At 51.3% G+C, this 60,948-nt stretch overlaps 3 protein-coding genes across 3 annotated transcripts; 2 read left to right on the top strand and 1 right to left on the bottom strand.

The window, feature by feature from the left end:
- The first annotated feature begins 7,167 nt into the window (after nt 1-7,167).
- TMEM183A (transmembrane protein 183A) lies at nt 7,168-20,601 on the top strand. The gene is made up of 8 exons (XM_059831218.1): nt 7,168-7,264; nt 7,979-8,068; nt 11,150-11,305; nt 13,597-13,756; nt 14,898-15,078; nt 18,389-18,469; nt 19,132-19,287; nt 20,129-20,601. The coding sequence occupies exons 1-8, from the start codon at nt 7,168-7,170 to the stop codon at nt 20,312-20,314; spliced, it is 1,107 nt and encodes a 368-aa protein (XP_059687201.1). The 3' UTR covers nt 20,315-20,601.
- An 8,735-nt stretch (nt 20,602-29,336) lies between these two features.
- On the top strand, nt 29,337-32,025 carry LOC104256197 (alpha-1,6-mannosyl-glycoprotein 4-beta-N-acetylglucosaminyltransferase-like). The gene is made up of 3 exons (XM_059831260.1): nt 29,337-29,450; nt 29,718-29,865; nt 30,865-32,025. The coding sequence occupies exons 1-3, from the start codon at nt 29,343-29,345 to the stop codon at nt 32,007-32,009; spliced, it is 1,401 nt and encodes a 466-aa protein (XP_059687243.1). The 5' UTR covers nt 29,337-29,342; the 3' UTR covers nt 32,010-32,025.
- Nucleotides 32,026-34,302: 2,277 nt separating this feature from the next.
- On the bottom strand, nt 34,303-56,358 carry TMEM9 (transmembrane protein 9). Its single transcript, XM_059830995.1, is given in 7 exon segments — nt 34,303-34,740; nt 36,994-37,125; nt 37,641-37,749; nt 38,201-38,292; nt 38,727-38,995; nt 38,998-39,034; nt 56,248-56,358. Coding segments are annotated over 7 exon segments (900 nt in total). The 3' UTR covers nt 34,303-34,590.
- Nucleotides 56,359-60,948: the final 4,590 nt, after the last annotated feature.

Raw genomic sequence — 60,948 nt, 5'->3', positions numbered from 1 at the left:
TTTATTTCTACCAAGAAAGGGTGGAAACGAGAGCTTTAAATCAATGCACCTGGTGGATGGGCAGTGATTTTGGGAGGGGGTCCCTTACCCTGCTGTGCCACCCTGCCCTGGCAATAGATCCTCTCCCCTTTGGGAGGCTGGATGGAGAGTCCAGGTGGGAAGAGCATCCTTCCCTGCTGCACACCCCCGCGGCACAGCGCTTGCTATTTAAAGAAATCGGCCGCACGCTGCCGATGTCTCACCTCCCCATGGAGGAGTTGGGCCCATGACCCGCTGTTTCCTGGAGTGGCACTGCCTCCGCGACCCGGCACGCAGTGGCAGGGGCTCAGCACAGCTGAATCTGGCTTGAAGGCTGCAGGGGGGAAGAGGCATCACGCAGCAAAAAACCCTAGGAACTGCCCTCTCCTGGAAATTGGTCGCTAAGGACAGGAGGATGGGGGAAATGAGCTCTTATCTGCCACTTGTTTCCATCTTTTTTTTTTTTTTTTTTTGATGCAATTAAAGGCAGCTACCCAGTCAGTACCTCCTTGCGCTTGCTAAGAGAAGCGTGGCAGAAACTGAAAACCGGGAGCTGAAAAAAAAGAAATCTGCATTTCAGATAAATTCCAGCCTTGTCAGTCCTGCAGGATTACAGCGCTGGAGACAGCAACCCATGAGCTGATTTAAAACACCAGGGTGGAGATTCAGGAAAGGAAGGGCAACTTGGAGGACACTGGGTCAATCCAGTCCTGGCCAGTGACTTTTGGCCCTGTCTTTTGGAGAAGGTTTGGCACCCAGGTCCAAGATCCCTCCACCTCCCCGCTGCGGGATGGAAATCACTGCACTGCCAGGGCTGCACAGGGGCTGAGGGGCAGGCAGGGCTGCTCCACACACAGCTTTGCACAAAAAAGGGAGAGACGAACACCTTCATTCCTTAGGGCATCCTCACTATACAAATTAAATGGAGGGCTTTACGGTGTCCCCACAAGGATTTTAACCTGCTTGACCATGGCACAAACAGAAGTAAAATCCAGTTATATCAGAGCAACTTTTTTTAGCAGAGCCTTGAATAATTTTTCACTACTTCTGCTCCAGATGGGCCCAAATGCAGACCTGTCCCCCAACGCTGCAGTTGTTTCATGTGATATTTTCCCTTCCTCCCTCCCAAATGCCAACTCGTGTGAGCACACCCACACGTGCACCCACCTCCAAGCCTTTTGGCATCGTTTGCTCACAGAGGAGCCCTTTAGGAGCTGAAAACTCCTAACCACGTCCCTCAGGAGCTTGGCCAGGGCTTGGACCCACCTGCGGAGCCCACGCCAGAGCCCTCACCCTCAGTCAGGACCGTTGCCCCCACACTTGGCGTTTGGCATTTCACAGAAAGCATCTGTAATGTAGGGGGTCGTTATTGCATTTACCACCTCTCTGGGAAGAAAGCCGGGCAACGGACCCAACATGCTTCCGCCGCAGTTAACAGCCCAGAGACTTCCCAGCTCATGTTTGGGAGCCATCTGGGAAACCTCAGACTCACCAAAGCATTCTTTAGGAGGAAATTAATTGTAAAATAACGTTTCAAAGTTTGCTAAAGAATCCAGTATCTTTCTGCTTTGCTGGAACATGAAATGGCACTGCCCAGGCAGTGGACAGACACTCATGTCAAAATCGCTCCCTGTCCCCAGAGAGTGGAGACCTCCAGAAGCATTTACAGTTGGGTCCCAGTTTGGGTTCAGCACCCTCTGAGGCTCCAGGACTGCCTCCCCCAGCTTCACTGTGAACTCCCACCTCCAACACGGTGTCAGGCTCTTTCCCAGCACTGATTCACAGCCGCGATCTCCCCACCCAGCACACCACGATCCCATCACCCACCCAGCTCACACTCACTCAGCCCCCTCCTCCTCACACCACCATCCTCATCCCTGTCCTTATCCCCCTGCACCCCAGTGGGAGCTGCCTGAAAGGGCAAGGCTTGCAAAAAGGGCCCTCAAAAGATACAGACAAGGAGGTTTTCAGGGTGGTTTTTACTCCCGGATCCTTCTGAGACAATCGAGACAGTCAGGAACCCAAATCTCCAGCAGGTTCAGTCCCCCAGCATCTACACTTCAATTGCTGGTGAGTGCCGAGGCACAGCTGGACTGAGCCACAGTGCACAGCAAGACCCGCTTGCCCTTGCCGCAAAGCCAGAAAGTTGCATGGAGACGGACGAGTCGTTTAATCCCGCATCTGCCAAGCCACATCTGAGCTGGCCACCCTGGAAAGCCAGATCCATCCATCAGTCCCACCACAGGTTTCTCAGGAACCTGCCAGTTTAGGGGCTCCCCCCTACCCTCCAGCCACTGATATAGGTCCTGGACAACCTCTGGTCTGTCTCCTGGAAAAGAGATGCAGGAGGAGCAAGCACCGAAGCTGGGAAGTCATCCACGCACCTGAGCACCTCCGGGTGCCAGGGGGACACCACCAGCAACCTGTGCTGGCGGCTCCCTGACAAATCTCCAGGGAAATTCCCAGAGATCAGTCCTGTTTCCCAACCAGCATCGTCCTGAGATGCAGGGAGCAGCACATCGTGGCATTCCCAAGAGCACAGATACCTGAAACTCCCAGACCATCAGAGCTAAGAAAACGCCAACTTTCCATCTCCTCTAAAGCCCGGGCGGCACCGCAACCAAGAAACTCCCAAACCACACAGGCATGTTCATCCAGGTACCAAACTCCAACTCACACCTTGCCTCCATACCAGCTCACGCTCACAAAGCGGCACGTTGGTGTCAAACCTACCAGGAGAACCTCATTCCAGCGTACGAGCAGATGGTGGCAAACGAGCTTAAATGAATACTTTGCCAACACTGACTTGGCCAAAACCAGGACGTCCCCAGAAGGTTTTGCACAGCTTTAACAAAAGCCAGCTTCCTAAGCCAATTGCTGCTATAATGATGCAATTTAGGGGATAAACAAGCCCTTAAAAGGCTGGTGTTATTCAGGAGAAAATCACGGTGTCTGGAGGCAGCTTGCCACGGCTGTGACGAGACGGCACCAGCCGACAGAGGATGAGAACCAGTGTGAGCACAGCTGGAGCTAGCCAAGCTGGCCGGATGCTCACTGGGCTGGTCCAGCCTCAAGCGCAGTGGGCATCCGCCCGGTGCCAGTGTCCCGGCTGGACCGGCTTGGTGAGCATCTGCCCAGACCCGAGCTGGACCAGCTTGGCAGGCATTTACCTGGTGCTGAGCTCCGGGCTGAACCAGCCCCACAAGCATCTGTCTAGTGAGCATCCCCATGGACAGGTACTGCCCGGAGCTCGGTGCCAGACAGATGCTCACTGGGGCTGATCCAGCCCAGAGCTCGGTGCCGGGTGGATACTCGCAGGGCGGATGCTCGCGGGCTGGAGACAGTACTGAGGGAGGCAGGAGGATACAGCGCTAGGAAATCAGAGGAGTAGGAGAAGGCCACGGTAGGACCAGTCTTATCAGGATGCCCGCCCTCCCCCTCAGCGTCAGGTGGAAGCATGGGGGGAGGTTGCAAAGGAACAGCTTGGGACCATATTGGGGGGCTGCCAGGGGCAGAGAGCAGCTGAAAATCAAGGAATCCCCCTCCCCGCTCCTGGGTTACAGGAATCACTGCCCCCCCATACCACGCAGCCTCCGGTGGGGTGGATGTGCCCACCCCTTCACCCCTCCTGCACACCCAGCGGGGACAGGGCAGCGCATCTGCCTGGCTCAGCCCCCTGGTCTGGGGCCAGCGGTGCGGGGGGCTGAGCAGCCCCTTGGCTCAGATGCCCGGCCTGGGGGTAATGTCGGGGGACAGCAAGTCCCCCCACAACCCAGCTCGGGCGTGAGGATGACATCCCCCCAGCCCAGACCCAACCCCAAGGGAAACGGGGGAGCTCAGCACACCCCCTAACTCAGACACCCCCTCCAAACGGGTAACGGGGTGGGAGACAAAGCATCCGCGGACTGGGGTACCCGCTCCTGGGGGGCCGAGCATCCCCACGGGGCACGGCGGGGCAGAGCATCCCCAGCCCAGCCCCACCCGGGGGGCAATGGGGAGCAAAGCCCCAGCGGCCCAGCCCCACGGGGGGGGCAGAGCATCCCCTCGGGGGGAGCAGAGGACCCCCGGGGAGGGGCAAAAAGGGGAGAGCCCCGCGAGTCCTGCCCCACCAGGGGGGCAGAAGGGGGGCTGAGCATCCCCTGTCCGGCCCCACTGGGGGGCCGTGGGGGCACAGCATCCTCCCCCCGGCTCCGCGGGGGGCGAAGCATCCCCGTGGGCAGCGTGGGGCCGCCGGGCCCCGCCCGCACTCACCGACCGCCGAAGTCGCTGGAAGCCGCCACCGCCGCCGCGCCGCTGCCTCCCGCTGCCGCCCCGCCCCGCCCACTGCGTCACCGTCCCCGCCTGGCCACGCCCCGCTAGCCACGCCCTCAAAACCGGCCACGCCCCGCGGTGTGGGGTGGGGGTCGGGCAGGGTCTGGCGTGCAGGAGCCCACTTGGGGGGCAGAAACCTCCTTGGGGGGCAAGACCGCCCCGGAGGGGCAGGATCCCCCCTGGGGGGGGCAGAGAACTCTCTTGGGGGTAAGAACCCCCTTGGGGTTTAGTAGCCCCCATGGGGGGCAGGACTCTCCTGGGGGCCTCGTCCAGCCCTAGAGGGAGGGAGGCAGGAACAGACCCAGGCTGTGGGGCAGCCAAGCCCTGGGTGCCCCTTTTCCCCCTGGCTACGGAGACTCCCGCTGTGTGGGGAGCAAAGATGGGGCCACACGGTGAGCCCCATACTCTGCCATGACCCCCTCCTCTCCCTGCCGAGGCCCACCTCCGAGCCGTGGGGGCACGGGTGTGTCACCCCTCCTGGTTTCAGTGGCGGTAGATGTGCGAGGCTCTACCATCGCCCTTGGCTCCCTCCCTGGGGGGAGTCTCTCGCGCCCTAAAATGTGATTTGAGACAGGCTGTCCATGAACCACAGCGGGAGCAGCTGAAGGACTAACCCGACCCAGCACCCTGCCCAGCACAGGGAGGCATCGTTAACAAATAAGCAATTAATCTGGGGCCCCTGAAACCACAAGATGCTGCTCCTACCCTCACACAGCATCCTCAGGCATCCCTCACCCAGGAGCCCTTCTCAGTGACGCAGCTGGGAGCGAGCGGGATCACTGGTGTCATCAGAGAGCAGCATCAGCTTCTTCATCTCACCAGTTTTTGTCAGGGACATCGAGTTCATTCCTCAGTATTTTTGCTGGAGGACTTTGGGGAGGTCTCAGCTAAATGTCCCCAACCTGCTAGAGGTGCGAGTGTGCTGGATCCGAATGCCAGCCAAACTCGGAAACAACTACCTTCACGGTGCTTTTGTCAAGTCCTGGTAAAATTTCATCTGTTTTCCACGTGCCAGAGTTTTCCAAGCCAAGACAACCTCTACTTTTTAAAAATAATACTGTGATACATCTTAAATAACGATGATGAATAGCAGAGTCCAGGGAAAACATTTTTGAGTACCAGAGAGTTGGGTAAAGCCATCAGCACCAGCATCTGGTTGTATTAACTGCCATTCCCCTTAATTCATATCTATTGTTTTAAGAACAGATTAATTAGAAATAGCATTTCTGTGAAGGAATGGTCTTTCCTGTCTGGGACCATCAAAAGTCTTCTCAATCATCAGATATGTTCTTTGCTGATAAAATGCTCTTAACGTATTTTAAGAAAAGCTGAGAGAAAGAAATACGGTCAGGAACGTAAGTTATATACACTGTTAGCTCCTGGCCATGCCTGGAAAGCAGAAGAAATGTGGATTTCTCTGTACCGGGCACATTACTTCGTTCTGGCGAGGCGTGAGAGCTGAAGCCACAGCTCTGAAAGCATTTCGCTCTTGCCCCGGCCTCCTGAGAGCCGAATCATCTCCTGTGGTCTTGTAGTAAAGGAGTGCAGGTGGAAAATGCAGCACACTGGGGGCTGTTCGGTGCCTGTCGAGGGAGGGAGAGTGGGATAGCACTCTTCTGTGGCTGTGTAAACCCCAAAGGAGAGGAGCAGGACCCCACCAGCCTCCCAGTTCGGACACCCGCAGGACTGGCTGGGAATCCCAACCAACGTCTGTTCTTGGCGGTACCCAAATCCCCGTTTCAGCATGGCACAAACATTCAGGGGGCACAGGCCCTGAAATTGCTGTCAGACTCGGGGCTGCCACTCCCGTTTTCCCTTTCTGGATCCTCTTTGAGCAATTCCTTCCCTGGGAGGTTGCATCACTTCTTCGACAAGCGCTGAGCGCCAAATTTATCCCTAAAAGAGATAGGAAATACAGTTTACAGCCAGTGGCCACCCATCACTGCACCGCAGGTGAGGTGTTGCCCACCACGAAGGCATGGGGTGGGCGCTGGGAGCGGGAGGTGGAGGCTGCGCTCTCAGGAACTGGTCGGTGGTCATCTGCAGGGTGGCGGGGGGGAGCTCTGCCGGGGCACCCCGGGGTGGCGGCAGACACCCAGGGTCAGGGCCATGGCCAGAGCCGGGGGCTCGAGGGGCAGCGGGGGGGGATCACGAAGGCATTGGCACTGGGGAAGCACTCAGGGGGCTGCGGGCACAGAAGTCCTTACTGGGAGGGGGAATTGCCTTACAGCTCCTCGTTACTGGGCCGACTGGGGGGTGGTGCAAGCACCTCAGAAGTCGTTACTGGAAGGACTGGGACGCACAATTATCTCAGAGGTCCTCATTACTGGGAGGAAGGGGGGGGGGCAAAAATCGCCTCAGAGGCCCTCGTTAGGGTGAGGACTGGGGGGCAATTACCTCAGAGGTCCCTGTTACTGGGAGGACTGGAGTGCAGTTACCTCAGAGACCCTCATTACTGGGAGGACTGGGGGGGTGTATCCCCTCACATGCCCTCACTACCGTGAGGGGGCAATCACCTCAGAGGCCCTCGTTACCGGAGGGGGGGGAATCCCCCCACGGGCCCTCGTCCCTGGGAGGACTGGCGAGGCGGTTGCCCGCAGGCCCTCGGTACTGGGAGGGCCGGGGGGACCGGCACAGCCCTTCTTCGTACCGCCATGGCTGGGGGGGGGGGGGGAGACACGCAGCGGCGACACACAGAGCTACCCCTCCCCGCCGCCGTGACGTCAGAGCGGCGCGCCGGCAGGGTCGCGGGCGGGTGACGTCATGGTCTCGCGCGGGGCGGGCGGGGGAGGTGCTGTCCCCGCTGTCCCCGCGGCCCCGCTGCGGCCCGGGCGGGACATGGCCCCGCGCGGCCGTCCCGCCGCCGCCGCCATGCCCAAGAGGGGCGCCCGCAAACGCCTCAAGTTCCGGGCCGACGACGTGTGCTCCGAGCGCGGTGAGGAGCGGGCCGCGCCGGGCGGGGGGCGGGGGCCTGAGGGGAGCGGCCCGGGGCTGGGCCCGGGGCCTGAGGGGGAGCGGGGCCAGGCCGGGCCTGGAGCGGGGCCTGAAGGGAGCGAGGCCAGGCTGGGGCCCGACCCCACTGGAGGAAGACGGCCTGGGCTGGCCGGAGAGGAGGGCCTGGGCCTGGATTGGGGCCTGAGAGACGAAGTGGCCTCGCCCGAGGGGCTGGGGGGGGCTGGGCTTGGCCTGGATGAGGGGAGATGGGGAGGGGAGGTGAGCCGGGCCCACTCGGGCTTCTGGAGGGAGAGAGTTGCCTCCAGTTGGAGGTAGGGGGATCTGGCCTGATGTGGGAGTGGGGGAATGAGCCGCCTTGGTCTGCGAAGGAGCCTAGGCCTAGAGGATCAGCCAGGCTTGAGTTAGGCTGTGTGTGGCAGGGGTGTATGGGGTTTGGTGCTGGTTGAGGTGCAGAGGGAGGGAGAACTGGGTAGGGGGGTGGATCCCCTGGACCTGGTAGACTGATGGGCTTGGGGTAGAGGCCTGCTGGGGGCTCCTGGCCCACATCTCTGCTGTGGCTCCTTTTCCTGTTTGTGCACCTCCTTCTCAAGCTTCTGAGGAGTATCCCCTTGAGGGATCAGGGCTCTTAGACCTTCTATCCCTTCCCCTATAATCCATAATCCCGCTGACGCCCTGTCTCCTGACTCTCCTGCAGTGACGGTGGCAGATTATGCTAACTCAGATCCAGCTGTTGTGAAATCTGGACGGGTGAAAAAAGCTGTGGCCAATGCAGTTCAGCAGGAAGGTGAGTCTACACTAGGCAGCTTGCCTTCCCTAGGCTACCTCTCTGTTTTTTTGGCTTCTGCATGATGTGGGAAACTCCTGTTCTGTGGCCTGGCAAAATCTGTCTCATTTAGTGCCTCAAAATGAGTCTGTGTTCCTCTGCAGAATCAGGTGTTTAGGATCTTAGACAAGGTTTTGCAGAAAGCCTGTTGGAAGTCCAGTAAGAATTGCTGAGTCTTTGTTAGTGCCTGAAATGGAAGGCCTTTTTCCATTAAGTATTGGGTGTTATCTCCTGCTTGAAGCAGAAAATAACATGATAGGAGTCTTTATTACTTTATTACCTCAAACAAAACTGTAGACAAATTTATTAGCAGGTAAAATTCTTTGCAGTGGGAATAAGGTTATGATAGTTCTGGCAAATGTGTGCCCCCCACGCTGCAAGCTGCAAGGAGGTCTTTTGAGGGTATTGCTGTTTCCTCGGTGAACTGTATAAATAAGCAGTTTCCTGGAAAGGTATTGCAATATTTTGTTATTTACTTCCTCCTTGGTTTTCAGCTGCTGGGAGCACTCTGAACTAACACACCCTGTTTGCTTGAGAAATGTTCATGTTTAGGCCTCGACTCATAAATGTAGCCGGTCACGCATGTTGGAGGCGACTGTTGTTATTACGTTGACAGTGTGATGACTGAACTCTTCATATAGAAAGACTTGTTATCTTGCTGAAATCTTACGGTTTTAAAGAAAATATGCTCTTTGCATGAATGCCTGTCATGGGGAAACGATACAGGGCAGTGATGCTGGTGAATATCCTTTTTAGCTGCTACTTCTCAAGCTTCTAAGATCAGGGCACCTCACTCTTTTGTTGCCTCCTTTGTAATAGGCTGGGGGCTTCCCTCTTCCCATTCCCTCTCCTGTCCACCCTTCTATATTCTCCCTCTTTGAGGCAGCACCTCAAAGTACTGCACTTCAGCATCATACCTGGAAACTCTGTTGTCTTTTCTTTCTCCCTGCCCCACCCCAAGTCCTTGCATCCAGCATCACCTGCTTTGTCCAGCTTAAACCCTTTCCTAAAATCCTGCTCTGGCTCGCCTCCACACTGTCTAGATGACTCCAGGTCACAGCAGTTCCCTGCCCACCCCTTTCTCAGGTCTTTGCAGTGCAGAGTCGCTGGGGCTTTCCCCTCCTTCTTTGGGGATCCTCAGGATCTCTCCTCCCCAGCCCCAGGGCTGTGCTACAGCCTTATCTGCTGCAGTCATGACGCATGGTGCAGCCTTATCTGGTGCAGCGTGCCACGGGCATGGGGACAGCAGGCAGCTGGGAGGGGACAGCAGGCAGCTGGGAGGAGACAGCAGCCTCTGCCCAGGGAGCTTTAGCCTTTGGCCTCACTCACCTCCTGTCTCTTGGCTCCAAATAAACATTGCACTGCGTGTGACTGCCAGCAAGCAGGGAGCTTCACGGGGAGGGGAGCAAAGGCCAGGTGGAATTTTCCTGAGCTTTTTTCCTCCCCATCCTAACCCCCAGGGATGGGGTGGGGATTCCTGCTGTGAAATGAAGAGAGGGTGCCTCTGCAAGATTGCAACGCAGTGTGATTCAGTCAACTCAGATGTTGATCTTTCCTTTGCAGAGTGTGACGGTTTCTTTTTCTAAACCCCTCTCTGAGTCTCTGTCAGTTGTTGTCCTCTCTTGCTTGGCTGTATTTGATGTCATAACTTACTGCCATTCATGTTGCTATCTATTTCTCTTTTTTGCCTATAAAAGGTCACGTAGAGAGGGCAGTATGATTTGACAGTGAGGGATACCACTGTCATGAATGCATACAGTTTACAGAGTGAACTGTGCAAAGCAAGGTAGAACTGGTTTAGCAAAGCACTGAAAGTATCTCTGGTCAGTGGGTACAGTCAAGCTCTATTTTAAGACTGTCTTTCCATCTGCTGTCTTACCATTTCAAAACCTTGTTCTGTGGTTAGAAGTGAGAACGTCTCTCACCTGAGTTTATTTATGGTCAGTTTCTGATCTTTTTTTTTTTTTTTTCTTTTTCCCCACTGCTACTCTGTCCCTTTAATTCAAATAGCACGTCTTGCTCTCTGGTGGCTGTAACTGTGATGTATAAAACCTTCCTGGGCTTCACTTTGTGCTGGGTTAGAAAAGCTCGAGCAGTGCAAGCCCCCTCTGGCATGGTCAGGTGCCTCTTGGTAGAAGTCCTTTTCTTCACCTAGCGTATTAGGCTGAAATTCAGCTTTCTTGGATGAATTTTACAGGCTATTTGCAAAGCGTTTGTAATGCTGTTACAATGCTGATCTCTCTATGACAGTGCCTCACGCAGCTGTAATGCAGGACCGCACCTTTCTTTTTCAAGGCTGTCATTACTGCCTCACTCGTGGATTTTTCTGCCCTAATGAGCCCTCAGTTTACAGATCAAGTTTTAAAAACAGTATTTCCTAACAGGGATGTGTCTAAACATCTCCCCAGAGGCAGCAAAAAAAAAAACCCGAAACATCCAACTGACTCAACTTGCTGTTTTCCTCATTAGACCAGTCTTCCCCTTCACTAAATTCTAGGCTAAGTGGAGCTCCTGTATGCTTGGCACTGAGTTATATGGCTGATGGATTGTGTGTCAGCAGCCACAGGATCTCTATCCTGCTGAGAAGGGAGTGTATCTTTTCTGTGTTTGTAGAACAATGACAGAGTAGGTGCTGGCTTTATACAGGCTGAACGGTGGTTGTGCAAGGAAGCTCTGCTATGCAGGGGGACCAGTTAGCACTGTAGAAAAAGAGCCTGTTGTTTTATTCAGAATCGTAAACAGCTTCAGCTAAACCAATGGGATCATCTGCATAATGTGCTGGTAATCATCCTCATTGTTCATTCTTTAAAACAAGAAGCTGAATAATTATGTTTCCAATTCACTCACCCATGCTAATCTTTCTCTGACAAGGTAATCCTCAGGCCCAGGATTTACTTGCTTGTGTCACTCCCCAGGAAGCTTTAATGCAGTTAGCATTCCTGGCAGTGGCTGTGGCAGTAGCTCCACTGAAGTATCTCCTGAACTTGGATCACCTTTTTCTCTCTGCTGGTATACTTACTGTGTTGTTGCTTGTCATTCTAGTAAAGTCCCTCTGTGGTTTGGAAGCTTCTTGTGTTCCTGCTGAGGAAGTTCTCTCCGTGTCGGGAGAGTCTTGTGACAGCAGCGATGAAATGGATACGAAGGAAAGCATCAATGGGCGAACTGCGTCTAGAAAAAAGAAGAGCAAAAGGCACAAAGGTATGGTCGCCAGCCTCTCCTGGGAGGCTCTGTGTGAGCTGCTTCCACATCTTCTGCATGTCTGATGTTAATGCTTGCTATTTACAGGCTAGTCATGGGGCTCTTCGGGGCGGTCTGTAACTTGTATGTGCACAAAGAAATGCCAAGGGTTAAATCACTTTTAAACCTGCTGGGACTTGGTCAGAGATGTTGTCTTTTCGCAAAGGCAGACCCTTGGGCATGAAATCAAAGCCTGAGAGCTCGTTGCTTTCGGTAAACTTCTCTCAGCTTTGGAAAACGACTGCTGCTCTTCAAACGAGTTGTGAAACTTTGCCACTGGACTCGTTAGTTCATTGAACATGTGTTGGTGAAAGCAGGTTTGCTTTGGGGAAAAAACAATGCTGCTGTCCGTGATGCATTTGTTGGCAAAACACAGGCTCTGTCTTCAGGATGTTTCCAAGGCTGTCGTTTGTTTCAAATGAGTTTAGAGGGCTCTTTTTCCAGCAAGCAAGTGAATTTGGCCCTAGTGGCATCATAGTAAGTTAATTCCAGGGAGATGTATCCCTCAGCATTTACACTTTGTGCAACTCTGTAGAAAGCAATTTGCAATGCAGTGTAAGCCACAAACTGTTCTGCTTCACTGTGGAATCCTGCAGGAGTTTTTAATCACAGGTTGCTTTCAGGTTGAGAAATAAATTGGTTTCTCGAACTTAAGAAAAACTTAACTTTATTAATACTGATATTGATTTGTGTAACATGTGAACCTCCACTACGGACAGTAGATGCACAGTGCTCCTCTGGGATAGGAGTTTAATCTCTTTTATAAAGGTGTCCTTGGGAATTCTGGGAAAATAAGAATATCCAGGTGGCTAGAGTTATGGGAGGGATGAGTCTGGAAAGACAGTATTCTGTTCTACCTTGTCTTATTTCTGCTACATGTTTAGGGAAGGAAAAAATGGTAACAGACCAGTGATGCTTCTGGCTGCACTTTGCAGTTCAGCAGTTGTGTAGTTTGATGGCTTCTTGAGTCAGAGCTGAAGCAGCAGAGTGGATGTTACAGCCCGTTGTGGGTGTGCCTGCCATAAATCTGTAGTGGTGTAGGGAAGTGATTGCATCCAGAGCTTTCCTTGGCAATGAATGTAGCAATTATCACACGAGGATAAAGCACTGCCCTTTGTTATTAACCTGCTATCTCAGGATTAGATCTGGCACCTTCAAGTTCTTAAACACCTCCTTTATGCCACTTGTTCGCAAACCTCCTAGCAGTTTTTTCTGTTAACACTGTGTACAAGTTGTGTGTTTTCTTTCTCTTTTCTTAATGTTCCTAATGCTCAGTATTGTTTAGCTATTTATAGCTTTTAAAAGTAGTTTTTCTCCTGAAGTTGGAGCAATGTCTGTGGAAGAATGTGTGGTGTTAACTTAAAAACACTGCAGGAGTGAAAGGAGTTTCTGAATCTTCCGTTCTGGTTGAACAGTTCTGACACCTCTGAGAGGAAGAACAAGCCATTCTGTTCATCTGTGAATTGCATTAAAAGTTTCCCATCCCAGCAGCTTTAATTAAACTGCAGTTGAAGAAAAGCAGCTGATTAGCCATTAGAAGAGTTGCAGAAGAGAATTGCCTGCCCTCCCTAGCAAACCTCCTACAAAAATACTGTGACCATTTGAACAAAGAATTGACAAGCTTGGCAACGTCTTAATGTTCAGGGACTTCTAGCGTAAAGCATTTTTTGATGACATGTCAAATGAGCAGTTTTGATAAAAATGCATGAGCTTGGCCCTCCTTTACATGTAATTGCCTCTGTATTTGCCATCCAATTTTTATTTCTCCACTTACGTGCTATATTTTAGCTGTGAAAGGGTCAAGTGTTGAAAAAGGGTTCAGAAAGGCTGTGGGGTTTCCCTCCTTGAATACTGTCAGAACTTGACTGGACAAGACCTTGAACAAAATGATTTAATTCAGCCTGCTTTGAGCTGGGCTGTTTGGACTAGAGGCCTCCAGAGAACCCTTTCAGCCCAAATTATTCTGTGAATCTGCCACTTTGCATACCTGTGCAAACAGTGCAGCAGGGACAAATGATGGCATATATCCAGCAAAGGGAAAGTGTAATGGTTGCGCGGATGGGCAAGTCCATGCTGATGAAAACCAGTAGCAGTGATAATGAAGTTGTACTAACTGGGGCTTGTTTGGCTGACTGTGTATACATACATATCTCAGCTGCTTACCCTGTGCTGTCGGCAGTAAAGCACACGCCTCTAGATGTGATTTGGTAAAGAGGTTATTTACTACACTAACATACGTTCGTTGCATTTAGAAAATCCTGATGGGGGTGGTGGAGAAGAATACCCCATTGATATCTGGCTGTTGTTGGCTTCCTACATTCGCCCTGAAGACATTGTCCGGTTTTCTTTGATTTGCAAGAAAGCCTGGACTGTTACTTGCACTGCCGCCTTTTGGACCAGGCTCTACAGAAGGTGAGACTCTAGAGAATTTTTAAACTATTTGTAGGAGGCTTCAGCGGTGACCAGTTCTCTGCAGAGCTGTAAATAAGGGAATGTTTCCCTATAGGCTAGGGACCTAAAATGTTTGCATATTGACATGGTGGTGTGGGCCTTGATTGGCAAGGGCTTGTGGTATGTCGCATCTGCTTTGGATCTGGAAATGGATCTGTGGCATATTCCCATATGCTCCGTGTAAAATGTCAAAGCATCATGTGCTTTTCTGCTTGCCATGGCCTATACACGCCTGTTGGTAAGAGTCTGCTTTGTGTGTAAAGCACTCAAAAGTGCTTATGGTAAGGTCAGTGCCGTTACCTTACCGAAAGACAGGCAAACGTCACTGATAGAAAACTGGCCCTGCCTTAACGCTGTGATCACGGCCACCTTACTGTAATTAGGGTGGCATGAGAGAAACTAAGGCATTTTGGAGCTGTTTGGGTGGCAGAAGTAAGTTATAAATAAAGTAAGAGAAGAAAAGCAAAGAGGTGGTCAAAACTCGAACCAAATCCTTCTGTCCTGGTGCAGGTCACTGGGACTTCTCTTCAGGACAGAACATTTTCTTTACCTTTCTATACCTGTTGCCCAGGAGGCGCAAGCAGGAGGAGTACAGAGCAAATAGCAGCCATGGTCATCCTCGCCCCTATTTTTTAGCGTGAAGTTTCCTAGCAAAGGGTCCTTTGGCATCTGATCAAAGAATGACCCTCAAGCGCAGGCATTCAGACTGCTCAGGTAGTGGTCTGCAAGCATGCAGTCAAGCTCAGCTAATATGAGTTCATGAGAACTCGCAGGACTCTGCGGGCCTTTGTGCATCCTGTAGCTAAAACACCATCTGGTCTCTCTGGGCAAACTGTCTGCAGGGAGTTACTGGGGAACTGTAGCATGATATGCTTATGTGTGTGCTGGAAACCTGTCTGATGCGGGTAAGGTCTTTGAGACTGTCATGTGATTTCAAGTAGAGCAGTAGCACACCCGTGAAGCACTCAAGAGTTGACAAGAGGTCCTCTGATCAATCAGATGTTCAGTTTTTACTCAACATTGATCTCTCCATTGCTGTCTTCTGCATGTCTCTGGCATTCTGACCCTTCAGCATGTGTTGGGTTTCTCGTTGGCTTTTCAGGCACTACAGTCTCGACGCGTACCTGCCTCTCCGCTTGCGGCCAGAGTCCATGGAGAAGCTGCACTGTCTTCGTGCGTGTGTCATCCGGTCGCTGTACCACATGTACGAGCCTTTTGCGTCTCGAGTCTCCAGGAATCCAGCTATTCCAGACAGTACTCCCAGCACTTTAAAAAATTCCAGAGTAAGTGGAATCACTAAGGAAGTTGGATATGTCTGAGGTGCTGCTCTTTCTGTTTTTTTGTTCTCTTTCTAGAAGAAAAATAGATGATATTTAGATGGTCACCAGTGAAGCTTGGGTGTAGGATGATTACTAACTCTGAATAGTGATTTTTAAAAGTATTCTGGTTACTTTTATCTGTATAGTTACTACTGCAGAGGATTCCAGTTACTCTTCTGGGTAACTTCTGCCCGAGTCCTTGCACAATGTCCTTGTAATCAGCAAAAAGGCACTTGCTTCACTGAATGTCCGAACTGCTAGGGATATTTGCAGCTCTCCCCTCCTCTGTTGGAAATTTGTTGCTGAAAGGAGATTGCAGTAGGGTCAGCTTTTATATATTCTGCATTATTCTGATGCTGGCTGCCAGAATACATCTTTTCTCCATAGCAGGCATCTGGAGAGATCAGAAGTGACACTGATAGCCTCTGAAAGGGAGTCATTTCATACTACATTCCTGTAGGTCATCCATCGTCTTTGGTGTCTGGGCGAGGGAGGGTAGTGAGGTTGTGAGCATGGCAAATGTGCAGAGCAAATGTCTGCTTTGGGACTGGGGCTGCAGTTGTGTTGGGCTGTAAAGGGTTTGTCTCTGGTGTGGGTAGGCAATTCCCTTTGCTATCCCAGCTTGGAGCACTTGCATATCCATTCCTCTTTAATTGCTGTTGACCATTAACTCTGAAATGCCTCTGTGTCTCGTTTAGTTTTAACTTGCAACTGGCTGATACTCTGTGAGCAGCTTAAGCAACAATGTGAATTCTTCACCCTCCAAATCCAAAGTCAAAAACCTGTTGAATGAGGTTTTTGGAGCCAAACTGGAGTGGTTTTGGTTCAAGAGTTGCACTTTCTTTTCCATGCAAAATAGAACAACCTCATCTATGTGTACATGACATCCCTCCTTTCTTCCTTCCTCTACCTGGGTGGATACTGGAAAATAATGTCATACTGCTTAGGGAGCATCCAGCAGTAACACAAGCAGGTGGTGCTGCAGAGCAGGAGAAAAGCACACAGTTCTGTGTGTAGTCTTATCTCTGCATCCAGAGCTCTTCATTCTCTGCCTGATTCCCCAGTTTGGGTGTCATCTTTCTTAAAAAATAAAAAGCAAAACATTTCTAGGAAATTCCAACTTAACCTTAGTCCTTCTGAATTTAACTTCCTACCCTTCTCGGATCTGGTAGCGTGGCCATAAGAGCTAGAAACCCTGAGGTGATGCTGGCAGGGTCAGCATTTTGGAAGCATTCACGTTGACATCATAACGGCTTTGGTGCCCACTGCTAGTGCTTCTATGGTACTAACGGTTTGAGGAAGATTCTTGAAGTGCAGTCTTTTATTATTCAGCTTTAAAAAAAGGAAATTAAATGGTGACGAGGCTTTGTTAAAACAGTAGAGGTTTGACCTAACTCCTTTGAGCATAAAAGAGCCATCCTGAGTCTGGTCTTGCTGTACTACTGCATTGCAAGACTGAGCTCCGCCTGTGTTACTGTGCACTGAAATGCCTCGGCACAGTGGGTATGGAGGAGGATCTGACATTGCCTCCCCACGTTCTTGCTTTCACGGGCTTTGGTTATACCTTCACGGGTCATTGAAACTAATGGCAAATGCCTACCTAAGCTGCATGTGGCAAGAGGAGACCCCAGACCCGGGTGTTACCGAATCTAGCTTTTCCTCTTTAATTTCCTTTTTTCTTTCCCTAGCCTAGCTTGTGTGGGACACTGGAGCCGTTATGGTGTCAGCAGAAGTGTTTGCCCTTTAAAGACACCCCCATTATTTTTGGTGGAGCGGCAGGCCGTACGGCGCGTCTGAAGGGCAGGACGGCTGACCCGTGGACGACATCCTCTGCCCCTTAGGAGGTACTGACCATTTTGTGCTTCACTGCTTGCCATGACCAAAGAAGTTCCTAGACCAGGCTGTCTGTGCAGGTGAACTACAAATGCCACTGATGGTGGGGTTAAACTCAGCAGCATCTGCTGCTCACCTGAGTTCAAAAAGATCTGGAGAATGTTTTTATCATAAAAAACTGAGGGCCTCCTCCTCCTGGGTGGAGGTTACCTGACGCATGTTTCTGAGCTTAACTCCACATAGCTTTGTTGTTCATCTCATGAAGATCGTTGAGGTAAAGGTCCTTTAAGGACTCTTGTTTATGGACATGACTGAGAGTTGAAGTAAAGAGTCTCGTATCACCTGTAGTCTCTAGTTACGGAGCCCCCATGGTGGAGGCTGGCTTGGGCTTTGTTTCATTTGGGGTCACGCTATCCTGGAATTAAATGTGTGCTTCACCCTGCAACCCAGTCAGGCCTTCTCTTGGTGTGGGAGAGACTGTGTATGGGCCATGGGGAGTTGTCTTTACCCATATTACTCTTCCTTTTCCTGCTGACACTGTTAAAAGATAAGACCAGCTGTGGTGGGCTGGCATCTGTGGTGTGGAAACACGTTCAGTGATGGCTGGACTGACTTGCCAGATTCTTTTCTCGGCTGTTGAAGGCTTGTTGCTTCTACTCGCTGGTAGTCGGGGAATTTCCCTCCTACTTGGTTTAATGCAGGATTTCTGCTGAGACTTCTGCTCTAGAACGAGTGCTGCATGCTGGGATGGATCCTGTGGACCATGCAGTGATAACTGTATTAAATTGGAGGAGTCTTGGTGTATGTCTGCATGGAGGGGCGGTGCTGGTTACCTCTGATGTTGTTTGAGGCCCTTTTCTCATTTTCTTTTAGAACAGGGACAGTAGGTTGATCAAAGTGTGCTAACCTGGCAGTGCTTTTATACTCTGAAGTATGACAGTGATGTGAAGACCTTCTTTTGACACCGGAGTGACTTAAGAACTTTCTCATCTGTCACCTCATAGCTCATGTATCAGCCTTTGCATTTCCCTCTGGATTTTCTCTTTCTTGATCCTTACTCTGTTTTTAGTTGTTCCTTGCTTTAGTATTGCTTGAAGTCCAGTTTAATGTGAGTTCTTGGTGGGTGGGGGAAATGGGTGAATCTGTACCACTCATCTCTGCCTTCTGAAAGGGACAAATTGCACAACAGGATTTTTCTGTTTATTATGTCAGTGGCTACATGTTGTATCATCCAGTTGCACGATCAGTTGGCCAGCTTGAAACTGGGACACCTAAACTGCTGAGTGTGTTCTTTGAACATAATTAATTTGAATAAATGGCTCCTAACTGCTCCTATGTAATTGTGTTTGTAATTGGAAGCCTTTATGCTCTGCTAAAACTTTTTTAAAGTGGTGCCTCTAAGGGTTTCATAATTTTGTGTTTCTTTTTTTCCCCACCTCAGTGTCTGCTTTTCTGGTGCAAAAAGATTGAAGGGAACAGACAAGAGGCAATGTGGGAATTCAACTTCAAGTTCAAAAAGCAGGTATGAAAGAAGAACCAGAATGGCTGTGACTTTTTTTTTTAAAGCAGTAATGATTTTTCTGGGTGGTAGAAAGGAAGGTGGAAGCTTTTTATGCATTCAGACAATAAATGGCAACTCTGACTCCCAGGATAAACTAAAGCACATTCTGAAACTACACTCAGTTTTCAGTCTGTATTACCAAGACATTTAGAATCCTACATTTTTATTTCCTCATTTAGTATCCTTTCTCCACTGTAAGATGTGGATCATTTGTTACCCCAAATAATGTAATCTTCGGGTCATCGCTACTGATTACTACCAAAAACCAGACTATTTGACTTTAGTGGTCAAAATATAGACCAAAATCTGAAACTTCTTGGTTTACCATTGGAAAGATTTCCCAGAGAAGTGAAGAAAGCCAACACTGCCAATGAAAACCTCCAGTAATGGGTCTTGGGAGAAGAAAGTAGTTTCAGGCAACCCTGGGAATTCTGCAGCTTTCCCCTCTAAAGAAATGGTGCTGCAAATTGCCTGTCCTGAGTGATGGCTTTTTGTTGTTGACGTAATGCTCTGCCCAAACACGTGGGAATGCAGTGAGAACCTGCTAGTCAGCACCGGTGAGAAGCAGCCTAACTCTCATCATAGGTTCCTGCCTAGCTAAATAAGTCTCTCTTTCTTTCAAGTCTCCCAGATTTAAAAGCAAGTGTTGCAAAGGTCTTCAGCCACCGATTCAGTATGAAGAAGTCCATACAAATCCGGATCAGGATTGCTGTCTGCTGCAGATCACCACCTTTAACTTCATATTCGTGCCAATAGTCATGGGTATGACGTTTACCTTGGTAAGTGTTTGAGAAATCTGCGATGAAGATTTACACAACCTTGGTGTTGTGTAAATCACACTGCTGCATCAACACACTAATTCTGGGAATCTTAAGGTTAATGATCAGAGGAAATGCTGAGGATTTCCTCAGTTTAGCTTCTGCATTTCCATCAGCTCTTCCCTATGTGGTGCAGCAAATACAGATGATGTAGAGAATCTGCAAGGAGCTGTGGTTACGCAGCAGCTGGGGGCAGGTTACTTGTTAGTACTCCAGTGGGGTACAAGAGGTAGGGATGCAGGAGAAGAGGAGGTTTTCCCTCTTCAAGAAAATACCTCTTTACCTTACGGCAATAAATTCTGAGAGGAAAAACCTATATGAGCAAACTCTTTCAATGTGTATATGGTCCCTGGCTGCTGATTGCTGGGAGAAAGAACAGCTTTTGAACCAAATTCCACAAACTCGGCTCCAGAGAGCAGTGGAGCAGGTGTGCTTAGGCAAGAGCAGTGGTAAAGCATGGGGCAGCACATGTGGCTGTACTTGTAAATCGGGGTTTCAGAAGTGACCTGTGCCCAAGAGAGGTTCAGTCTGGCTTCACTTATGAGTAGTGCAGTGAGTTCCAGACTTCCTCTGACAGCCAGTTGCTTTCAGGTTCACTTCTGGCATTATTATTTGGGGTTGCCAGCCAGAGAGAAGTGGTTTGAATCCAGTGCTGTAGATTCAGAGCATAACTCTGCCAGCACCTTAGACTTGTACAATTTGGAAGAATTAAAAAAAAAAATACCTAAAAGTGTAGTGTTAAGAACTCTATTTATGCATCACTTTGATTTTCTGAAGCACCTCCTGGTCTCTCCTCTTGCAGTTCACCATCAATGTGAGCACAGACATGAGGCATCATCGCGTGCGCCTGGTGTTCCAGGACGCCCCAGTTCGCAATGGCAAGAAACCTCGCCTTGACCAAGGAGTGCAGGTTGTGCTGGACCCTGTGCATAGCGTGCGGCTCCTCGATTGGTGGCACCCACAGTACCCCTTCTCTCCAAAAGCTTAGTGCTCTCCTGAGTCTGCAGGAGACGGCAGGTGACTGAATCTGGCAGGCTGAAGAGAATTTCTAGGAACCAGGAAATACTATTTTTATTTCTTAAATAAATTCTGCAGTCTCCTTGCAAGTGGTTGAAGCTACTGAGCTAGTCTGTATGTATATAACTTCTGGTCAGTGATGGGCAGAGCTGAGTGTAAAGCAGAAACTATTTGTAAACACACTTTTATGTAAAATTCACATTTTATGATTTGAAAGGAGCTCCCTGGAACTGTTCATTTAAAATCCTTTTGGTGCTAATGAAAGTGGTCCTGTTTTCTGTTCGGGAAGAAGCAGGAGGTTTTGCTTTCCAGCTTTAATATGAGCAGAAACAATTTACTGAAAAATCCATCTTTGTTCTACTGCAGCATGATTGCATTCAAACACAATGTGATATTTCAGTGTCTGAGAAGCAGTAAAAAAAGCAGCATTGATCAATAATAATGCTAATTCACAGTCCAACAGATAGATGGGAGTTTAAGGAAAGAAAAAAGCATAAATGATCAATCAAAGGAATTATTTCAAAGACGATTTGTCAGGCAAAGGTCTTTCTTGAATGTAAAGATACTCCAAGTTTCCCACATTGATGTTTCCTCTTTGAAAAGAAGATCTAGACCTTTAAAACTGGAAGGTGCTTTTCAGAGAAGATAAATGGAGGGAGAGGAGATGGAGGGGATAAACCAAAATAACTGAAGCAGTGATGAAGGACTTGACTCTGTGTCTTTTCTAAGAGCAGTGTTGGCCTGTTGACACTGGAAAGCCCAGAAGCAATCAGTGATCCGGTTCTTGACTAAACAAATTAATTTCTGTGAGGAAGAAGCAGCCCCGCAATTTTCTGTGGCTCTAGGTTGATTGAGAAGGGAGAGGGGCACAGAGGCTGGGCCCATTTGTCATGTCCAGAATGAATTGGGCTGGAGATTTAATTCAGCGGGTGAACATCTTGCTGCTGACAGGCGGGGGTCTTGTGGGGGAGCGGGGGTGGGCAGAGGAGGTACTGGAGTGCAGGTGAGCAACGGTGGAAATAGTAACTCTGGGCTGAGTTTTGCTGCCTGTCAATGACTAGCTCCTCAGTCCTATTTCACATCAGATCTTGTCTCAAGCAGGAGTAACTGAGCACTTTTCCACGTATAATGTTCAGTGAAGCTCCTGGAAGGAGAGGGAGTTCTGCCATCTCAGTTTGAATTTAATATGTAAATACCCCATGATGCCTGTGTAGCTGCCCTCGAGGAGTTTCTTGCATATGCCTCTGCCACTCTGTAAGTCACCACCAAGGACATCTACCCCAAACTTGGATCTACGTTAGAGACTCTCTGATGTTAACTTCAAACATAAGCATTTGGGAAAACTCCTGCCTCACAGTTCCCCTTTTCACGGCTGCTCAACACGCGTTGATGCCAACAGGTAAGTTTTGAGACTAGGTTAGTCGAAGTAGAGATACAGGGCAAGAAAAACGTGCCGTAACTGTGATAATGAAGCTGTTTCCCATGATGGTGGAGCCTGGTCTGAGCTGTGGTTGCCTTTGTGGTGCAGGAGAGAAAGGGCAACAAGTTAGTGCTGGAGCTACGCGAAGGGCTGCAGCTGCAGCGCTGCATCCGAGTGTTGTGCAACATGTAGCAGTGCCTGTGCAGAAGGAAGCTGTGCCAGGGCAGTGGGTGAATAACTATCTTCTTTTTGCGGTGGGGTTAAATACCGCTGAAGTCAGTGACAAGTCCTCAGTGGTCATGTGGTGGAGTTTCTCCACTGGAATTAAGTAATCGTGATCTTGCGCAGTTATCTTGTCTTGGGCCGGAGCTCTTTCTCAGCTGGTGTACACTCTCTTGGGGAGGCGTCTGTTCGATCACAGCGTGTTTTCTGCAGAATCCGAGGCACTTTGAAGAGCATGCTTCAAGGCGTTTTCCACTTCCTACCGTGAAAACTCTGTTTCACACAATGATGCCAGCGCCACGTGCCTGGTGATGGCTGCTTGTGCCGTGCACAAGATATGGAGGTGGAGGGTGGGGGCAGAGGTCTTTTGTTCCCAGCTCAGGGCTGGGCAGCAGGACGGAGCAGGCTGGTGTCAGTCTAAAGCTCTGTCCTCGCCTGCGGAGAGCTGACCCTGCTGAGTGGGGACCGGGAACAACAGCCTGTGCCTTGGTCTTGCGTCTGTTAAATACAGAACAAATCTTAGGGCTGCGTGTTTCTGACATCTGTGAAAGCAGTAATATGTTCTAATCGGGCATATGGTGTGTCCAGGATACGCTTAATGTTCTGGGACAGAGGTACTCCAGCAGCACCCGCTCCAGATGGTGAATGGCTTTCAGCCCCATAACCCTCCCTGGCCAGCTGGTTCTCGAGTGGTGCGGGCAGCGGAGGCTGTAATGGCAGGAAGCAGGTGGATGGGATGTTTCCTGCTGCCAGCAGACTTGCTGGTTTGAAATAAGGGTATTTAAATATGGACAGATGCCCCTAACCTGAAGAGGTGCCTCTCCCATGCCAGCCTTTTTCAAGACTGAAATGTATGAAATGTAGAAGAACAATTTTCAATCTTTTCCTTCGTAAGTAGCAAACCTTACGATGGCTCTAGTGACGGGGCCGTGCTGATCAGCAGAGCTGGTAGGGATCAGGGACCTGCTGCGGTCTGCACGGGGAGGCCAGCGAGGCAGCAGGGCTGCTGCAGAGGCTGGGCTCTGCTTGCCCATGCATAGAGGTGCAGGGCACCGTGTTTTCCCCTTGCTCCCTTACCTGGAGCACAGGAACCCTGTGTTGAGGTTTGCTCATTGACACGAGTGACTCCTGGCCAGACCTCAGCCCCAATGGGGGTGTTTCCACCCTCTGTCCCCCAAGCCCAGCCTCTCTTAAAGGCTGCTTGCTGAAAAAAATCCTTTTCCATGTCCTCTGGGGGTGCGATGCAGTGAGGCTGTGATACAACTTATCTCCACAGTCCCTGCCAGGGCTCCGGGCAGGAGAGGCTGTGGTTTGGTGCAAGATAATCACCCTTTCCCATAAGAAAAGGCTCCCCAGTGGTGTGGAAACGGAGCCCCAGATCAGCATTGTGATGGCTGGAGCCCCGATGCTCTCCCTGCTGCATGGGGCCCTGTTTTACCTCCGCTTTGTCCTGCTTGGGCTCCTGAATAATGGAAGGACTGTAAGCGGATACGGCCTGGCTCTCCGGTTTCCCCAGGAGAAGCATGGAGGCTTGGCCACCACCCTGGCCTCACCGGGCCCCTCTCCTTGCTGGGTATCAGGTGTTGGATGGGAGCTGAGCCAGGGCAGGGCGAGGGCTGGGTGCTGCAGGGAGGGTGGCCGGTACTTGCGATGGGTCCCCTTGTGCCTGTCCTACCCCAGTGCTCGGCTCCAGCCCCAGCTGGGGGGTCTGGTCCTCCCCGGCCCCCCAGGCTGGGTCTGTGCCCGTACGGTCATGTGCCCGTCTCAAAACAGCCTTTGTACTTGGGGCTTTTCTCTCTCTTCCCCAGTTTATTCCCAAGAACAAGCAAAACCAGAATATTTCAGTTGGAAGGGACAAAAATGTGCCTTTTAGCCCCATTTAAGCCACCTCTCTATTCCCCAGGCAGGAATATCATTATTGCTTGTTATTCAGCGAGCAGAAAGCGTGAGCACCAGGTTTTGGGCCAAAGGGAGGTTTGCAAGCGGCTCTGGGGGCCGGGGCCCCCGTTGGGCCGGGGCGCTGAGGCTGTGCTGTGGCCCTCGCAGGGGGGGACACGGGTGGAGGGGCCCTTTTCCAGCTCCCCAACCAGCATTTGGGATTTCCCCATAGCACAAGGGGGTGACAGGATGTGCTGGCTCAGGCTGGGCTTGGGGGACTTGCTTGGAGGGCAGGAGGACCCAGGACCACGTCGTGGTGGGCACCGGGGGCTGTGTCCTGGCTGTGGATTCCTTTCCCACTCCAGGGAGGCTCATGGATGTGCCTGGAGAGGGTCAAATCCTGCCCTAGCTCTGCACCCTGAAGGGGCGTGTGGGGACCAAAGGGGGATTCTGGTGGCTCTGCTGCACCCTGTAGCAGTGCTGTGTGTTCCCCGAAAGGCGTGTTTCTGAAGTGGGGCTGCCTGTTGCACCCATGAGCGTTGGGGACACCAGGGCTGCGCTGGGTGCTGTGGCCCCCTGCCCCCGCCTTCCTTCCTGCGAGGGCAGGAAGGACCAAGCCCCGCTTCCTTCCTGTGCAGGGATGGGGGTCATGGGGCATCTGCGGTGAGAAAAGCCCTTCCCATCCTGCAGCTGTTACTGGTGGTTTCAACATCCACGTAAGCCACCGAGCCCCATGTTCCTTCCTTATCGTGTGTGATTAAACAGCAAAGCTCTGCTGCGTCGTGCCGTCCCGGCTCCCTTGGCCATCCCGACACCTTCCAGCCCCTGGCCGGGTGCAAATACTGACTGCCCCTGCTCCGATGCAGGCAGGGCGTCCCCACTGAGCTCCCCAGGACCCCGTGGGGACAGAGCCACTGGCATCCCATGATGGGAATTTAAGGATTTAAAAATCAAACAGCATGGGAAAAGTGAAAGCCAGCAAATCCGGGACCCTGCGGACGTCTCTTCCTCTCCTTCCCAGCACCACTGCCTGCTTCCTGCCCTACCTTATCTCTCCGCGGCCACCTTTGTCCTCGCAGATGTGACCGAGGCCGACGGTTCCACCTGAACCCACAGCGAGCAGCTGGGGCTGGAAGGCGTTGCGGGGAGTTTGTAGAAGACGGAGCCTGGCAAGAGACGTTGGGGCCTTTCCAAAGGTGGGAGAGGTCCAGGAGAGGAGGGAAATGGGATCCGTGCTTCGGTGCGGATAAATGGGGAGGATTGGGTGGAGGGAAAGGGAAGGGTCTTCCCTCTCTTTGGATGCTGCAGGTGAGTTGCCGTGTTGGGAGGAGATATGGAGGAGCGCCTGGCTCTGAGCTGGGTGCAAGTGATGCTGCTGGGTGACTTGTGGTGGGTGCTTCAGGCTGCCTGGGGGTCCGGAGGAGGGAATCAGTGGGGGAGAAATGAGGCTTGGAGGGTAGAGGAGCTGGGGACAAACTGGGCCGTGGGAAGGGCCCCCCCATTGGCTTGCGAGGAAAGGAAGGGGCCCCCACCAGGGCTGCGATGCCCAATGCTCCAGCGAGGAGCCCTATGTGGTGCCCCTGTGGGGTGCATCCCGGGTGGGATCCCGGCAGCCAGCTCTGCCCTGGCCTGGGCTGCCGGGGGGTTCAGTTCTGGCTTGGCAGCCCCGGAGGTTTCTGCTGTCTCAGCACAAGGGCTGGAAAATAGATGGGGGCAAAAAGGCGCAACAGCTCCGTGTCCCCAGGCTCCTGGCTCGGCGCATGGTGCGTTTTCACCCCGGTGCCACTAAAGTGGCAGGTTTGCACGGGAGTTTGGGGTGCTGGGGCCTGGCGAGAGCCTTCGGGGGGTCTGATCCTGGCTGGGGGTCTGGGGCTACCAACGGAGGTGGTGGGTGGGTGGGAGACAGCCTGTGCCATCACGGGATGCCCAGTCTTGGGGGGGAGGCTGATGCTGCCCTAACCCCCGCAGCGGGGCTGGGGGCCCTTCACCCCGTCCCACCCGGGGTGCCCACCAGCCCGGCCCGTTCATCGAGCACTGGCTGGTGGGGAGCAGAAGACGCCGGACGCTCCTCCTCTGCAGGAGGCAGGCGAGGACTCGGGGTGGGGCTTTGCCGAGCGAGAAACCAGAGGCCAGCCAGCCCTGGGGAATTTGCCAGGGCTGAGCACCCCGGCGAGACGGCGAAGCTGCCTGGCTGTTCACGACCACACACCCCTGCGCCGGGCTGCTGCGCACCCCGTAAGTCTCTGCTGCCTTGGTGGGTGCGTCCGGAGCAGTGCTGGGCAGGAGCCTTCTCACTGGTGTCATGGGATGGGGCTGCACGGGAAAGGGGTGCCCTGGGCCAGGGTCGCCTGGGGACCCGGGGGGAGTGAGGGCAGAGTGTTGGGCTGGGGGTCCCCATGCTGTCAGCTGTGGGGACCGGATCAGACCCAAGTGTCCCCTTACCAAGCCACCTGCAGAGACCCCCCTGTGCTGCGGGGCTGTGGGGCAGCTGGGTTGACCTAAAGCTTTGGGTCCCAGAGTCCTGCACTATTGAAACACAGCTTTTCCCCTGCTTCCTCCCTGCGGGATGACTCTTGGAGCAGGGAGACCCACAGAGCATGGGGCTGGACCCTGGGCTGGCTCCAGGGGGTCCAGGAGCGCCCTGTCCCACACAGCCCCAAACAGCAGCAATTTGCTCGTGGGGGACATTGTGCTGCTACGATTTGCCATGTCCTCTGCCCAAGTGAGTGGCGATTTCTGGTGCTGGGTTACACCCTGCCCCTCTCCATCCTGGGGTCCCCCACCGGGAGGTGGTGAGGGGCACTGACCCGCGAGGCAGGAGACGTGGCGCTTACCCCCCTGGGTGACGCACAGCCTTTTTCTGTGCCTCAGTTTCCCCCAGCATGGAAAGGCGCTTCTGGCAGTGGGACGGTGCAAACAGCCCCACTCTCCCCAGTGCTGGAGGAAGCAGCTGGAGCCGCCTGCGCACAGGGAGCATCCGGCCCTTCCTCGCAGCCTCACGGGACCGAGGCCGGGTATTTACTTGTTCTCCTTCCCCTCTGCTGCTGGCCTGAGTCACGGCTGCTGCGTCACGCAGCCCATTTGGCCAGGAGACTCTTAACAAAGCGGCAGAGTTTGTCTGGCTCTGGGCAAGTGGCAGCCAGCTGCTTCTGGCCACCAGCCCTATGTCCCCATGGGGGGGGTGGCTTTTGGGGACATCCCCAGCAGGGTGCTGAGCTGCGGGGAAGGTGTACGAGGTGCTGGGGCAGGAGTGGGGACAGGGATGCTCCATGGAAGCACGCGGGGCAGGAGTGGGGACAGGGATGCTCCATGGAAGCACGTGGAGCAAGAGCAGGCACCGGGAGGATGCTGCATCCCAGGGGTGTGCCCACGGTGGCGTGGCCCCTGGCTGTGCCCATCTAGCTGGGCTGCTTTGTTTCAACATGGAGGCAAAAATCCGAAGCCCAATTAGGGGGCTAATTATGGGGCAGTGTTCGTTGCGTTGTGTTCTGTCAAGCCCACAATGCAGAGCGATGCTGGAAGGGCGTGGTGCGTGCGATGCCCTGTTCCCCATGGGCTCCCGCTCCATGGATGAAACCACTGGCCGTGGGAGCAGGGAGTGCTGAGCAGCACCTTGTTTTCCATCCAGGATGGGCCACTGGCAGCTGGATGCCCTCCCGGCAGCCAGAAAAACCTTTGGCCACCCAGAGTATAAATACGCCCAGCCTGGCGGGTGGCCGGCTGCCAAGCCTCGCCGTTCCCAGCTCACCCTGTGGCCTCGGTGCTGCACCATGGATCATGGAGGTCTGGGCTCAGAAACCACTTCCAGAGTGGCTTCAGGACAGGATGTCCCCGTGGCATGGGACGGGGCCCTAAAGCTGCCCCCCCTAAGCCGGCGAGCTGCCTGTGCCCCCATCGCTGCGGGGGAAGGAGAGGCCGGGGGGGTTTTGGGAAGAGCTGGCCGTAGGGCTGGCCCATGGCGGTGAGCACCCCCAATTCTCCCCACTCTCTGCTGTGACCTGAACAGAAATTTTAAGCAGCTCCAGGAGCTGGTGGTCCCCGAGTGCTTCAAAGAATCAGCGCTAACCAGAGCTCAACCACCACCTTGTGCCACTGGGGGGGTCCTGTATCCCCTTCCCCGATAGCTGCTGGGTTCAAGCTTGGGGGAGGCAGCCCCTCTGTTCTCCTTGGCCAAGACGGGTCTCACTGAAGCCGAGGCTGAGCCCAACCCTCCCTGGGAGAGAGTAGCTCGCTCTGGTTTAATTGCTTATCTCTGAGTGCTGAGCAGTGATCCTGGGTGAGATCAGCATGGCAAGGACAGCACTGGCTGCTGCATGGGCGGGGACCTGTTCTGCACTGGCCTGTTGAGATGCTGACAACCCCCAAAGGACTTTTGGGCAGGAAAACAGGGGTTTTCTCCTTAAAATCACTCCAGGGCAGCAGAAATGGAGGTGCTGCACCGGCCTCTGCAGTTTGGGTAACATGAGTGGGCTGGGAGCATCCGCTGCACAGCAGCAGTTGATGCAGTGATGTATTTAAGAAGTCCTGGGTAAAGCCCAGCCTTTGTTCAGGAATGCTGGCAGCTTTCTTGGCGTTTTATTATACGGCTTGGGAGGGCCTTTCCTCCATGTTTGCATTCAAAGACACTTTGACCCAAACAAGCCGACCCGCTGTGAGCAGTTTGGATGGGGCTGGCTGTGTCTGCCCAGCTGGGCTGGGCACTCACTTCTCTCCACTTTCCCCTCTTCCAGGGCAGACCCGGTCGTATTTATAATGGAAAAACCCCAGGCAAACACAGGAGCCTTTTAGCCTCTAGCCACGCCTCTGCTACAAGGCAAAATATCTCAAGGGCAGCACGAATTCCTTGAAGGTGACAGTCTCCCTGCTCAGGGACGGCTTTCTTGTCCTACAAAGCAAGGGACGTGGCTGGGATGGGGTGGCCACGGCTGCAGGGGGCTGCCCAGAGGCAGACGGGGAGCAGGGCAGGCAGGAGGGGCTGGGGGACCTGCTTCGTCCTTGCGATGCTGGAAGAGCAGCCTGGGCTCCTTTGAGACCTGAGTGTTTCCCAGGGCTTGGTGCCAAGTCCCGAGGTCTTGGTGACTGCTCCTGGGGTGCCACCCTGACCCAAAAGTCTTCCCCAATGTGTGGGTCACCTGCGTTTCTTCTGCCTCCAGCTCTGGGGCTGCTGTGCAGGGTGTTGCAGGGCAGCGGGGGGTGTTGGTGGGGTGGATTTTGTACCTGGTTGATTTTTTTCCTGGCTGGGTTGAGGTGTCCTGCTGCTGCCTGCCCAAAGGGGACAGTGCCTGGGTGCCTCCTGACACCCCACAGCCGCCCATGGGCATGCACCCCTGGGAGCTCTGGGCAGAGGGGTCAGCCCTTCTGGGCTGCATCCAGGCACTGCCCCACTGTCCCATCCAGGGGATGGTGGTTTTCCCCAGGGCCGTGCCCTGACCTGCCATGACCCTTCCTCCCACAGGGCTCAGTGTGCCAGCCCGGTGCTATGCGATGCTCCCTGAAGCGCTCCCTCATGGCTGCACTTGCAGCCGCCTTCCTCCTCCTCCTCCTCCTCCTCCATGGGGGCAGCTGGCAGGAACAGGATCCCCTGGAGGTGAGTCCCCCCACCAGCGATGTCCTGCTGGAGAGGCCACTGGAGCATCCTCCCTCCCTGCCTGCCCCGCACAGACCCCAACCCCAGCTCTGCCTTCTCCTCTCCCTGGGGTTGCCCTGTGCACCTGGGCCTCCCCTGATCCAGGAGCTGGGAGGGCAGGACAGGGGCTCCCCCTCATTTCTGGGTCCCCCCCTTGTCCTCCCCCCTTGCTTACGCCTGTCCACGGTGCTCTGGGGACTGACCTGGCTGCCTGCGGCTCTCATCCAGGTGAAGCTTAGGGGCTTGGCCCCAGACACGGTCCTGCAGATGCTGCAGCCGGAAGGAACCCAGCACATCCTCAGGGACATGGATGACCTCTCTGCGCTCCACAATGTCTCCTACCACCTCCTGGCTGGCTCCCTCTCACCCCACAAAAGTGAGTGGCTCCAAGACCCTGGACTGAGCAGGGCTGAACTCTCCCATCGCAGCTGCATGTCCCAGCATGGACCTGCCCATCGCTGCTGCTGCCGGGGCGGGGAGGGGTCTGCTTCCAACCTTTTTGGGATGGGGGACCTGCCAATACTTGGTGACCTCCTCCCTAGCCAGCCTTCGCTGCTCTGTCTGGGGAGATGGAGGGGTAGAGGAAGGTCCATGTGCTCCAAGCACGGTCCGTGCTTCTGCACCTTGGGACTGGGGTGACTGCAGACATTGTGGGCTTCCCAGATCTCTGTGGGGAGGGTGCCATCTCCCCAGGGTTGAGATTCCTGCTCTCCATTCAAGAAGGTGGAGATGCTGGGGCTGGACCTCTGGGACAACCCCATAGTGTGGGAGACGTGGGTCAAGCTCTTGGACATAAGCACGAAAAGCAATTTGCATGCAAACACCATGGGAAGGAGCTTAGGGCAGCCCCACGTGAGCCCATGCCAAAACCAGAGGTCTAGTCCGTGCCCAGTGCTGCACAGACCAGCAGCAAGGGAAGCTGCAGCAAAGCTGAACAAATGCAAGCACAGCTGGGCTGTGGGGAGGGCAGAAGGATGCCTCACCCCAGTGTGGCTGCCTCTCCATGAGGTTCAGAGTAGGGTAGGGGCATGCTTCCAGGATGTGCAGCCATGCCACACAGCCATTCCTGCCTCATAGACTGTCTCTGCACTGTTCCTTCCCCAAGTTTGGCTTTTTTTAAGGCATTTTTCCCCAAACACTTCTTCAGAGAAGTCCCTGACTGTTTGGTCCAGTTTTGGGCACCTCCTGAGACACTAGCAGCTTCAGAAAGGACCTGCTGGCCTTGAACATGGGGCCATAAACAGCATTAACCACGTTGGTTGGCCATGTGGAGAGCTTTTTGGAGCCCCCTCCTTGTGGCTTCCAGGGAAAAACCTCACCATGGTGCATCCCAGGTCACCCCTCAGCCTGCTAATGCCTTTCCTTTGCCTTGCAGAATTCTTGGCAGTGGGATTGGCATCGGTCCGGCGGCCACGTGGCTACTATCTCCCTGCCACGCTCCAGTCCCTCTTCACACAGTCAACAGAGAAGGAGCTCCAGGAGATGGTGGTGGTGGTGCACCTGGCTGACACAGACCCGAGTTGGAACGTGCGTGTGGCCGCCGACATCGCCCGCAAGTTTGCTCAGCACATCCTCCTGGGCCGGCTCCTGCTTATCCACGCTCCCCACGAGTTCTACCCCACCCTGGAGGGCCTCAAGAGAAACTACAATGACCCGGAGGAGCGCGTGAGGTTCAGGTCCAAGCAGAATGTAGACTACGCCTTTCTCCTCGCCTTCGCTGCCAACCTCTCCTCCTACTACTTGATGATCGAGGACGATGTGTGGTGTGCCAAGTCCTTCTTGACGGCCATCCGCAAGGCACTGGCTTCCCGGGAAGGCTCCAACTGGGCCACCCTTGAGTTCTCCAAGCTGGGCTACATCGGTAAGCTCTACCGCTCCAGTGACCTTCCTCGCCTGGCTCGCTTCCTCCTCCTCTTCTACCAGGAGATGCCCTGTGACTGGCTGCTGGTCCACTTCCGCCTCCTGCTCACCCAGAAGGACGTAATCCGCTTCAAGCCCTCCCTCTTCCAGCACATGGGCCTCTACTCCTCCTTCCAGGGCACTGTCAACCGGCTGGAGGACGATGAGTTCCAAGCTGATGCCTTGGACCTTCCAGATAACCCACCGGCGGCCTTGTTCACCAGCATGTCTATCTTTGAGAATTATGAGCCCCTCAAGGCTTACAGCATGGCAGAGGGGTATTTTTGGGGGAAAGACCCAGCAGCCGGCAGCATCTTCTCCATCGTTTTCCAGCAGCCGGCCCGCATCACCCGTGTCCGGGTGCGCACAGGCTCCGAGGAGCGCCAGGGTGATATCCTGCGCACGGGGGTGCTGGAGCTGGGCCGGCAGCGGCAGGCTGACGGTCGGGACTGTTCTGCCTACATCACCGTGGGCACCTTCGAGAAGGGGACCTTTGAGCGGCGGGGGCTGGAAAGGGGCGTGCCCGGCCCCGTGGAGTGCGTGAGGATCCGGGTAACCCGGGACCAGAGTGAGTGGCTCATCATCCAGAGCATCGACATCTGGACCATGGCGGGCACCTGACTGGGGATGTGGCGGGTTGCCAAAGTGGCTGGATTTTGTACTAAGAGGCCCTTTATTTTCTCACTTCTTTGATAAGGAATTAAATTATTGACTCCCGTTGGTGCTGCCGCTTTTCTCCGGAGGGATGGCAGGTGCTGCTGCGGGACGTGGATGGGGCCAGGAGCAGGGCCCACCAGGCTGTGCCTGCTTGGGGGATGTCCTGGCGAGCCATGCAGGGAGGAGCAGAGCTTGGGAGCTTCAGGCTGGGCAGCAGCAAACATTTCCTCCCAGGGAGGATGGTGCACAGGACAGAGCTAATCAGCTAATTAACAAATCAAATAATTAATCAGGCAGTGGCATTTTTCGCAACCTCTCCACACCATCCTTTCCCCATCTGAGTTTTCTAACCCACCGACTCCGATTTCTAACCGGCCATTTCTTTCCTCTCCTATCCCATTTTCAAGCTGTTCCTGAGAGGGGTCAGGGGAAGGTAAGGGGGTGCTGCTCACCAAACCCCTCGCCCTCCAGGATCAGGGACCCAGGGGTCCGGTCGCTGGGAGCAGGACCCCCACTGCCGGTGATCACCCGTGTCTCAGTGCTGATCAGAGGGGCACTGGCCACCAGATGGACCCATCGCACTGCCTCGGTCCCTGCACGACAGCCACAGCAGCTCTCATCCAGCCACTGCTTGTGTTTAGAGCCTTCAAACAGATTTTCGACCCTTCAAACAGGTTTTCCCCCTCTCGGGGGGCTGCGGTTCCCAGGGACCACACGCTGTGTCCATGAGGGATTCACACCGAGAGGGCTGGACAGCGAAGATGGGGTTTCTAAAAAGGGGAGAAAGGTCCAACGATTGAGCACCGCAGAACAAGGACGGGTAAAGGAAAATGTGACCTCGGTATAGTGTGAAGCTCTAGGTACTTTTTAGTCCAGCGAGGTGCTGAAGGGTAACTGGGGTACACACAGGTTGCAGGCACAAAGGCCCCAAAAAGCTTCTGTTTGGATTTGTCTGGCAGGATCAGCTTGGAGGGCTGGATCCTGCTGAGCAGCTCTATCAAAAGCTGTTGGCACTAGCATGCAAGGCGGTGACCGGTGCCTCTCCCAATTAGGCTTTTAGCAACAACTGCTCAGCTTTCAACAAACGAGGAGGAATTCTGATCTGCTCGGCCTTCCCGCAAGACAGCTCTGAGCAGTTTGTCACTAACTTGTGCCAAGCAGGACTGCTCTGGTTTGCTGGTGTTTTAAGCCCGGCTCTCCTGGAGCAAGAGAGTCACCCTCTGAGCACAGACAGGCACAAACCAGTGTCAGGGGACCCACGTGCAGTGCCACAACACTCAAGTGCCATAACCACAGCTCAGTCTTGAGGTCGTGCATCGACTTGCATGCTGGGCACTGGAAGGCAGCCTGGAGAGCAGCCGCTCAGTGCTGGGAGCCCCAGACCTGGTGTGATGGGACTTTTCCCTGAAAAAAAGTCAACCATGTAATAGATCTTTGTCTGCATTTAATACAGAGATGCTACATGACAAACTCCAGCACCTTCCTGACATTATAAATGTTCTCAGTGGGATCAATATACACATTGCAGGATCACTTCAGTTTCTTCCACACAGCCCAAGTACAGTTAGAGCTCTTGGAGTATTTTGAGCAGCACAAGTGTCCCCCTTCCTGACAAGACCCAGACAAGTGTTTACAGAGCTCCAGTGGAGCCTTGGCTCCAGTTCTCTTGGACACAAACGCTCCTGACGACGCTGTGAGAGCATCAAGGGTTACCAATGTGGGTACAAATGGAAACCTTTCTCCCCGGTATGTTTTTATCCACTGCTAAAGCGGGGAAAAAGACAAATGTAAATCAACCTTTCACCTGTTGGTCTCTTACTTGTGAATGTACTAATCAGTTCTGTGATACTCATCTACACAGAAACAAGCTGCAATCTCAGTTATGCTGGTGTAAATCTGGACAGACTCCACTGAAGAGAGTGGATTTCCACTCTGTTTACACCAGGGTAAGTGCAAGCAGCAGCTGACCGCTGGCAGGGAACCTCCTCCTTCCAGTGCAATGCATCACGATGCCCAGTTAACATCGGTGCAAACTGGAAGAGGAGGAGGCTTCTTCGTCCTGGAGAAGTGCTGCATAATTTATCCCACATAAAAATTATCCCACTATTTTTATCCCAGGAAGACCCAGCCAGTTTCCAACACTCCGTACCAAGACCCCGGTCTCTGATGTGGGGGTGGGCTGACGGAGACTTCAGCCCCAGCAAGTGGTGCCCGCAGGGTCCAGCCGAGCACAGCGCAGCCCCTGCTCCAAGGCAGCAGTGCTGCATCCGACTGACCATTTACATGCAGCCATGGGGCTAATGATCAGCGCAGATCTCAGCTGGGCAAAGGGTTAAGGAGCCTCTGGGCTGAGAGGTAAAGGACAAGGGGACAAAACCAGAGGCAAGCATTTTGGTCTGCTTCTCTCTGTGAAGACGGTAAATCAGAGAGGGTTAGAGCTTTCAGTCAAACACCACGGATGTCCTGAAGGATGACTCGCTGTCCCTCTCGACCAGCGGAGCTACCCTGTCTCTTGGGAAGTGGTGCCGCTTAGCTCAGCAAAGATCTAGCTCAGCATCTTGTGGCGGTCGAAAACTGTCTTCCTCTGCTCCTGCACCTGGCGCTTCCAGCGCTGCTGGGCCCCCTCCACCCTCTCCAGTACCGTGTTGGCTCTAGCGCCAGACGGGGTGGGGGCTGCAGCCAAGGAGCGAGCATCCTGCAATGGAAAGAAACGGTGAAAGAGATCAAGGCATGCCCAGCCTGAACACAGAAGGTGGCAGCTCAACTCTGGGAGAAATTTCAACTGAAAGAGCAATTCAAGGCTTGAGTTGTCCTGACAAAGAACTGCATTTTCAGAGCTCCTCAACACCAGCCTCCCAACCCCAGCTGGAAAGCTTGCTCTTGGGGACTGCCCATGGTAAAGTCACAGGCCCCAAATAAACAGTCCCCAGGAGAGGAACTGCACTAAGTCTAAGTCTCTGCTGGAAATCCACTGCTAGGAGTCTGCAAGGGGCCGCACTGCTAAAGCAAACTGCATCACCCCACTGAAATTGGGCCAACAATTTGCATCGTCCTCAGCACACTAGCTTACACAGTAGCTGCTCATCTGTTTCTCGGACGGTGCTGCAGGACTTCTGTTCAGCCCTGCTGTTCAGACTGCTCCAGACAACTGCATTTACACTGCAGTAATGTCAGAAGGCCCCTTGGACAGGGATCCATTGTGGCACACAAACACCATGGCAATCACAAGGCCTATCCCAAAGAGTTTACAGTCCAGCACATAGGAGTAAGGTAAACCTCACTTAGTATCAGGCACCTACAGTGTGCACCTAGATCTAAACCTGAATTATTGCTGTGGAGCAGTGGAGCAAAAGCATACTTTCAGGATACAATTCATCTCCTCCTACAGGACCTCCTTTTTTCAGCAGAGGGAGGTAATGGATAGACTGTGCACATCAGAGCAGCTACTCCTCACTTACATCAGCATACAAAAGAATTGGGCCAAACAGTCTATACTTACAACAAAGTATAAACAGGACAGTCTGATCCAGTGGTTTTCTCAGAGACTAGGAGAAGAGAGTATCTTCAAACGTTGCAGCTTCCCTTCTCAAAGTGTGACTGAGCTAATCACTAGCATCCAGAGTCACCAACTGCTAGGGAAGGCCTCCTCGTGAGCCTCCTCCCGAGCCTCCTCCCAGCAGCTGGGGGCCCGGAGCAGCAGCTGGGGCAATACTCGAGCACAGTACAGGGGCTCCACCAAGGGAAGGAACTCAGGTCCAGGAGAGAGCTCTGCCTAGCACTGCGCCCTGCTAAACTGCACATGTCTGAACTGAGAAAGCCACAGGGAAAGCTGTGTCACAGAGCCACACGCTGCATTAGCAGGCAGTGAGTCTCGGGCAGGCCTTGCCTCCCGCAAACAGAGCATGAGCTACAGATGGAATCAAGCATGACAGGTAATCACTGTGCGTGCAGCCACTCCACTCCTCCACACTAGCCATCAGCTCTGCCTCCAACACTTCCTCTCTGAGAGACCATCCCCATCTCAGTCTCCTGTATTTCCCTACAAGAGAAGGGAAGCCTCAGGAGAAGAAGAAAAGATTTACAAGTCAGGGCGCTCTTGTTCCAAAATCCCCCTTGGAATCAGGCCCGATTATTCCCCCTGAAGCACTGCCTCTCTCCCAAGGGGAAGAATGTTGTACGCTGGATGCTGAAACTGCATGAAGAGAGAGAGAGAGAGAGGGAGAGAGAGAGAGAAAGAGAGAGAGAGAGAGAGAGAGAGAGAAAGAGAGAGAGAGAGAGAGAGAGAGAGAGAGAGAGAGAGAGAGAGAGAGACAGGGGGTCTCTCTTTGCTGCTGGGTCCTAACCTTCTTGCGCAAGATATCATATGCCAATGTCCCTCAAAAAGATGGGATCTGAGTGAAATTCTGCTCTGGGGAGAAGCACAAGGAACAAGAGCCTAGATACAACAGGGCCAAGCTCCAGAGCAGGGTCAAACAACAGCACCTCAGAGGCCGCCCTTTTAAGCATCTAGAAGAGAGGCCAGCCCCATGTTCCAGCAAACAATCAAACCCATCCTTCCCTGGAAGCTCACCACCAAGTAACTACACCTAGGACACTGCACAAACAGGAACCATTTGACTTTTGGTTTCATCTAGACGGACATACCAAAATTCAGGCCACCTGGTAAAAAGCCACCCCCGGCCCAGAGGACAGGTCTCGTCTTGGGCTCGTAATCCAGAACTTGTACTTTGAATATTTCCTTGTGCTTCAGCATGATCTGCACAGATTTGAGTCTGAATGTTTACCTGTGGTAAGTGCCCAAAAAGCAACAGCGCTGGTCCCACACTGCATCAGAGGCAACAAGCCTGAGGTCACTCCGTTTCCCTGTCAGCCATTCTCTTCTCACCCTACCACCCTGTCTCCACCGTGACCGCAGCCTCCCCTGCATGCATCAGCAGCACAGTCTCACCTCATTCTCCTCCTCATTGTGCAGGGGCTGGGTATAAGCATCTGGCTTCCGGATCAGAGGGTCCACCAGCACAAGGAAAGCCATGTAAAGCAGCAGTGCCCCCACCACGGACAAGTAAATGATGATGATCACCTGCAGTTATGGACAGCACAGTGGAAAAGGATCAGTAGTGTAGATAAAAAGCACCACAGAGGCCAGGAAGCTCCCTTCACAGCTGCCTCTGATGTTTGGTCTCTTCTCTCATTCTAGTTTTGCTCACTAGAAAGTCTCTCGCACTTGCAGGAAGGCCGATGAGATGTAAGTGCCATCACTGCATAAACCGTGCTGATCTTCTCCACACCATGCCAATTTAGGACACGTGCTACATGTGAAAGGAGACCAACAAGATGGGTCCCCGGTCAGATGTGCTTGGCACTGTCACACATCCTCAGCAAGAAGACGGGGCTCCCGGGCAGCCTGCTCCTCGCTGCCAGGAGCCCTCCTGACTTGGACTTGGTGCCCGTGGCACTACCACCGTGTGCTAGCTGTGATAGTTTTATTTTCCTTTTCTGGGCTCTTCTCCAGCAACCTACCAGTCTAGCTGTGCCTGGGATTGCGTGGCATGGCAGGGAGAAGGAGCCAGCCACAGGGAACAGACCTGCAATTACCTTGATGGTGGTGGTGCTGCGCTCCTCATACTTGCATTCGCACAGCAGGCAGTAGGCCTCCACATCATTCCCTGGCACCGGCATTGGCTCCACAACATGCAGGCAGTTGCTGCAACACAAAAGAAACCAAAATCAGCAACAGGACAAGGTGAAACCAGTGCTCTGTGGAAGGATGCTGGGGTGACTTTTTCTGTGTCCCAGCTTTCCTGTCAGACTAATAATGCTGATCCAGTTTTAAGAGTTCCCCTCACAGCTCAGCTAGCTCAAAGTTCCTGGAACAGACTGTCCAAGCGCCTTCTGCAGGGATCCGGTCCAGGTGAAAGGGACTGGAGAGTACATCCTACATCTGCTGAGAGCTGTGACTTAAGAAATCATTCCTCCCAGATTCCTCAATCTCTGTTCAAAAAATGCCCCTCGCCTGGGTTGAACATCACCTACCAAAACAGCTTCCTCTGCAAATGCACAGGCAGGGAACTACTTGCTTAGCACCAGCTGGAAACTCCGAAGCATTGGCTTTCATGGACTGACCCTGACTCCTCAGGCTTCAACCCACAACTCACCAGTCCTTCTGTGACACATTCTTGTTGTAAATGTGCCCACTGATATTCCGGTACGGGGGACAGATGCACTTGCAGCGGATGTCCTCTGAGCTCTGCAGAAGCAGGAGGAGACGGCATTAGTGAGTGAACACGTGCGTACAGTTCTGCTGCGCTCTCCACCCACCCAGGGGTGTGGGAAAAAGCAAAACATTCTCTAAGAGAGAGAGGACTTAACACCATGTCTTTTCTTCCTGTGCTGCTTCTTTCACATCAGTAACTTCAGTTTTAAAATGTCTTGAGCACCTCTGCTCCAGACACCAGGTACTTTTCAAACAAATTTTAAAATGCAAACTCCAAACCACAGCAGAAGGTAGGGCAGAGGCCACTGTCCCACACATTTGCAGCTCTACATATGACAAATACACATCTGCTACAGCACTCCTTATCTTTGCAAACTTCCACAGAAAAACAGTTGCTTCTCTGCCATTTTTGTTTCTGTTGTACTACACACACGGTTTGGTGCTTGTGTCCAAAGCTCTTTGCTCACCTTGCTGGCTTGTGCTGGAGGAGAAAGGATGCAGCACAGCAGTGCTACCAGCAGCACGGAGCTCGCACACTTCCGGGTGCACTGGGCAAACATCGTGGAAGCCTGAAGAAACAAAAATTCACATCCAGGATACAGGACCTCTGCTGAACACAGCCAGAACGAGTTAGTTTGAGCTTTCTTTTTTGGCCCACTTGCCTCTATTTTGCCCAGGAAGTAGAAATTTATCCCTGAATCAAAGCTGATGCCAGTCAGAAACTCCTGGAAACACAGATCCCAAGAAACACTCCTATCAAAAAAGCTTCCACCACCTAGAGTCAACATCCAAACTACCAGAGTCCTGCAAAAAATACTGCTGACTTCCTTACCATTTGACTTCTGCAACTCCACATAACCTCCTGTTACTTTCTTACTACTGTGGAGCTCTGCAACAGGTATTTTGCTGCTGCCATTTTTGTCCAGTAAAAGATACAGAACCAGGAAAACCATGGACCAAGAGTGACGTAAAGAAGTACAGTGGGGCCTCACTGCTGTACTGTATAATAAATGTTAAATCATTCATCATCTGATACTCAAAGTTTTGCTTCTGATGGGGTCAGCATATTTTCCTCTCTCAGGAGCCATGAACTATGGCAAGGGGGTAGAATATTTACTGATTCCTAAACCTCTTTTAACCCAAGATACCTGTTCAGTAAAACCCTCATTTTTAAAAATTATTTCAAGTTGCTAGCTTGGTGAATTCATTACATGCCTTTTGCTACATATGCATAGATAAAGTTGTTTTGGAAACGTGTGTTTGCACAAATCTAAAAGAATATGAGTTCATTTTCTTTCCCACAAAAGGCAAAGTTAGTCTTAACAAGGCTGGCATTTGAAAGGGCAGCGCACTTGGAGACCAGAGGTACAGAAGGCCTCATGGTGCCACCGTGGGGAGAGCTCTGAAAAGCCACTTCAGCACAGCTTTACTCTGGGAAGGTAATTTACACCTTCATTAATCAGCTCCGTACCCCCCACACGTAATCCCATAGCTAACTCCAGGTACTTATACTCTATTACCTAACATAATTCCATTAGTATTTACATCACTGGAATATTCTATCATTGTTTGCTTTATTTTATGTCAACACTCTAAAAATTATGTAAGTAATTCTTCATTGATTTTATGGATTACAAACACCAAGTTCCTCTCTTCTTTATCTAAACAAAACACCAGCCACTTCTAACAAGCCAACCTGCCAAAACCCATCAAAATGCATTCCAGTCCTATCAGCTTATCACAGGATTTCTTAACCCTTTGCACCCCAGTTAGCAGAAACCTCCTCAAACAATGGCTCTTCCTTTGGAGACACCCTTGCACATCAGTGTGTTAGCTCTTCATCAAAAACGCTGGTTAATGCATGACTTATCTGAGCTGCACAGTGCACATTCCCCATTGTAAGTGTTTTTGGACTACTACTTGTGTGAATTTTAACTCAACAATGGAGCATGTACCTAGAATTTAGTTTTAGCCTGCTCAACTGAATTCAGATCATCCAAACAACTCATAACTGTCATTTTGACTAAAAACAAGGGAAAACACGTAATCTAGTATACCATGTTTACCAGCAACAAAATAAGAACTTGGAATGACACCTAGACAGAGTCCACCCATCTGTAAAAGACCAGTGGCCACACAAAGGGCAATTCACGTGTAGTTCTTTCCACGTTTGACAGCATACCTTCAAAGGGGCACTTGCACACATGCCTTAAAAATATTGTTTTCTAGACAATCAACCAAAGCTTACAGCAGCCGTCTGTCTAACAGCAGCTGTCTCTGGACCAAAACCCACCAGCGCGGTGAACGACAGTGGAGAGGGACTCAGGCGTGGTTAAGGTCTCGCAGGTCGCGACTGAGGAGCGTGGCAGCTCCCAGGGATGACACCCCCCAAGGAGGCCCACAGCACAACTGCACCCATCCGCCCTGTGCCCCTCCTCCCCAATAAACCTTTGACATCCCTGGAGCCCTTCGAAGACTAAACCTACGACGGCTCCGACACGTTGTCCAGCACCGCCCCAGCCCGGGATCTGTGCTCTAACCGCCCCCGACACCGACCCCCCGCACTGGGGCCGCCGGTCCCGCGCCAGGATCAGGCCCCTTCGCAAGGCGCGGGGCTTCCCCCGGCGCCGACCCCTCAATTCCCGCCGAAGGGCCGCAGATGCTCGGCCCTGCGGGGGTTTCCACAACCCAGCCCCACCTCGCTCCAGGGGCCCGGCCTCCCGGGATGCCTCCGGTAATCCGGGCCGCCGCCGCCGCCACCACCACCACCACAGGGGCCACAGGCCGCCGCCACCGGAGCGCCCCCATCCACCGAGCAACCGACCACCGGGCTCCCCCACAGCCCCGCCCCAGCGAGACCCCTCACGGCCCGGGCCCCTGCGGGCGGGAAACGACGGGAGAGCGGAGCAGGGAAGGGACCGGGCCAAGGCCGGCCCCGCCCGGCCCGACCTCCCCTCAGGCCGCCCCCGGCGCAGCCCCCACCGGCCCTTACCTGCGACGCGACGCTGGCGAGGAACGCTCGCCACGCCCAGCCCCGGCCCCTGCAGGCCCCACCCCCGCCCCAGTCCCTGCGCGCCCATTGGTTGCGGAGGGTGTCGCCCAGTGACAGGCAGTACCCGCGGCCAGTCGGAAGGCAGGTCGCCCCGCCGGGTCCTGAGGAGCGGGTCCGCACCCCTGCTCGCCCCTCAGAGCTGGGGCCGCCGGGCCGGCGGCACCCGGCGGGGGTCGGCAGTGGGAGTGCCCGGGCGGGATCCCTATCCCCGGGCGGTGTGAGGCGGACCAGGCCTAGGGCAGGTCCCGCCTGGCTCCCCCCTCGTCGGGCAGGCCAGGCCGCCCAGTCGTGGGGCTGAGCCCCGAGAGAGCCCCGTTCTCCCTCAGAGCAGCGGGCTCTGCCCGCCGGACCGGCTCCCTTCCGCGGGCCTTGCCCCGTTCGCACCGAAGGTGCTGCTGTGTGCACCAAAGGGGAAAACCTGGGCCACTGTGTGCCCCTGGTTATCTGTTTTTTGGCCATTGTACAGTTATAAATTATACTTGTGACCCTCCGGGCTGAAAGGCCGCGGGTCTGCTATCGGTCTCTTCCGTTAGACGCTGTGACCCATTTTCACTCATGGTGCTGAGAAGGATGTTCTGCTTTTCCAAGGCTGTCGGGTCTTGCATTTGCCCAAAGAGGACGTTCCTGAGATCTGGCGGTAGAACTCTCTTGGGTTTGCCCCATTTTCTGTGGCCGCAGCCTTAACTTCAGGTGTGCAGATAACCTTGGCCTTGGCCTTGGGTTGAATTGCTTCTCCTCTCGCTCCGGCATTTTGCTGATTTACCTGAGCTCTATGTCTGTGGTGCCGGATAAAGTCAGGGTGTAATTCTCTTTCAGGTAAAAAGCTTCCATTGATGGAAGGGGAAAAAAAAGAGACCCAAACCTTTGGTTTAACTTCGTGAAACCTTGCAGCTGGTGGCTGGAGTGGCTGTGCCTCGCCTGGGGTGGGCCTGGGCAGGGAAAGGCCTTTCCGGACCGTGTCTCTGTCTCATGATGGGGCTGCTCCGTGCAGCCCCGCAGCCCCGTCCTGCCTCGGTGGCGGGAACCTGTCTGCACTGACTGCTGTGTGGGGCCGTGACCCATCCTGGGAGGGGTGTTTCCAGTCCTGACAGTTTGCTTCTTTGATGAAAATAAAAATGAGAAGATTAAGATGAGATATATTCAGCCAGAAATATGTGTAAATCAGAGGGGAATGTCTGTCTGGCATAGATAGTTTTAACTTTTTAGAAGGAGTAAATTGATTGACACTGCCTGTTTTAGGGTTTCTACAATGTATAGGCTGTGGAGACTGCCAGCCTTTAAAATGTCCCACACTGCTCCATGCACCCAGGTATGGGAATTACTGATATAAAAGTGTTTTCTCGCCCCATTGCAGTAATGTGTAAAACCCTGATCCTGCCACGGCTGTGTTCTCTCCACACCCCGCTGGAATCTGTTACGGGACTGTGTCCTACGATCCGGACTGATCCAAGGAAATATTCCATGAGAATAATCCTGGGTATTAGATGCACAAGGGACTTCTAATTCCTTCCTCCTACTCCAGCGTTGCTGAGCGGAAGAACCTCTTTGGTGCTAACTCCCTGCTCTCACTTCAGAGCAGAACCTTAGGCCTGGCTGCAGGATGCTGTCAAAGTTGTGAAATGACTGAGTTTTCACAGGTTTAAAAGCCAGGTGCCCATGGGGATTTTATGTTACCAACTTTCCCAGCACAATTGACGAGGAGGTATTTTTACCTTCTCTGACATGCCTGTTGTCACAGCGATCTGTTTTTCTGTGTTCTTTTGCAGCGCAAAGGTACGTATCACTGCATTTTGTGAGGCTGGAGTAAGCCAGATAGACACCTGGAGGAAGCAGCCTGAGCTGGTGACAAGACGCTGAGCAATCCTCCTGGACTAAGTAAAGGAACGGCCCAGGCAGCTGAGACACCGAACGCAGGGATTAGGTTTTTTAGGTGAGTGCCTCAAAGACAGACCCACCAAATGCAAGATGAGCTTGAAAGTTGCATTTCAGTTTCAAGTCCCTTTTTCAGGAGACTGGTTTTCAGTTCCTTGGAAGGGAGGGTTAGCTGCATGTGCATTTCTTTTGTAGTGATGGGAGGGAGATCTCACACACAACACCCCCAGGAGACTTTTCTGTTCTCTTTCTTGCTGTCTTTCCCCCTGCCCAGCAGCCTTTTTGTCTATCCCAGGTAACGCAGACACGGCAGGCTCAGGTATCTTCTGGATGTCATCCCCATTGCTGTGTTTAAAGCCCCGCAGCAGTGGAAGAAGAGAGAGTTTAGCTGGAGGGAGCAGGATTTGCTGCTTTATTTCTCCCTACCTGTTGCTCAGCCTCATTCGTAAGCACACCGCTATACAGATCCAACAGATGTGGTCACGTTTCCTGAATTTCTTGGTGTGCTGAATGCAGGTCCCTTCAAAAATCTAACTCCAGTAGTGGGTCCTGAACCCTTAGAGATCTTGCCCTGAGTTCTGAGTTGTTTGGGTTGATGTTAGCCATTGAAACCGGCCTGCAGAGGTCTGTGACTTGCACAGTGGTCTGGCAAGAGGCTTTATTGTACTTTGGAGACCGCAGGATTAGCAATGACTTTGTGGGGCTGTTCATTCCCAGTTTCTGCCTCTCACTTTGTTGGCAGCAGACAGGTAAGAGAGGTGCCTGGGAGGAGCTTACCATAGGCAGTGTCCTGGGAGTAGAGGCCAAACACAATTCATCTGGCATGGAGGGAGAGGGAATCGGAGATCAGCATAGGAAACAAAGAAACACAAATATATAGAAGAGGGGAAATGCGTCAGGTGTCGTTGTTAACACCCTGAACTCTCCCCTTACTGATGTAATTAGTCCATACTGATATTCGTGGTGTCAGCTTTTGAAGGACAGGTGGCATTTTTGTTAACGTGACCAGCGGCTAAGGACACACAAGAACAGCTTGTCCTGGTTCTTTCTGGAAACGGGCGTTAGCGACTACACTGTAAACCTTCATCCGGCACAACGAAGAGGTCACATCAGCTGCCAGATATTTAAAGGGCAATTTATTTTGAATTGTAAACAAACAGATTGACTTGTAAATATCCCGGAGATACATCCTACCAATATCAAAGGCATCCTATAATTCAATGAGAAGACACTTCATTCTTCACCTGCAACACAATGACTTGGTCTTTGTATTAAGCATGAAATGAAATTTGCTCACAAAATGCTTTCAGAATTGTAAACTGACGAGAGGATGCAAGGGTGCTTGGGCATTGGGCCAGCCTCCTTGAGCTCCCTTCCTTGCGCGGGATGGTTGATTAGACCGAGGAATAGCAATTCTTCTCTCTTGCTGTCAGCTCCCTTACAACTCCAAGGAAGTGTCTTCTGGCGGCATGCCTCAGTTTCCTCAATCAAATGGTGCACAGGGTTTCTGTGAGGGTGACTGAAGAACTCGTGAGGGTCACAAGAACTGCTTGTGAGGGTGCATTAAGATCTCAACATGAAAGACCTGACAATCTTAAAAAGACGTGTAGAAGCCTCATAGGGATTTCTGAGCATATGTTAATGAACCAACATTGTCAATCACAGGCAGGAGCAGCTGGTGTGTGTGGGGGGGTTGACAGAAGATGTGGCTTTCCCAGCATGCTGGACTCTGATAACCCGGGAGATACAGTGTCAGCATGTGTCCTTTGGTCATGCATAGACAGGCTGGTGTTGTGAAGGACCCTCTGTCAAGCATGACCTCCCATGGGGTGAACGGGGTAGAGAACAACCATTAACGTAATAGCCATGAAAGGATAAATCTGGACCATGGAATTTGGTGTTCGGTCTCATGGCTCACAGCTGTGCAGCAATTGCTCACTCGCACCTTGAAGTGTGATGGTGAGGAGACTCGCAGCATTGGCAGCAGAGTGTCTCTGAAACAGCGAGGGGGAAACAACCCAGACATGGGTTGTCTCAAAGGACAACTTGTCCCAAAGGACTTGATTCATGCTTCTCCACCTTAGTGGCATTTAACCATTTCATAGGCTGCTTCTGTCCCTAGATTGGAAACCATTTCCAGTCTAAATATTAACAGTTTACAAACAGAACAGCCGAGGAGAGAGGCCTTGTCTGAGTTCACCTAGGCCTCTTGCAGTGCTAAGACTAGAAGAAAGAGCTGCTACACTCCCGGGTGGTGCTCTAGCCACTAGTCCACACTGCTTCCCTCTGTTTGAGTTCGGTGTGCTTTCTGAGGTAAAGAACAGAGGCCTTGTTAGAGGGAAAAGGGAATTCTCTGTGGCCAGAAGTATTTTTCAAGAGCCGATGCTCTGTTCTGGAGCCTGGGAGCCTGTGTGGTGACGCAGCCCTACTGTGAACCACACAGGAGCTTGAGAAGTAGCCTCATCTGCTGGACCTGCCATCTAAAGGGGTAGGGGAATGCGCTCTCATGGAGTTGGGTCATATAGAGACCTTGCAGAGCTAGACACATAACTGGTTTTCATCTTCTAAGACAACAGTGTAGACCACTGCCTACAGAGGTGGCGCGTACAGAACATTTGGGTGTATAGATGTCCATGAAGCATCAGTGACACCCTTCCTGCTATCCTCCCACTAATGTGTGTGTGATGTGGGGGAAGAGAGGAAGGAATAAAATCAGCCTGTGTGTGTTAGATCATGTTTGTGAGACTGAGTGGCTGCAGCCTCTGGTGACAGTCCTCTGCTGTTTGGTTGCTTTGCACCCATCTCTGCACTGCGCGGGCTTCCCTGTAAGTCTCCTCCTGACTTGGCAGAGAAACACTGCAGTTGGCAGCCTTTTCTGTGACACCTGGTTCAGCCAAAAAGAAGTTCCTCCAAGATTTTTGATGGAATGGCATGAAATACTGGAGCATTTAGGCCTAAGCGTATTATTGGCATCAAGCCTGCTGTGGGTCAGTTTTACCTTCTAAGGTCATGCTCCTGCTGGCCTGCAGTCATCCTAGCCCGCCTCACACTGTGATCTACTCCTGTAAACTTCATCAGCTAAGAGCTGTTGAGCTGGGCTGGTAGTCCCAGATCCCTCCTTCAGGTTCAGAGTTGGGGAAAATACATCACGTGGGACCAAGGAAGTCTTTCCTGCCAGAGGTCATTGCTTTGGGGGCAGTTCAAAACCAAGTCCCCATGGTTTGGAAGAGTTGCTTGGTGCTGTTTTGGGAGCAGCAGTACTGGACCAGGTGTCTCAGCCCTCTTCCAACTTACACAATTGGGGTTTTGTTTCCCTAAAAATTCCCAAGTCTCAAGTGGATAAGGGATTTGTCATCTCCTGACCTGCCATGCTGAGCCGCTGCTAAACAGCTGCTTTGTTTTGGAAAGGGTAGAGTGATTCTGTGGAGAGCCCTCGGCAGGATGAATTGCCAGTGTGTGAAAGGGCTGTCGTTATAGGATCCCATCTGTATTTGGCTCCCTTGGAGCAGTGTGCTCTCCAGAATTGTTGGTAGGAACTTGGAGAAATGATTCAGTTGCGTTTGGAGGAGGTAATTTTCAGTGTAAGTAAGTAAAGCGTATGATCAGTTTCTCTGGCAAATAAGAAAATGCAAAAATGTTAATAAGTGGGCAAGTTCCCTCAGTACAACTCAAACACTGTGCCTTCTTACCTGTGCCATCGCCTTTAATTTGGGAGTCCCCAGATGGGCCATCCCTATGTATCCATCAATGCGGATGGGAGTTTTGCCTCTCACTTCAGGGCTGAGCCTCCAGGAGGAGGGCAATAGAGGCTCCAGCTACAGTAGCTTGTCATCTTCTGTGTGGAGAAGCACTAGAGAGGGCTGAGAGGGTTTGTGAGTGGGTTTTGCAGCTCTTGGAAAAGGGACAGGGAGTGATCATGAGCCTTTTATTTCTATATTACTTAGAGGAATTAAAACGTAAGCCAGAAAAGCAAGTACTGACATGCAGGTGGGAAGCTCCTGAAGTCTCCCCATATTACACTGATCACTTTAATACAAGTGCATAAGTACATCTATATGGTATCACATTAGAGCATCTAGCCAAACAGCCTACTTCTCTCTTTGTGTGATAGCGATGCGCAGGGCAGGGTACAGGAGCCGTGCTAGTGTACAAGGATTCACTCCCTGATTTGCCTCACAGGTGTGTCTGTCTCTGTCTTAGGAACTTCCTAAACCAAAGATTATGGGCTCATTTTAATATTTAATAGCTGCTTGATGAACTTTCCTCAGGGAATAGGAGTGTAGGTCTAATCCACTGTTGTTGCTGCAGCTTTTGTTATCAGCTGTAGTGGAGTACATATATTTATGATCAATTATACTGACATATTGCAGTCACATGTTGTCTTCGGCAGTCACCCCAGCTGTGCTGAAATTAACCCAAACTGTTGCCTTTCCAGCTGGGGGACTTCTGCCCATGAGGGATTGCCTATGGTGTGGGATTTCCCTGTACGTGATCTTTTTGGGTCAGACTTGCTCCCCAGAAGGCAGTGACGCTTTTGCTAGAAAATATTCCATCCTATCTAAATTAAACTTTTTGTTGCTAATCTTGGAGGTAACAAGATAGTGGGGTGGCAGGCAGTGCTCTCATCACACATGGAGGTTGTATTAAAAATAGACTTTAAAAAATAATTTCTTGGGCCCTTTTAAAATGATCCTGGACCTTTGTCAAGAGGACTCCATGCTTTTCCTCCCCCAGCATTCCTCTCTCCTTGGAATCCTGCTTCCCTTACATCTATTCAGTTAGCCTTGCTTGCTGCCGTGGATATTATTTCTCATATTATATTTCACCTTCCCCCTCTCCATGTTCCACTGCGGCCACTGAACAGGACAATCCCTCGTCCCAGTCTCAGCAGGATGGGAGGGGATGATGTTGCTGACAGAAGACTATACGAGGCAATTAACAGCTTTTACCAGCAAGTAGACACTGATTGGAAAGCAGGTGATTCTGGACTCGTCAAAGAGCCATTCCCTACTTGTCAAAGAGCCTTCTGCTTGGAAGGGAAGACAAAAGAGGGCCTGGGCACAGAAGCAGCTCTGCACTACTGCTGTGGTGGCTTTCTGCTTGGTCAGAATGTTTTCAAGAGTAGGTTCCAAGTGATATTTTTTGACAGGAGTGGCCTGTGCAAATGTGACACACCACCACTGAATGCTCCCACCTCACTGAGACCTGCACAGGATTGTTCTGGGCTTCTGGCTCTGTGTAACAAATGGCCCCGTGAGCAGTAGGAGTGAGCCAAAAGTGGTGTTTCCCTCCATTGCTCTTTTGGGCTCAGTGGCAAAGGGGTGTGTAATGCAGAGCCAGATTCAGCCTCTGGCTGTAGGAGTAAAGAATGTCTGTGGAGGGAGGTAGTAGTCCTTTCGATAGAAACATGGGTGATCTGCACTGCTGGGACTTGCAAACCACTGACAGCAGCCTTTGTGCAGAGAGAGAGGGATGGGGGCTGCTGTGCCAGAAGGTGTTTGGTGCAACACTGGAAGATACTGGTAGGTTACTGGAAGGTGCTGGTAGGTAGGTGGTGGTATCCTGCTTCAGAACGCACTGGCAGTAATGGAAAGGCTGACACCAAGGCCAGTGAGTGTGGCACCAGGCATCCCAATCATCTCCTGAACCTTGCCATCAGCTCAGCATAGTCTACTGCAGGGATGTGAGGTCTCTGCTGGAGCCTTGCTGCAGGCGTTGGAGCGGCGGGAACCTGTGCTCCTGAGGTACCAGGAGAGCTGGAGAAATGCCCAGAGCCAGTCTGCTCTGGAAGGAGCTCTGGATTGATTAGTCATCCACCAGACTGCCCCAGCCTTGCAGGTGCAGGCCTCTACTGCCTGGTGCTGTGTTGTTTACTTATCACTAACTCCCTCCAAAGGTATGCCCTAGCCTAGCAATATCTAGTGGGTGGCAGTGTACATCTCCTGTTCCTCTCCCAGTTGGCCCTATTTATAGATTTCAAATGTTGGCAGGTAGGACAAGTGAGACATCTGAAGTATGAGGGACTGTCACCGAGAAGGCGGGGATATTTATCTGAGTTGATGAAACTTCTTGTCATTGCACAGTATTAGGAACTCTGGACGTGTTGTGGATCATCATTTCCAGGGTGTTTGTGGGCTTGTTATTCAGGACAGAGCAAACAAAACATTGTTAGAGTGGGAAGAGGGATTTCTACCTGAATAAATTATACCCAGTTATCACCACCTGGATGGCAGTCACACGCCAGGAACTTTCCCCTGAGGGCTACGATAACAGGTATTTTCCAACCTTAATGATTCTGTGATTCTGTGAACATCTCTCCCTTTCTAGTTCAACAATCTGATCTCCCAGAGCTGTATCGTTTGTCTTTTCCATGCACATAGTGCAAGCTGAGGGAAAGCCCATTCAGCTGCATGTCAGATGGGCTGAAATCTCTTCCTGGTGATTTAAAGCCAGTGGAGAGTGTCTCCATTATTGCCTCCATTACTTCTTTTGTCTTATCTACAGAAAGCTACTGCTGGTGATGTGCAGCTGCACAGCAGGAACCTTTGCTGCTTGCTGTTCAGTGTTTGGTTCCTCCAAACTTTTGGAGGAGGGCCCTCTGTGCTGTGAGACCTCCTCAGATCTCTATAGGTCTTCTACCTCAAGCACAACAGAAATAGGGAAAATTCTCCTGAAAACTGATCTTGCTGTGATGAGCAGATTTCACAGTCCCTTCCCAGTCTTGATGACTGACTCCTTGTTGGGGAATACTCATGACTGGTAATACAGGGATGGCCAGATAGTCCATAGGAGTAGCGGCCAGGTCTGCAGGGTGTCCTGCAGGGATTACCATTGCGTTCACAATAACCAGCTTGTACTGGTGCAGAGAGCTGCGATCCTGTAAAACCATTGCCATTTTTTCTGCTTGCTCCATGACAGAGCTCTAGCCTGCCAAAAGTACCTTAGCAGGTACAGCTCTAGAAAAGTTCAGGCTTGGACTGGAGACTTCCAAAGTTCCTTCCCTTCTGTGATTCTGTGTTTTATGACATAGACTTGATTTGAGGCATTGCACAGGGACCAGTGACCAGTGTAACACCACTCTGTAGATGTCTTTTCCAGAAGGGATTTATTTAAAACCCAAACCAGCTAATACTTAAGTGCCACTGCAGACTCATCTCCTGTTTGCCCAAAAGCAATCTCATACCACTCATGCCAGACAGTGGCAAGGCAGGCACACACACCTTGAACACTCGCAACCCAGGCAACCTGCAGCCCAGTTGGCCCCAAACAGTGCTACCATCACAGCTGCCAATGACAGCCCAGCTACTTCTGCTGGCTGAAGCTGTTCTCTTGCTCCCCAAGACCCAGGAGGCTTCTACCACAATTCAGAGACTCAGGGCTGGAGCAACAAAGCAGCTGGAAAAGAAAAGGACTTCATTTCACTGCTTTTTCTTCTCCTTTGAAAAATATTTCAGTGCAGATGCTGAGTACCTTTTAATTCACATTAATTTGCCTGTGTGTGCCAATTCTTCCAAAGTCAGTGCCTTTTTGGGGGTCCTTAGGTCTCTCTGCAGGGCTGAAGAGCTAGATTCTGTGTGTGTACAGTCCTGTTCTGGGGCAGAGTAATGAATTTATTCACCCTTCTCAAAGGGCTGGTGAAATACCTTGGTGGTGCTCACTCATCTGAGCATGACCAGGAGCTGTAAGGAGCTAGTTGACAGGACGTTAATGGCAGCACTAGTTTGTACTCTGAAGAGGCCAGAGAAACATGGCACCAGGTCAAACCAGGGATCCATGTCCTCCAGGATCTCGCCTCTCCCAGTACCCAGAGTTGTGGCCATCATTCTGCATGCTCCTGGAGGAGAGGCTGCCCTGACTGCCAAGCTCTTCTCTTTTCTTGGGCCAGTCCTGCAGGGCAGTAGTCCCCACCCACCCATTAGTCCCAGCCCCTTGGAGGTCCTGTTCAGATCACCCTCTGTGTGCCATCCAAACAGGCTGCCAAAAGCTGCAGTCGCACGTATGAAGATTGAGAGCAGTGCCAAGGAGTGCTGCAGCAGGGAAGGTGGGTTCATGCTTCCCCTGAGACCTTCTTTTCTGAGCGTGGTAAAGCTGAAAGCTCAAATGGGCTCTCAGACCTGACTGGACAGTGGATGGCTGCAGTAGGAACCATCTTCATAAAAGTTAATTGAGCTTATGTGATCCAGAGTGTTGAAGGGACAGTGTACACTTAGCGTTTTATCCTGAATTGCTCTCTTGCAGAGGAACGTTTCACTTACCAGAAAATCAGACCTTCTTCTTTGTGTGCTAGCTTAGGCACTGGCAGCTGAGCCTGCTGAGACAGCAGATGCAGAGACAGTGGTTAGTGCTTCAACCAAGCTCAGCTTTCCTTGTCCAAATGTGAGGCCATAACAGTGGTGATGGGCAGGCAGAGGGAAAGGGCTCTAAGGAAGCAGCAGGGAGAGCGTGTGTGTGCCCCTTCTCCATAGCCTTCTCCCACTGCAAAGGTGTTTATCCTAATGACAAGTGCTGTGGTCCTTTCATAACTGCTGCATTAGCAGAGGATCAAGTAGCACTTAATGGGAGCAGTCTCCCTCATGAAGTATGATTGAAAAGGTCACCGAGGTGGAAGGGAAAATATTTGCAGCAGGCTGACATAAGCCTTGGCTTCTGATTGACAACAGGTGTGTATTTTATGAGCTGCCCTCCCCATCCAGCATTTTTGCTGCCCCCCGCTCCTTCCACGTATTGGCTCAAAGTTTTGCAGCGGCGCCATGGAGCATCTGCTGAGCTCAGTGGGTGGCAGACAGGGGGAATACAGCCTGGCTGCAGAATTCAGGGAAAAGGTGATTTGAGGCCAAGTGTTGGCTTCTGAATTAGCAAAAGCAAGGGAGTCAGGCGAGGTGTAAACAAAGCTTCCTTGAAAAATGCTGCAAGCTGAAATGGTAGGTTGACCATGGCTGGGCTCTTCACTTTAATGGCACAATAAATAGTTTTATTGCTCAAGGCTACTGGGTTTGCTGGGTTTTGTCTCTCCCTTCTGCTGGCCCTACGGTGGGTTTGCTGAAATGAGGTTGCTGGGTCTCAGCCAACCTACGTTTTTAACACCCCCAGTTTGTCCAAGCCAGCTGAAATCTTACTACTGCCCCTGGCAAGTCTGTCCCTGAAGTTACGGACACATATTGATTGCTTTGCGTGTCTTCTCACCCTACTCTCTTGCTGCTTTTGGTGTCCCATCTGTCTTATATGGTTTCATTTAGGAGAATGCAGGGTATTCAATCCAGGCCAAGCTGCTGATGACAAGCTAATTAAAGATCTAGCAAGAGAAGAGTAGCCTAATGAGGGAGAAATGGGAGGAAGGGCAGTTGCCAGGACTGTGCTGTGACACTCTCGCTTAGTGGAGCTAATTGTATGTTGTAATTGATGGTTCAAGGGAGCTATTCACCACACAGGCTGTAGGGCAGAGTCACAAAGACCTCTTCTGATGGTGTGTTCTGAAAGGCTGTGATGGGATAACAACTTCCCAGGTCCAGTTCTTCCTCTACGGTGCCAAGTAAATAACTGTAACATGGAGTTGTGCTGTCTTACACTGTTGTAATAGGTGATCTGGAAAGTATGCTATGACTGTGTCAGGGGAGACAAAAAGCCTAGAGCAGGAATGACATCTTCTCGGGACTACGAGTGGTCATGCTGAAGGTCATGTCCTACCCAGCAGCCTTGATCAGGAGCCAGTTCACCTTCCTGCAGTGTACAGTGCACAGGGAACAATGGTCAGCATGAAAGGGAGGTGGATTCTGGCACTGGCCGGAATAGATGCTCTGCTGGAGCATTTCATTAGGAACATGTGTGCTGGGAACTTGCGGAGTAACGTGGGGTTGGCCCAGGCCATACTCACAGGGAGTGAGCAGCAAATGGCCAAGTTACAGCAGCGTGCTGGCGATGAGGTTGCTGACAGAGCTGCATAGCAGGACACTGGTCTCAGTGCCCCACCCTTTGTCTGCTTCTCCCACTTCATCCAAATTAGTCAAAGCAAGGCACTTCTTCACCTCTGGGGGATGCTGGAGTGTGAGGAAAAGCTGATTTATGAGTACAAAGAGACTTACTTGGTTTTGCTTCCTGTTTCCATGATAAATTTCCTTTCTGAATGGTGGCACCAATATTCCTTTGATTCACAACCAAATTAGTCAGTGCATCTCGCCAAACATGGAGAAATGAAACAGAGAGCCTCCGGATGCTCTCTGTAGCTCTGAAAGGGACTGCGGACTGGAGAATGGTCATGTCAGGTCCTGTGTGTTTTGTCCTAAAGTCTGGGGAAAGATTTTTCCAGTAGTTGCTTCAGAACTGCTCATTTCTCATGTTAAACCATGCAATAGCTCTGTGTTTTCCATCTCCTCAGGAAATACTCTGGGGATTCATGGTCCAGCAAAATGGTCTTAACCAAAAGGCACGGTACAAGTACTGTTGTTATTGTAGAGGTTGTGTTTGGCACAGGCCTCTGCCAGGGAGATCTATTTGCAGAGAGACCTCCTGCCCTTGCAGCCAAGTGCCCAGGGGTGTCAGTAGATGCATACAGCCACATTCACACTGTCCTCCCTGCCACTGTGACCTCTCCTCACAGCTTCTAAAATTCCTCTCACCAGGGTGGTTATTTCCTTATTATTAACACCTGCTTGGACAGGCAGATGTGCTGACCACTTACAAAGCCACTAGGACTGAAAGCTTTTATGCATAACTATATCAAGAGGTGTTAAAAGTGGCCATGTGTAATTTATAGTCTGCAGCAGGAGACTCAGCCCACTAGACACAGCATGCTGGAGCATTAGCTCTGCTGTCAGCTCAATTGTCAGCTGGATGCCGAAGGAGGTGGAGTGGATACTCTTTGGGTTACAGCTCTCCACATTCTTGATCGCAAATCAGCAGAGTCATGAACCCTAAGACAACTGTTGTGATTCTTAGGCCCTGAAGCACTCAGCAGGTCCCAATAAAATGCTCTCACACAGACATGTACACAAATGCATGTGTGTACAATAAATGTACACACATGTATTTTTAGATGTAAAATGTGTGTACACACATGTACACACCAAATGAAGGAAGAGTCGTAACTACAACTGACAGAGGAGAAGACAGACACATAGAAGTGGTATTTCTGTCTGGATGAAATACCAATCTGTGATTTCTACCTAAAGGCTGTGGAGGTCTTGCTAGCAGGTAAGAATTGGGACCTCCTATTCTAAGGGCTTCACTGGCAGGGATGTTGGTAGCACTCAAAGCTTCTGTAATGCTGCCTTGTTAGTTCAGATGAGTGCACTGGCTTACTTAAATCTTTCTCCATTGCCCTAATGTTGGCCCAATATGTGGGTGCCCAATCGTGCAGTGCACAAAGTTCACTGTAGTTTGGCTATTGAAAGAGACTGCCCAAGGATAGGGACAACAAATTGCCAAAATAACTGTACAGCAAGTCACTCCCAACTGGTATTTATTGCAGCCAAGAGTTTCTGAGTTCAGTTTCTCCTGGCCATTTGTCCTCCTAGACTTCATTCCTGACCTTAGAAAATACCTCTGAATTTGAGGGGCAGAAAGCTGTGTCACAGAGTTCCCATTATGAAATAAATAAATCTCTGTTAACTCTGTCAGACACTCCACCTCATTATTCCAACTAGGAGGCTGTGATAGCCAGATCTGATGGTTAAAAACCTCCTGATATTCCTCTTTATGGTCAGTTATTTCCATTTGTCCTTCTGTCACCTTGTCCTCTCTTTTGGTATTTACCTTTGTCAGGTATTTAATATTTTTTTCCCCCATCATCTGTCTTTTGTTGGTTTGAACAAACTAACCTTATTCACTCTTTTTTAATACACCTTGCCCTCCGCTACCTTGACCAGCCCATGAAGCCATCTCCATACATCTTCCTACTTGAGCAAATCATTCTTGAATATGGACAAACAGCAGTGTTCCCTGTGTTCTGGTGGAGGCCTCAAAAGCTATATCAAAAGCTGGCACTGATATTTTTCTAACAGCACTACTTTATCAGCTTGTGCTGGAATTGCACTTGGAGTTTTCCATCCGCTGCTCTCGTGGTAATTTCCATTCCTGTATACTCTGTTCTCAAGTCAGCTTTGTCATCGCTATTGCCATCATTATTATTTAAAACTGAGGCTTCACACATTCTCACCCTCTCAACACTGCAGAGTCAACCCACTTCATCTTCCTTTTTTTGTCTGGATTTCTTCATTGTTTGTTTGAAAGAATTTGTACAATCCTACCTAGGTTGATATTTGTCAATTCTTACTTGATCAAGCACATCTTGATTTGAAAACATACCAGGTTGGAAAAGGCATAAAACCTAGTAAAACATCCTTTCTCAAACTCATCAGGACAAAAAACCTGACAGAATCTGTAGGTGTGAAGAAGGTCTGAAAGTAGTACACTGGGAAATTAAGGCCATAGCATAAAAAATCCCAATGTTTTGTTTACATCTGTGTTCAGTGTGGAGGTCCCTACACATGGGTCTCTCATTTGTGAGTGTCTGCACTGGAATGTGTCTCAGACTGAAGTCTCAGAAAGCTATGGAACATATAGATGAAATGAAACCAAGAGATTTCAAGGATCAGATAGATGAAAATCTGCCCCAAAGTAGGGATGAAATAGCTGAACTACTATCTTACACTTAAAATTGATTTTGTACCATGACAAAGACTTGAGGATTAGAGTCAGGGCCCTCAGTGTAGTAATAGGCCATAATGGCCCTGGCAGGAGTGGCATTTTCATACCACCTATGTAAGGTCAAAGGAACCTGATCACTCAAGGTCTCTTCCTCACAAATTTACTCCTTTAATAAGCTAGGACTTTCCAGTTATTAATAATAACTGATATCAGACTGCAGCATGTCAGCAATTATTCACAGAGCCTTAATGACAGACTTCATGGCAAGCAAAACCATTAGAAGAGAAATGTTGCCAGGAATCCTAAATCCCTGACTCTGGCATGCTGAGGTTTGTTTGGAAGCTTCCACCCCAACCTGCCTTATGGGGAACAGTTTGTCAAGGTGTTTTTTTAACTCTCAAAATTTCTCTTTTGTGCAGTACTTGCCCTTCTTTCTTCATGGTCATGCCTTTGCTGATATGCACTGTCACTCCACCTTCATCTTGATCTCTGTTGTATTCATGCTTGCTATCTCCTTTTAGCCCTTTATCCATTTCCACAGTTTTTAACAAAGCAAGTTCCTTCAGTTTTGCCCTAGTACTTGTACGCAGAAACTTCATTTGACCATCTCATGTTTACTGACTAAAATTAGCACAATAATTCTACTTGCTATAAATACTATTTTGACAAATTTCATTAACTTCAGTTTTACTTTTCCTCCTTCTCCATCTTTTTACCCACTGATGCCTTTATCCTTCACTTTGTCCTTTTCTTTGCTAGACTTTCCATATTCTGAGTCAAACCTCGCACTCAAAGAATGACCACTTTTGAGATCAGGTTGATTAGGGCCTTATCCAGTAAAATTTTTAGTATCTCCAAGGATGGCAATATGATCTGTCTGGGCTGTTGTTCCAGTGTTTGACCACTCTCACAGGATTTTTTTTCCTAACATCTAATTGGAACTGCTCTTGTTGCACCTTGTGTCCATTGTTTCTTGTCCTATTGCTGTGCACTGCTGATAGGAGTTTGGCTCTGCCTTCTCTATAAGCCACCCTCGGTAGCAGGAGTTTGAAATTCAGTCCCCTCACATCCTCTCTTTTCCAGGCTGAACAAATCCATCTCCTTCAACCTTTCCTCTACCGCATGGGCTCTAACCCCCTACTGAACCTCCTATCTGTTGGCTCTCCACTGGACTCACTCCAGTATGTCCAGGCCGTTTTTTGTAACTGGGAGCCCAAAACTGTATGTATTACTTCAGATGTGGCCTCATAAAAGGAGAGAAAGAATCACCTGCCTCGACCTGCTGGCTGTGCTCTTGCTGATGCAGCCCAGGATGCTGTTGGCCTTCTTTGCTGCAAGGGCTCACGGCTGACTTTTATTCAATCTGTTCTCCATAAAGTCTTTTTCTTCAAAGCTGCCTCCTAGCCAGTCAGTCCTCATGGGCTTATTCTGGCCCAGGTTCAGGACTTTGTGTTTGCCTTCACTGAACTTCAGGAGGTTTCTGTCAGCCCATTTCTTCAGCCTGTCCAGGTCTCCGTGAGTAGGAGCCCCTGCTCTTCAGCATATTCGCTGTACCCTGCCTGGATTTTGAGTTTAGGATATGGGAAGGGAGGTTGGAAGAATGTCCCCACATAGATTTGTGTCACTGCACTCAGCTTGCACTTCCCACAGCTGCTGTCAAGATCTGAGCTCAGGGTCCCAAGTTTCCATCTGAGTTTGGCTAGCAAGCCTGATCCTTTACTTGTGCCTTTCTTTTGACTGGTTTTGGATCCCAAAGACTCTGTCCCAAGGAGAACTATGAGACTTTCTCTGTGAGGCCTTTCCTGAGCCCTCTTACAGTTTTCACACCCTCTGCAATGTTGTATTGCTCCTTCCTGTCTTAGCTGTCGTCTGGTAGCACCATCACAACTCTCTTCCAATGGAGTCTCATGATTGCAGCCCCCAATCTCTGCTTCCGTCCCAAATGCAGTGGATCCTGAGTCCTGTGGGGTTGTTCTGCAAGGCAAAATCCTCAGATCTCCAAGGGGAAAGGGCTGAGGCAATGTCCTCCCGTGTGAGTGGCTTTTCTGTCCAGTCTCCAACTTGCCATTCCTCAGATCTGTTTTGAGTCATGTAGCTGAGTGTCTGCAGACACCACGTGCTGCTACAATGAGCAGCCTGGAAAAGGACCTGGGGTCCTTTCGGAAATGACACAGATGTTATGGCGGGTACCAAGTTGAATATGAACCAGGTGTGTGTGCTCATCATAAAGCTAACTGCATCCTGGGCTAAATTGGAAGGCGTGTGGCCAGCAGAGCGAGGGGTGGTCACAAAGGTGACGGGGCCAAACAATTCTTGGTGGTGCCAAATTATAATGGTCAATGGCCAATGGTCAATTGCAGCTCAGAAAGTTCAGGTTGGGCACTAGGAAAAGACTTCTCCATCAGGCTGGTGCAGGACTGGGACAGGTCATCGGAGAGGGGGGAACCTCTGTCCTTGGGGGCAGTATGGGGTGGTTGTTAAGACTCAGTGGAAAAGCCATAGCTGCTCCAGGCTGGTGTTCAAGATGGTCCTGCCCTGAGTGGGAGGTTGGAGTGTGGACCTCCAGAGCCCCTTTTCACTGACACCTCTGTGATTCAGTGACTGTCAGTGACATAGCGGCAGCTCTCTTTCAACTGCCAAGTTAGGTGGCTTTTGGGTTCACCAGGGCTTTGCTTGTACCTGAGTCTTGTATGAGTGCTGTGACCTTGCATGTCTGGAAACAATGCTTAGGACAATGTGATGTGGCAAATAATAAATCCTTTTTAATAAATACAGCAGAGAGCACTGCTGGCCTCAGCTGCTCTGTGGACTCTCACAGCTTTCCTGCCACCTTCTGACCAGGTTAGTGTGACTGGCTGCCTGGGACTTGTAGATGACTTTGCCTGATATGCCATATAGCTGAGTGTTAAAGAACATTTCCTGGGTGAAACATTTAAGGAACTGCTATAACTACTTGTGTTTGAAAGAGGCCTCAATTCATTGAGACTTGTAAAGGTAAACTGGGACCATCCTTCTCCTTTAACCCTCTGGCTGAGCTCAGAAATCAGCTGACATAGTTAAGCTGACAGTCGTTAGATTTATATGTCCTTTGCTTCTGGCATTCTGTCCTCCTGTCTGATCGGGCAATTTGGGTCTGTTGACCTTTGTGGCATGTGGCAAGGCCAGTGTATCTTGGCTTCTGCCTCAGACGGCTGTGGCTTGTTGTTTAAGGAAGATTATTTCTCAAGGATATGGTCATAAGTCAGCAATGCGCGTGTTCTATTTTCGCAGGCATACCTAGAGAGTCAGGAAGGAGGCCAGAATCCTTCCCGAGAAGACAAACTGCAGATCTCAATGTTCTTATCAATGAGATGTAAGTTCATAAGCTACAAAGACGTTACAAATTGTACAACAGGATAAATAAAGAGAGAGGACAGGGAAAAGAAAGGTGCCTGGAATATGAGACAGCCACTTAGAAGATGATGGATAGGTAGGAGGATACTACACCAGGAAGAAAAAGCTGAAATTTTAGTGTAGATGTATGGGGCAGAGAACTAAAATTATACTTTGGAAGGTGGGCATGGAGTCTTAATAAACACAAAACCCAGAAATTTTGTCTTCATATACTTCCAGAATGTAAACAGCAACAGTTAATGGTTTATTTGATAGCTCCCTGCCTTTTAGAGCTCTTCAGAGGTTTTCTCTGTATCTTCCTGGGCTGCTAGGAGTCTTGTTCTCTGTGCTAGATTGACCCTCCTGCATCAGCAGCCTCCCACTCTGCTGCTGCTGCCAGTCTGGGGTGGGACCCAAGTTCCTTAGTATTGCCATGAAAGGAATGGTAAGGATGGCCAAGAGGAGCATCTCACTAGTGCATTCCTCCTCCCAGCGAGGATTGGGAAATTGTCAGCGTGACCCAGCTGGTCCTGAGGAACCAGAGGGAGTCCAAAATTATAGTGACAGTGTAGGAATACAGGCCAGCCCTCTCAGATGATAAACATGAGGTTTTCTCCCCTTCTGTCCTCCACTGTGGACTGCATAGACAGCTCTGCCCCTGTCTAGTCACTGTGCGACGAATAATACCTTTGCTCTGGTTACAAGCCCTTCAAAGCAGATACACTTGCTGGGTGAAAAGAGAGGAGTAAGTGGTGAGTGTAAAATGAGATATGCCTGTGGTGAGTGTAAAATGAGATATGCCTGAAAAATAAGCTGAATGAAACTGAAAAGCACATGAATGGCTGAGAGGATGACCCATTCACTATCATGTTCATAGACTGAACCATCTGGGACTCTCAATCTGTCAATCAAAGAGATTGAAAGGACATGCTGGACTTTGTAAAGGCCCAAACTGCAAGCAATTTGCTTGCCGTTCAGTTTGCCTCAGAGCAACAGACCAGTTCTGTCTAAAGGCAGGGTTAACCAGGGCCTTTGCGTGGGTCTTGTTTCCTCCTGCTCAGCTCCTGGCACTGATACTGTCTGCCCCAGCCGCCCTTCCCAGAAGACGGTCCTCCCTCATCCATCACCCGTTCTGACACAGGATCTGCCTCTGACACCCACTCCTCTTTTCCTCCTTTCTCCTAGTCTGGCCATGATGTATCAGCACCCCTGACGTTATCCTGCCCATTTCAATGTTGCATTTATCCATCTGTCTGCCTTCAAAAGTGACCTGCTCACTGCGTCCCTCCACCCTGCAATCAGACAGGAGCCTGCCTGTCTGCCTGACTGCAAGCAGGCGGAACGTGCTTGGTGGTGGGAAATACAGAGTGAGTGCCACTGTATGTCACCAAAGGCAATACATAAAAAGTAGCTCCTGGTGACTCTCAGAGACCAAGTTGTAAACTGGGCTGTAAGATACAGTATCGTCATCCAGTTCCTATTCAGAGGCTCTGCCTTTCCCAGGCAGTTGCAAACTTAGCTGTGTTGTAGGGAATAATGTTGCAATGAGGTGACAGAACTAAGTGTGAGATGTTAAAGTAGGAGAAGGTGATTTTATTATAAAACAAAATGTTTACATTCACTCAGACTCATATATGCACATACCCACAAGGACCAAGATGCTTATATCCCAGTGGTCTTCCCAACATGTGGGCACCAAGATGTGTGCATCCAGGTGATCCCAGTGACTTCAGGGAAGGCTCCAGGTACTT

This window comes from Gavia stellata, chromosome 30 (genome assembly GCF_030936135.1).
Source record: "Gavia stellata isolate bGavSte3 chromosome 30, bGavSte3.hap2, whole genome shotgun sequence".
Lineage (NCBI taxonomy): Eukaryota > Metazoa > Chordata > Aves > Gaviiformes > Gaviidae > Gavia > Gavia stellata.
The sequence above is the reverse complement of the archived record's forward strand: the minus strand, read 5'-3'. Positions and strand labels throughout refer to the sequence as shown.

Coding starts and splice junctions, on each gene's coding strand:
- TMEM183A (XM_059831218.1), top strand. CDS start 7,168: ATGGCCCCGCGCGGCCGTCCCGCCGCCGCCGCCATGCCCAAGAGGGGC. Junction 15,079..18,388: donor GCACTTTAAAAAATTCCAGA/GTAAGTGGAATC, acceptor TCCCCACCTCAG/TGTCTGCTTTTCTGGTGCAA. Junction 19,288..20,128: donor TGGGTATGACGTTTACCTTG/GTAAGTGTTTGA, acceptor CTCCTCTTGCAG/TTCACCATCAATGTGAGCAC.
- LOC104256197 (XM_059831260.1), top strand. CDS start 29,343: ATGCGATGCTCCCTGAAGCGCTCCCTCATGGCTGCACTTGCAGCCGCC. Junction 29,451..29,717: donor AGGAACAGGATCCCCTGGAG/GTGAGTCCCCCC, acceptor GCTCTCATCCAG/GTGAAGCTTAGGGGCTTGGC. Junction 29,866..30,864: donor CTCCCTCTCACCCCACAAAA/GTGAGTGGCTCC, acceptor TTTGCCTTGCAG/AATTCTTGGCAGTGGGATTG.